This window comes from Rhipicephalus sanguineus, chromosome 8 (assembly GCF_013339695.2).
Source record: "Rhipicephalus sanguineus isolate Rsan-2018 chromosome 8, BIME_Rsan_1.4, whole genome shotgun sequence".
Lineage (NCBI taxonomy): Eukaryota > Metazoa > Arthropoda > Arachnida > Ixodida > Ixodidae > Rhipicephalus > Rhipicephalus sanguineus.
The window spans coordinates 34,078,094-34,150,182 of NC_051183.1; the positions used below are offsets into that span (position 1 = coordinate 34,078,094).

Here is a 72,089-nt window from a genome sequence, read left to right on the forward strand (position 1 = left end):
TTTGCTGCTGATGAATAAATATGTCCGAGCACTTTGTAATGGGTGGACCTTTGAAACACCCACTCGCTGCGCAATTCACATGTTTTGACGGCTGGCGCGATTACACGCTGCTGCGACGCGATATTACATGCGTTAAGGGGACTCCCTCCACTACATGACATTCATATAGTGTTTTTTTTTTCCTGAAGCATTGTCAAGAAATAGTGTGGATCTGCGGTAGAACACCTCCTTGCCACGCAGGCCGCCTGGATTCGAGTCTCACTCAAGCTTGAAGATGTTTATTGTTTATTTTATTTGCATCTTTCTCGATTTTTCGGTCACGGACAAGATGATTTTTCGCTCACAACCAATGACGCCGTCACCGACGCCGACGACGACATACAGGCACGGGAGCTCGTATGTATGTATGTATGTATGTATGTATGTATGTATGTATGTATGTATGTATGTATGTATGTCTGTATGTAATGTCTGTATGTATGTATGTATGTATGTATGTATGTATGTATGTATGTGTATGTACTGTATGTTGTATGTATGTATGTATGTATGTAGTATGTATGTATGTATGTATGTATGTATGTATGTATGTATGTATGTATGTATGTATGTATGTATGTATGTACGCGTCCGTATCTGTGGTCCTCGTCCACTGGTGCAGACGCAGTGCCAAAGAACGTTATAGGAGCGTTGGAATATTACCATACTTCCCCTAACGTTAGCACGCAGTGTGTGCACGTTGACCAGTTTTTCATGTTGACTATAGCGTGGGTGTAGCTAGTGGAACGTATGATCCACCAATGACAAGCGGCCACTGCGAGGAGCCTTGAAACTTTCGCACTTGATATTCTCTAAGCTGTGCCATTTTCCTTAACGGTGACGTTTTTTTTTTTTTTTGAACGGAGAAAAAAATGCAGCTTTGACGTTTCCGGCTTCCTCTTTCTCAAATAACTTCATCCACGTGCTTGTGTTTGCACGTGCATCGCGAGTATGAGAAAATGTTTGTTTAATCCTATTTCATAGCCGAACGTACGTCACTGACAGCATAAGCGGGAACGGGATTATTTAAAACGTTTTAGCTCTCGCAGAGCGCGATCATTCTTGCGTCGCTCGAGGTGCCCGTACGCTAACCCTAACGCCTGTTGAAATTAAGCCTAAGGGCACATCGATAGCGGACCGCGACTGCTACGGATTCCCCCTAAAAGGGGGCGTTACAACGCAGCTCCTCAGGACCTGAATAAAGTTCTTTGCCTGTCTGTCTGTTCCTTGCTGACGTCACTGTTCCTTAATGCATATACTAACTTGCGCTAAACCAATGCAAAAGCATAACTTTAAAGCTTTCGCCGACAGTTGAGAAACACGTTTATGAAATAAAGAGATATGGGACGCGTTTCTCGGGAAAAAGCATCAAATGACGTATATGCCCGCGTATAATCCACCCCGACTGAGCGCGTTTAATTTAGAGCATAAAAGAAACTCGCCCAAATGCGATTAAGGAAGTGTCTTGGTGCTGGCGATTTCTCTTTCTTACGTAAACCGGCTTTAGGAATATCATTGTCGCCTTCACAGCGGAGTTCTAAAGCTGCGCTGCGTATGGCATAATAAATTAAACCTATTAAAAAAAAATATGGAAGCGTTATGTCGTGCGCGCTGCTTTTTTTCTTTTGCGTGAATGGTTAGTTATATCGCGAAAAAGTGTCATCTTTTCAAGTAGTGTAGGAGACGGATGATGCCTACCGGAAGAGCGATATTGTGCACGCCAGGTCTAGGATGGGTAAAACTTTAGTAACTCGTAACTTACATAAGGCGTGTTTTTTTTAACGGTACAGACTTCTTTTATTGATATGTTCTTTTGCTACAGGGACGGCTCGTGAGTGGCCGCACGGAGTAGCCGTGGAATGTCTGCTTTAAATCATTAAGACATGTTAATTAAAAATGTTAAGAATATATCGAACTTGGTGTTTTGCCTGATCGCATCCTCAGCGAAGTAGGCGAGCAGCTTGCATCTCTAACAACGTAGATGTCTGAATATAACAACAACACGAAACGATATTTTCTTTTTTTTTTATCATATTCTCGAGGGGCCGATGTCGAAATGACAATCTTATAGGTAGTGAGGATTTAATGAGCCTCCCCTTCCATTTATTTAACTGTACTATTAAACACTCTTATTAAGAAGTCAATTCATCGTCAAATTTCAACGGTGGGCACTGCAAAAGAGGATGTTGTTGGGTTCGTTTATGTTTATATAGGTCCGTAACTCAGCGGAAAAAATTAAAGAACCTGTCATAATACAGAACGTGACATGCTTGTGACGCCTTCTCATCTTCGGCCTGATCGTCTCTTTTTCTATCAAAGTTTTGAAATGGTAAAAAAAATTTGGCAGATCCCACACCTTGTGGGAATCGGTTTCATGCGAAGCACTCAGCGAGTACTTCTGTGTTGTATTTTAGGGCTTTGAGCCAAGCGTTACGAGGTGGATCGACGTATTTTTGTAAGTGTAGTAGTTGTGTGCACATCGTGAGCTTACCAGGCACGTCGACAACATTGGCGTTTAAGAGTAGCTTATGGCCTGACGTAACGTCAGCACTCATGTTAGAGCACATACGCCAGTAAACGAAGTGCACTTCACGGTGCGATGATGTGAATATCGTATGAAACTTTCGTTGGCCTATTCCTCCGGGGTCGAGTAAAGCTTCAATATAGTTTGCTGAATGATGGGAATACAAGTGCAATGTTTGTTATACAGCAATCAAAGTAATAATAATAATAATATCTGGGGTTTAACGTCCCAAAACCACGATATGATTATGAGAGACGCCGTAGTGGAGGGCTCCGGAGATTTCGACCACCTGGGGTTCTTTAACGTGCACCTAAATCTAAGTACACGGGCCTCAGACATTTTCGCCTCCATAGCAAACAAAGTGGAGACAACACTGGACCCACAGACGTTAACCTGACATGACGCCTGTATCTTAGGAGCACATATGTATGTTTATGTTTGTTATAAAATTAGATAGCGAGCGCCACAACCACCATGGACGTTGCACCGACATTACGCCTACATAGGGTGTTTTCCAAAGCAGTTTCTAGGCCTGCTGTGGCTCTGTGGTAGACTACCTGACTGTCACGCAGAATGCTTTGGTTCGATTCGTGCTGGGATCTCGATTTTTTTTTATTCTTTGCATTCTTCGGGTCTGTTTTTAAATGCGAGGTTTCTTAGCGAACTTCCTGCGACTTTGAGCGTATCTATCTATCTATCTATCTATCTATCTATCTATCTATCTATCTATCTATCTATCGATCTATCTATCTATCTATCTATCTATCTATCTATTCTATCTATCTATCTATCTATCTATCTATCTATCTATCTATCTGTCTGTCGTCTGTCCTGTCTGTCTGTCTGTCTGTCTGTCGTCTGTCCTGTCTGTCTGTCTGTCTGTCTGTCTGTCTGTCTGTCTATCTATCTATCTATCTATCTATCTATCTATCTATCTATCTATCTATCTATCTATCTATCTATCTATCTATCTATCTATCTATCTATCTATCTTCATCTATCTATCTATCTATCTATCTATCTATCTATCTATCGATCTATCTATCTATCTATCTATCTATCTATCTATCTATCTATCTATCTATCTATCTATCTATCTATCTATCTATCTATCTATCTATCTAATCTATCTAATCTATCTAGCTATCTATCTATCTATCTAATCTATCTATCTATCTATCTATCTAGCCGCCTACGACTTTGTGCTCTCCTGGCCGTTCGTTAATGGGACGTGTACCAAAATTAGTATGGCAGAACATGGACTCTACGACGAACATAATGAACTGGTCAATCAACTGAAAATCATGACATGCTTGTCAATGAACGGCAGTGATATACATGCCACGCCTTGGCACTCTTGCGGCCGTTTCGTTAACTTGATATATACAAAAATTGGTATGGCTTGACAAGATTGTTTGACAAGCATAAGTGACAGATCCTCTCCTGTAAACCATGACACTCATGCCATGTAAGCATGACTTACATGACTGTCTCGGGTGCCCACGACCGTTTAATTATATGGATATGTACAAAATTGGTTCGACGAAGCATTTCTGCATGCGAACATAATGACAGGTGGTAACATGAAATCATGTCATGCGCGTCATGTACGCTATGACAGAGATGTCCCGCTCATGGTGCGCTTGCGGCCGTTTCGCTATCTTGACATGTACCAAATTTGGTATTGCGTGACATGACTGTATGAAGAAGATAAATCACAGGTGGTAACAGAAAAATGATGACATGCATGTCATGTAGAACATGATTTACATGCCACGCTCATGGTACGCTCGCGGACATTTCGCTAGCTTGGTATACCCAAAAGTGGTGTTTGGTGACGTGACTGTATGACGAACATAAATGAAAGGTCCAAACAGGCAAATCATAACATGCGTGTCATGTGTGGCATGATTTACATGGCACTGTCTTGGTGCGCTTCCGGCCATTTCGTTAACTGGATATACACCAAAATTGGTATGGCATGACATGAGTGCGTGACGAACGTAAACGTCAGTTCATTCATTGCATACATCAGAATATACGTTTCATTATATTAAAGATTGTACATGCATGAATGCATACAAACATGTGATATACAGTGAACTAGATGTCATGACATGAATGACTTCATTTGCCTCAAAGGCAAGAACGGCGATGTATACAGGTCTTTGCTGGCTGCTTCGCATTACATCGGTTCCCACAGTGGGGATCTGCCGGATTTTTTTCTTAACGATTTCGCATCTGGGTAGATATAAACTTTCAATCACCTGTGGCACATACCCGTACTCCGCGGCCCTTGGTATACGGGTATGTACCACACGTGTCTAGAGTAAAGGGTTTGACGACGTACGCGACAAGATTTTCACGTTATTCATGTCACGAGCAGACAGCTATATTTGCCAAATTCTCTTACCCTCCCATGCCAATTTTGGTCAACAACAAGTTAGGGATGCGATCACGAGAGCACCTAGGCGTAGGCGGCGAGATAGATAGATAGATAGATAGATAGATAGATAGATAGATAGATAGATAGATAGATAGATAGATAGATAGATAGATAGATAGATAGATAGATAGATAGATAGATAGATAGATAGATAGATAGATAGATAGATAGATAGATAGATAGATAGTATAGATAGATGATAGATAAACGCGCAAAATGCCAAAGGTTCGCAAAGAAATGCTTCGCATTATAAAACCAAGCGCGCGCTGTAGAGCACAGCAGAAGATACGGTTCCACCATTAGTACAGGCCTTAATTACAGTCTGACATTAGACGACCCAAAACACAACGTCTTTTATTAACTTTCTTAATGTGCTGGCTTCTAGCGTAAATTTTGTCGCCTTTTTAAAAAGCCTTCAGAACCCCGTCTCCCAACTGCATATGAATGGAATCGTAGTTTCTTCAGAAAGTAAAAGCGACACCATAAACGATTCAAAAACATCTGAATTCTTAGCGTTCCATTAGTGGACAGGAAGTCGTGGTGGGCTAGATTCCCGGCATCGGCGGCTGCATTCCACCAAGGGAATAAAACGAAAAAAAAAAATATTGCATGGCATTATACACTGAGATGGTGTATGACCATCGCAGTTTTTATTGCGCAGCTCTTGGGCGCCCGTTCCTGCGAGAGTGGCGTCGCCGTCGTCGCCGTAACCGATAGGCATGAAAATGCTTCCGATAGATATGAAACAATAAAATAAGAAATAAATACCTAGGATCGAATGGGATATGAACCTGGGCCCTCTGCGTGGCAGTCGAGTATTCGTAAAGTGTTCAGCCATAATTCTTCGTCGTCATCAGCCACATGCAGCGTCAACAAAGTACACGTCAAAGTGCACAACATATTGTAGCGGGTACCTCGCTTATCCGCAGAAAGACGAATAATGGCGTAGTGGGTGCTGTCCTATTTCACGAAAATTACGATTTATGGCGTAGTCGGTAGCTTGCGGAAAGCCAATACTTTAGACAAAGTTGGCGTTGCCCCAACACGAAGCTGCGCTCAGAATTCGCATTAGGCAGTATCGTAATCGTCGATGAATTTTTTAGCACGTGATACAGCGGGGCTGAATTTTGAACCGTAGCTGTTCCCCACCCTGCAACTTTTCAATCTGAAATGTCTTCTAAAAAGTTCCTTTTGAATTTAGAGTATGCTATTCTAATTTTTTTTTTCATTTCAGCAGCGTCGTACTTTCGTCTTTTTGCCGCATTTTCCGTCTCGCGACATGCGTGCTCTTGTCTGGCTTGCCGCATGCACTTGTTTCGTGCACGATCTTAATTGGCATTCAACGCCTGTGTGTTCCTTTCTTCATTTTTAGTGGACCGGGGATGAGCGGTGGCGTTTCTCCAATGGGTGTTTAACAGGCGTTTTTTGTTGACGGACACGAAAATTACACGGGCCCCAGCCATATGCATTATTAATGTTACTATTCGGTCTGGATACACGAAAACGTGAAGACACAGAGAAAATAGGGAGAGAACAGGCCGACAACTGCCACTTAAAGGGGCACAACACCTGCCGGCTCCTTCGGGAACGGGGAGTATAGAGGAGAGTAAGATAGCAGGAAAGAAAGAGAAAAGAAAACAGGAAAGTAAAACAAATAACACAGACGGGGTCACAAATGAGTAGTCACATAAGCATCGTGTAAAGCAGTTGTGCCATTCGAGGCGTTTGCTGAACTTCGAAGTAACCCCGGGTGGTCAAAGTTAATCCGAAAATCCCGACGTGACAGTGTCCCTCATAACTCACAGCTCAGTTTCGAGACTCTAAGACCCCGCAACTTAAATTTTCATCGCCTCGGGGCACCATGTTAGCGTGAACAGAGAGGCCGGCGTGCACATTGCGCTCGAAAGTACACTCGTCCGCGCCGCTTCCCCTAGTCTTTTATAGATGACGTGAGAATGGTTCATCTGTCCTAACGATTGCCGCGGGCTACCGCCAGCGACGTCACCTTCGGGCGCTGGCCGTCGAAACTCTACGTGTGAGGCATCCTGTGCGTGGGCAGCGGGCAGGAAACGCTAAAACGGATGCTTGGGCGAGTTGGTTCGTACATGGGAAAAACACAACAGCACAAGGAAAGACAGAACACGTAAAAGGAAGCGCAGGTATCTGTGCTTCGTGCCGTGCATCTTTTTATGTGAAAACCTAAGTCAAGATGGGAGCCGACTGATTTAAACACAAAGTGAGGATAGAACGTAACGCGACACCACTGGACATGACGTCAACACTAATCCGCTTAAAACTAACACACCGAGGATGTCAAGGCGCCTTTGACAATGATAGGTCCTCTTATCGAAACATGAACCAGACACTCTGGGGCACTTTCTCCTGTTCGTTACACCTATCCGAACTATGTGAAGATCTGTGCGACTTTCTGTGTGTTCTCTCTTTTTTTGCGCTGCTGTATCTCCCCTAAGAATAGACTAGGAGAGAAAAGAAAACGCGAGACTATATACAACAGCAATGAAAGATGTCTACGACCGATCAATGAAGGACGTCTACATCCAGACAGTAGCACTGAAGAGGGCAGACGCTTGCAATAAAGAAGTTCTTGCGAGATACCCAATAGAGTTACACGGATGAGTGATGGTAAGGTAAGGTTTATCACTAAGACGCTGTAATGCAATAACCTGACGGCTAATATTGTCCGTGCTGGGGCTTGCGGGCGGCCGGGAAATATGCAACACCTTTATAGAAGGGATTGTAGATGCTGCCCGGAGGTTTTCGAAATGCAGACCGTCGTGACGTAACAGACATCGATTTATTTTATTTATTTGTTTATTTGTTTATTTTTGAACGAGACAGCGCAGGCCCAAAGACAATGAGTAAGGGGTGTCGCAATGAAATCCCAATTAAACTTGCAAGGAATATGGTTATAATGCAAGTGAATATTAAAAGCCAAGAAAAAAAAGTAAGATGCAACAATATTGACAATACATTACGTTAGCGGAATGGAAACAACAGAAAAAACATCAAATTACAGCTAGTTAGAGAAGAGAAAACGCAACACTTCGTAAAACTAAACAAAGCGTGAAACTTAAACTACAAAGTAATCTTACGGCATTACTGTGAAAAAATGCACCTCAAGTTTGTGTCGTAACATGTTAGCTTTACCATCAGAGGCGATATCATCCAGAATATCATTCCGCATGCGGCTGGCTTGTGGTAGTGCTTACGTCAAACAAGTCTTCTAGTACCCAAACCGCCATTCATTACGTAAAGAAGGACTATATATTACAGTGAGAAACGACAAAATACTCCACATGTATTGTGATAAAGTGAAAGTACACCGGGACATCTGCCAGGAAGGAGTGGAGGACCAGAGAAATATGGCTTAGCGAAAGGTTTTGTTGGCGTGTTGATTCAGGACTCGTTAACGAAAACCTTAGCGTAAAAGGAAAAATAACGAGACGAGAATATCACCACTCCTGTGTTTTCGTCTCTTCCTTGTTCCTTTTACGTTACAGTTTTTTTTTCTTTTCGATGAGAACAGCAAATGCGTAGAGCCCTCAACGGAGTCAACCATAAAGACAGAAAAGAATGACTGGATATCTTTGGTATGCGCTATCCTTCATCGTATGACCCAAGTAGACCGATCCCCGTAACTGATACTTCCTTTTCCTTGCCTGTGTCGTCTACCGTCACCACTTTTATAGTGCTGTTTTTTTTTTTTCATTTCTCTTCATCGGTGTTCTTACCTGAAATGAAAGAAGAGAACTTGTCACTCCATATATATCTCATACCTACTGACTAAACAAAAGTCCACGTATTAGAATAGCACTCTATTTCTTTTTTTTCTTGGGGCTCTTTCTCTTCATCCTTACGCGAAGAGCACTTCTCGAAAACTCTTCCATCCCCCCCCCCCCTTCTCGACAGAGGGTATATCCGCAGAAACACGTATTGCTTTGCCGCAGGGCACCGGTGCCAGACAGACTTCGTTAGCTCCGTTCTTCCGCGTCAGTCATCCGACTCCCCTTTTTTTTTTTTTGCCCGCGACTATAACACATTACACCCGCGCCGCCATTTCAAGTGCTCGGCCGACCGTATCTGGATAAGAACCTTCGCGCAGCCTTATTTCGAAATCTCTAGCTTCTTGTGTCGAGCCTGGATTTCTTTCGCTATCGCTTTTCATCTTCTGTAGCAAGTTCTTTTGTGCTCTGTATCTTTAACTTCGAGATAAATTGCTCGACCCCAGACGTGAGATCGGGGAGAGATTGGGACAAGGTTTGGATGGGTGTTAAAATAAAAAAGGCATGAAACGAGAGGGATGGAATCGATCGTTACGAAACGGACCACAGGAGAAGCTGGATCGCAACACGTCATGTCCAGTCGAGACTGGCAGCTCCAAGGCGATAAACGATCGCATGTCTGCGCCCGCCAGCCCTGACCTTTAGACTGCTACGGACAGTGTTAAGAACTTCGAATAGCGTGAGCGGCGGACGGCTTGAGTGGGTCTGTTGCGTATATAGAGAAGCCAAATTACGGATCGCCGTGAAAACTTCGCTTCCGTTCAACTACGATGCATCGTGTTATAGCGGCCTTGAAGACAAGTTTTCTTCTTTCCTAATGGAGGACTCGCACGACATTTCCGGTCCCGAGCTATGTGATGGCTACTCGATGTCCGATACCCTCTAGGCACCATCAAAAGCGTTGAAAAGCCCCTGGCAGCCTTACAGTAGTTTGCTACAATACTAGTTTCTGTGAACCTGCGTAGGGTTTGGTTCATATTGCGGTCGAGACATAACTTGGTCACGGTACGCTGTCTAACCCCATTCAGCAGAGCTGGAAAAAAAAAACACAAGCGGCCGCGGTCGCTGCTGTGGATCACCTCCGTCGGCGTCGATGCCGCTGGGAGGTGGCCCTCACGAGCGACGAGCTGGCCGACGAGCTTTGCGCCGTCAGGCAAGGCGATGATGCCGCCAGGCTCCAAGGACTTCACCTGAGGCACCTCCACCGCCATCATCATCGACGGAGGGTAGGACGGGACAGGGGTTATTCCCCTCTTTCACCCGCCTCCTCCCCAGGAAACCTGCCGGACCAGTTTTAAATAATGTTTATTCACTCACTCACTCACTCACTCACCTCAAATAACGACCATTTATGTTTATCGATATGCTTACGTGGATATTAGAAGTTATCTTGCGCCGTCGTCACGATGTCCCGTAAAAAATGACGCGCCGTACGCTGATAGTGGTAAGGAGCGAGTTCAAGGATGTGTCGCCAAGTGTGGAAGTTGGACGGGCGCTGGCATTCCGCTTATACAAAATTTTGAGGCCACACGATCACATACGCACACTAGAAAATGATGGCTGCGATACTGAGGCACTCTAGCTCCCAGATGTCTAAATAATTCCGGCTTAGTGCATGGTCGATTGCGCATATAGATCAGATATTGATTGTACGGAACGCGTCGCTTCTTCCTTCACATATTACATTTTTTGCCATATTTATTTGCGCGTCTTGCGGAGGTCTCGCCGACAAAAATGTGTGTAACAACGGTAGGACAAACTCATTTTAACATTTTATGAACTAAAGGGATACACAGAGCATAACCCTTTAGAAGGCATGCTCTTAGTTAACTGTTGTAAGGTGCGAAGCGTACGATCGAATGAGGCAGAGCCCTGGTAGTCAACGTATAATATTAGACTAATTATGATAAGATAGACTACCAACTCTAGCCAAAATTTGCAAAGAGTTATCCAACCTTGGCAAATGCTCGTAGTATGCGTGTAAATGTGAGAGGCTTGACACTACCTACACACTTTTTCGAAATTGATTAATGTTCAAGTTTCGACAGTCTTGTGATTATGCTATTTTCATGATCGTTTGTGTGACCTACTTTCAGTCGCTATAGATTTATTTCTCAGTTTTAACACGCAAAATATTTTCGTCGACGTTGAACTAGATGCGGAAATACCTTAGTGTTTAAAATAAAGCGCAGCTTATAATGTCCCAAATGCCCGCAATAATCATTAATTTCATAGATAACTTGATATGGCCTCATTAGGGACGATCGATCTTCATCAACGTCCGCTTCCGTGTTGGCGACGGTATCGACTCGAATTGCTGGCTTCGGGTTTCCGGGTGTAAGTGTATGCCGCTACCATTCGTGAACGGTACACCCGTAATTACGGCTAATTGCCTCAGAGTCATTAGGACGTATATTTAACGTTTGTGGGTTAGACGGTTCCTTTTAGACGATTCGCATGGTCCACGATGCAACCCTATACGTGTGATCGTTGTGCACAGATGAGGCCTGACCACGTTCCATGAGCACATACGTGTTACCAACTTTAATTATTACGCAGCCAATATTAGTATTTGCGCATGCTTCAAGTCGGCCTCAGCCACTTTTCCGAGGAACCATCGAATGAACTCATCGGAGTTTAGTGCCCCACGAACCGATTAGGCATGTCTCGAATCAGTGAAGTTACAGGGAGTTGTCGCGCGCTGTAAGAGCTTTCTGTCTTGTCTCGTCCCGACGAGCGCGCTGGAAGCTACATAGGGAGAAATGACACGGGCGAAAGAAGTTACGTGAGTGCGCGTCATGATCTCGAGAGCGTGTGCTGAAACGCGATGGCTACCAATGGGAGTACAATGGGAATAACAATGGGAGGGCCATTGTTATTCCTGTGCGCTCTAGTGGGGTTACTGTGTAATGTCAACAGACTATGAAGCCCAGCGCCGGCACGTGGCGGCATCCCGTAGCAGGAAGCGCATCTGAACCAAGCGCCGCTCTTGATTCATGTCGGCTATCGGCCAATCGCATGCTGTCTGTTGTTTGACGTCAAGCAGCAGGCGCGGGCAGCTCCGGAGAGAGTGAGCACAGGCCACTGTATGAAAAGAGGGCGCCTGATCAAAATGGCAACTTCGCGCTCCGCTTCTAAACTTTCCTTGCCACGCACGACTGCAAGATTTGGCTGAGCTGTTCACAGCAGTGTCTGCTCTCCACAAGATATGTTTCGTCACCAAGCTCGAGGGGTGGTTCATGAGCCTTTGTATTTAGTATAGCAGCATCTGAATGACCGTTCCACAGAAGCTTCCGTTTTCATACAGATTCCAATTTGTGCACTGGACCTCCTTTACATCTCTGCTTCTTTCCAAGAAGAACAAGTCAAATAATCTAGTCTGAGTAAACTGAATTTCACATGGAGCAAATGTTACTCATGACTCTCCGTTTTATCTCCTACTGCGCATCGAGACTCCTCATCTCCCGACGCAAAGGGCTGTTTTTCGCCAGGATATTCCTACGAAAATTGCCACGCGCAGGCGTCTCTTGTCTCCTATGTTAGACCTCCCTATATCGTCGATCTATTAGCGATAGAGCGCGCCTCCTTAGAAAACAAATCGCTTGCGCAAGAACTGTCTATGTGAATGACAGAAAAGTATCGAGATGGCTGTATTGTAACGAGATATAGGGAGACTATGTGGCGAGACGACTGTATTGCTTCCTAGACGCATTGCGGAACGACGCCAGACGCTTCTCCCGAGCGATAGGGACCTCGCAATGCGTCCTTCTTCGCTTCGAATAATTATTCGAATCAACAGCGACGTAGAGAGGTGCAGCGTACGTAAACACGACGATAACGAAACTTGTTTCTGGAATGCATTTCCTAATAACGGCTCGCCGCCCACTCGCTTTTACAATCGTTGCGGATAACGACCAAAAGAACAAGTGGAAACAAACAAACAAACAAAGAACTAACCAACCAAGCAAATAAACAAACAAGCAAAAAACCGACCAACCAACCGAAAACATCGTTGTTGTAATTGCCAGCTGTATCTGCGTACAACGTTCGCATCCTTGCAAGCAGGGCAGTCTTTCAAGAGCATTTTGCTTTTTATTCGTTTATCTAATCAGATGAAAGAGCCAGACACGTACGAACGACGACATGATGCAGATATCGCGTCCTGCGTCCTTCCCCCTCCTCCCCTCGCGCATTTTTGTTCATCCGAAGTGAGTTCGTACATTTGTTTACTAGTCCCGCTAATGCATCGCTGTTTATCGGAAGTATGCGACGCGAAATCGACAGTGACATCAGAGAACACAATTCAGATGCAATCCTCGTTCTTTTGTGTATTGCCAAGCTTGCGCGTCTCCGATGCAAAAAGTAAACTAGCTTTTCTTCGTACCACTATCTCTCTCTCTCTTTCTTTTGCTGCTTCTATGACTCTCTCCTATTTGACTTGTGTTTTTTTACTTTATCTTGTTTAATGGTAGAGTGCGAACTTGTGACGCACGGCAGACGTTGCTTTAAACAAAGTATCAAGCGCGCAAGGCACACGATGAATGAACGCAACGAACGGATCGATCGTTACGATTCGCAATCTGCTGCTATTGCTTCCAAAATAATCGCTTCTTATATAAACTTTTTTAGACGCTAACTTTCTTCGTTCCTTGCACGTTCTTTGGTAACTTTTATTTTCAGCGCTCTGCATTCTTATCGTCATCATAAGCACCACCGAACCATCACCGGTTGATTCTCTTTCCACCGCAGCTCCATGTCGACCTCCACATCACGTATGCTTCGCTTTATGTTTCGTTTGGTCATTTCCTCTTTTGCATCCCAACCCTGTGTGCCTACCGCTTCCTTTTTGCATTGGTCAGCTGTTTGCTCTTTTGCTTGCTTTTTTTACTGAAACGTTCCATATGCCATTCCAATACTTCCATGCGTTTCCGTAAGATTTCTACGGAAATATATGGTAAATATACGGAAAATATATGGACGCTGTATGGATTCAGTAAGGAAACGTGCAATTATGGTAATGGATACGGAACCTTTCAGTGGTCTTGATTTATTCAGTGCTTTTTCCCTCACTATTTTTTTTCGCTTTAGTCCACTCCTTTCAGATATGTACTTTTCCTTCACACTTTATTTAGTTCAACAATTTGCAATGCCTAAATTATTCATTTCGCGTCTAATTATACGACCTTTGACACTTCCTTATTTTGACCTAGTTTAGTTCTTCCATGAATCCTCACTGCATTTTTTTATTTCGTTCATTCTAAACATTCGCACGTCGTCACTAACCCTTTACGTTCCTTTTTAATTTTTTTCCGTGCACTGCTTTTTTTTGTGCTTCGTTTTTTAATTCACAGTTCACCCCTTTTCCAGTTCTTTCTGCTTCTTTTCGTTCTATTATCCTTCTTTCATTTCATTCTTGATTCCTTTTTAACGCATCGCTTGCTTCATTTTTTCTTCAATTTCTGCTTTTTCCAATGCGTCCTCTCTTTAGTTCATTCATTCATTCATTCATTCATTCATTCATTCATTCATTCATTCATTCATTCATTCATTCATTCATTCATTCATTCATCCATATTTGCTCACTTCCGACATTTTTAATTTGTTCGCCCTTTCGTTTATTCTGCATGTTCTGCTTTTACTACATTCTTCAGATTTATGACAAACCTATTTTTAGTTCCACAAATGGCCGTATTGCTTCTTCTATTTTCCTCGCGAGTCGCTTCAACGCAGAATTGAAGCGAACGCAGAAGTAGGACTAAGAGAAATACATTTTCTGCTTTTACGCGCCATAAGCACGAAATTATCATGACGCAAGCTGGTATGGGTTGGAGGGTGAATGTGGAACACTCCGGACCAGTGTTGCATAACTGAAGCGTGTCTCAATTTTAGCGCACCAGTGATTTCTCGCGCTTCGCCATCAGCAATGCAGTGCGCGGCCAAGCGTATGTTATCGCCACCATATTACGACTGCCGCGCAGAAATCGCCGCTTGCAAATCAGGCAGTTTGTAACCGCGAAATAATGCATGCATACGCAGCGGCCCTCTGGGATGGAAGGGGGAGGCGATTTAGCGAAACACTGCTACGCCATACCAGAGAGTAACTCCTTCCATTATGCCGGACATTTACATTGTGTAGGTGTTTGTTTCTTTAGAGCGCTTATCTCTGCTTTCGCATATGAACTGCCCTGTAGTGGCAGTGTCCCAAAGCGGCAATAAAGGACCGAGGTAGCTTCATATGGCGCCATAAAGCCTCGTAAGGACAAAAGACGGCTGTACAGGGTTTTGAAAGCACGTTTCTAGTCTCTTGAGGGAGTGGGGGGGGGGGGGGGGGAGCTTCGCTAGAGAGATGAGACCATTTGCGCGCGCTCGCCAGAATTTAATACATTGCGTAAAATGTTTCGATGTATAAATTGTCAAAACAGCCCGTGTTAAGCGCCTCATATTCGTAAACACTGTTCCCAGAAGCAATAGAGAAATGGGTACATTGTAGCACTGAACGGAACAAGCAGGATAGTGTGAGTATAGCAAGAAAGACGGCGATTGTATGCGGGATAAAAGTACTGTAAAAAGCGCGTTCTTGTTGTTGGGGAGACAGGAGATCCTTGTTGCAATGGCTATGTGAGACATCATTAGTACGAAACGTGACACCCTTGTTTCGCCATCTCAAGGTCAGTTTGCTGCAGCAACAGCAAAGTGCGTCGTGGGTTTGACGTCCTGTTTAAGTTAAGGCCAGGCATGCTTTCACGAGGCCACGGCAAGTGCATCGTACTCGCTAGCAGATATTGCGTTGAAAACGCGAATTAGTGTACTCACTTTATCGATTCACCTGCGACGTTCCTTCCTCAACAAGTGACGCTCTGTGCAAGGATATATCAAGCGCTCTGGAGTGGCAGTAGGCCGAAGACCACAACTCAGTGGTTTGGCCCCGTCCCCGACCTATATAGGCCCTGCTGCACCGTACAAAGAACTGATAGACACAAAGCCTCATTAGTGATCTATACTTGCGTAACTCCCAAGGGAGCTACGCTAATCAGTTCGAGTGTGGAAAACGAGGCACTAGCCACATACGCTCTTTAGGAGAGTTTGTTCTGCTATACTACACCCGTGCATGTACCGCACAGCAAGACGATCACGCCATAGACACACATGTAAGATCACAAGCAAAAATTTGGTTTGCAGCGAAGCTGTGTGCGACTTGGCGAAACCAAAATTCGTCCGTTATTTGTACGCAAAAACTCTTCGCGCCTATGTGCCACAGAAATCGGGCAAGCCCCACAGCTCTCCGCTAGTTCACTAAAAAACCAGTCGTCCGCAAGCAAAAACATGAGTGCCACAGAAGTGTGCCAACTCCGCTACTCGCCACCGGTCCACTAAAAATAAAGAGAACACGCCGTCGGCAAACACCAGTCAAGACGTTTGGACAGACGTAACCAATCATTCATAAACATTTTGGGAACCGTCGGGATTAACCCGGTGATAAAGACCGGAGCCCGTTTAAGCTTCGTTCGTTAACCATCTATACGGAGTGCTTAGGTAGTCATTTCTTTGTGAAGTATGGTTGACGTACTGGGCGCTTCAGTTTTTTGGGGTTACCTCAGGAAGGCACAACAGCATTGAAACATACGAGTAGTTGACTGAGGGACAAAATAAAAAAAAGCTAGCTTTTAAAATGCGTTCAACACCTAAGCCACGTTCACCTCACCACGTCGTCCGAAACACACCATCCGAAAGACATCGTCCAAAGTGCATCGCCCGAAGCACATCGTCAAGAAGGCTTCTTACGCACGCATACACCATCACGAGCGCGAGGTGTTTTTCCCTGCAGTACGGTGAAGAGGGTTGCGTGGTTTTTTTATCCGTGGTGCATGTCTCAGGAAACGCACGTCAACATTCAAACGTACACGTCGTTGACTCGGCGTCGAAAAATAAGTGAAGCAAGCTTTAGGAATGCGTTTAGCGCATCAGCCTCGCGCTTCTGAGCGCGTCATCCTAAGCACATCGCTCAGAAAGATCTCAAAACTTGCCAAGGACGAATCCCTTAGAGCTTGTTCTTACGATTTCCTTTGGCTTTCTTTGTTCGCTTGGTTGCTTGTGTTCGTATCTATTTTTTTCTTTGTTCCTTTTCAAATCTTGGCAGCTCGCGATGTATGGCTCCAGGCGTGGACAGAAAGAATTTGTTATTCTTCCACGTTTCCATTCCAGACTGCACGCTGTGCTGTGATACGCCTTGTGCCGCTACGAGAGCTTTCTGCAACCTCGCACATGAGAGCAGAAGCCGAGAGCCGGGCCCCGGCAGTTTAACGACCCCTTCGCTGTCTCCGAGGCTTTTAAAACGCTCGGCGACGAAATCCGCTCGATATGTTTTCTTGTGCGCAGCGAAGGACGCACACTTTAATGGTGACATTTTGCCGTTCCTTGTTTTCCAAGAGAAATTTTTCAGCTCTCGGAAGGCCGGACTCAAGGGGGCCCTTCGTGAAAATCGCATTGGTTCTGCGGCAAACAGCCTAAACCACTGCGGTGGATCACTGGCTTTCACCAGTGCTCTGCGGAGCACTAGGTTGAAGGTTCGATACCCATCCATGATGACCGCATTCAGATGGGGTTGATAACAAGAAAACTCTGATATACCATGTTTTGTACAGATTTTGTACGAAAGGGCTTCAGTTTGCTTAGGAGAGAAGAAATATTAGAGAAGAAAAGGCAGGGAGGTTAACCAGTTTAGAAAAATTGGTTTGCTACCCTACACAGAGGATCAGGGTGGGGGGGATTTAGAGATGGAGAGGAGAGAGAGAGAGAGGGGACCAAATAAAGTTATTTAGATAGTTAGAAAGATAGCACATGACACAGCACACACAGAGCCAGTTTGCTTAACCACCTGAACTTCTTCAACGTACATTAAACGTTGAAGAAGTAAAGGTGGTCAAGTGATCCGAAGCCCTTTGCAACGGCTTTCCTCGTAACGTTTTCGATGCATTTGGGGCTTTATTGTCTATATTAATGTGATTTCGTGTAACTACGGATGTAAAAAGGACAGCGTTCATTTCTGAACAAATTTCAGTGAACTGTCCGCGTGCATAGTGTATCGTTACCTTCCTATCTTAGGTCCCCTGCTGGACGGAGACATGCAGTGTTGCTGATTGGCGAGGGTTCTTGTAAAATGATCGACAATCATTTGATGTGCTCTAGCGACATCTCGTCTGTGGAAATTTAACCTTCTTACGGCCAAACATCTTGATTTATCATGCTGCCTCAGTTTATATTATTTCTTATTCAAGCCATCCATTTATACCAGTAGTGGCAAATCTGGCCCAGAGAGAGAGAAACGTTTATTGTGGCAGAAAAGCTGAGTTAGCTTTACCGATATTGTGCTCCAGTTAATAGCTTTCAAAGCAGCCCCTGTTTCTTTGTTAATTTGTCAAGCTTGTGCCCAGTAGGTTTGTGCTGGTACAGTACCGTGATTGCACACTTTGTATCTAGTATGGCCGCTTATCAATGGTGCTAAAGAAGTAGCGATGACAGGATGCATAGGTGACAGGTATCTGACTATTTAATGGGCGAAATCATGCCCAAAGAGGGGATCATTACGGTCGTCTGAACAATATTGACGATAGCATTCACTGCAACGTCATCTTCGTTATCACGAAGGGTAGCTGACAAATGAATAAGACACCAAAGGTAGACGTGAACAACCTTTATTACATGTTTTTTTTTACATAATTACAAGCACCTTGGCCCATCGACAAAACGACAACAAAGTGGCAATGGCAAGAGTCATCTTTATAGTGACAGATCATTCACAGGGAAGGTTTGCCTTTGCACAACATTTAGACACCTCTTAATCAATGTTTGCGCCGCCTTCACATGCATGACATTTACTTGAGGATATCTGCCGAATGAGCACTTAAATCTAATTGTTATTCTGAGGACACAACAAATTGAGCCTGTAACAATGTTCGTTATCAGAATTGCTTTGACCAGATTTAGACTCTCAACTATCTGCAGCATAGGAACCGATTTACACAGCTACATTTCGAGTACCGCAGTGAACTAGTTGGAGGAGGAGTAATGAATACTTCACATGCCAGGCAGGTGTACTGACCTCTATACTTCTGAATGGCAGGTGGTCTTGCGCAAAAGCACCCATGTGCTCTATTCTTCTGATATAGTTCACAGGCTTCTAACGAAGGTCTCGTTCTTGAAGAAAAAGAGCCTATGAAATTTGAGCACACCTCATTGACATCGAACGTAGAGTGCTGTCAGGTACATTTGTCTGAAACGGGGCAAGTCTAAATCCAAATTTCGTGCCTTCAGTCTAAATGCGACTCTTAAATTTTAGACTTTCATAGCCGTACGGAATAATCAGTGGTTAAAGGGTGAAACGGGGACGAAGAAAGACATGCACTTTAGCGAGTGGCTTCCAGTGAGCATTCAACGCTTTCATGACCTGAGCAACACAGACGAAAGATAGTGTACATTGACTTCAAGATATCCTATATAAAACCATGGATGTCTTCAGGTAATAAACAAGTTCAGTACATAAGACTACGCTTCTTCAGGAGTACTCGGTGGAACGTTGCTAATTCACTGTGGCCATTGTAATGTCAAAATGCAGTAATTGTTCTGGTGGCCCTGTGATTTATGGGCCGAACAATCGCATTTTTGATGACTCAGAGAGAAAACCGCACGGCACAAACCAGACTTAGTTCATCGCCAAAGCTTGTATGCTTCAACGAGTACAGGTACTTTACACCACGTATAGTCCGAAAGACAGTATTACGTTTGTGATTACGTCGTAATACTTCAAAAAGAGCGAAATAAGAACACAGTGCGATGACTCAAGTTTCAGTGGTTTTTTTAGGCGGGACAACCATAAAGCTCTCATACACTTCACAAAACATTCAATAATAAGCGACCTCAACAATGCAGAACAATTTATAGGCATAAGGTGAACAACAAACACCGCAGCTTTAACCGTTACAGCGGGGAGGGTGGGTATCACTGGTGTCACGCTTGAAGATAGTTATCGATATCTACACAAGGTAAATTATCTACCACGTTACATCTCTTTCATAATAAACGTGGTCGTCTAACTTTTTACCAGACAAGTTTAAAAGAAAAATCTGCAGACTTAGTAATTGTCAAGTGTCGTGAGTTTTAAAATGACGCTTATACAACCTCTAAGCGTGACACGCAGTGTAGGTCGTTCGCTATAGCAAGGATGATATCGTAAGGCAACTGGCGTTACGACGCGGAAGCGTAAATGCACTGAATAGATGCCACACGCTCGCGCACTGTACACGACATGTTTATGTACAAACAGCTGAGCCGTTATAGGACTTTTCGTCGATCGCGATTGGTCACTCAAGCGGTAATCGCCAAGTTATCCCATAATGATTACGAATAGCACAGGTTGTTGAAAAAATGGCAAGTGAGAAAGTAGTTTTGCCAACTCGAAACTGGGAGTGCAGTCAGGTACGACATAAAGGGCGAAAGGTTAACCAGGAAAGAAGCATACCCGTTGCAAGGAAGTTAAAGTTTCGGATTGTGGAGAATTGAACTAGCTATCCTTTGTGCTCACAGAAAAACTAAATATGTTATTCTGTGATTGGCGAAAAGACATGAGGAGTTAACATGTGTCCTGATTTCTGCTGCCCCTGAAACAGGGGCAGCAGAGTTCAACATTTAAAATGACTTTTACGGAAACGCAGTCATGTGAGCCGTAATCAGCAATTTTTGAATACTTCACGATCTCATAATAATAAACAGGACCGGAGAAGTACTGCAGCCTTTGGAACGAGCTATTGTGAGGTCTAAATTTACACAAATTGAATTATCCAGGAATAAAGGATAATTGATGCGGGTCTGTCAATTAAGAAGATGACTCTTCTCGCTGTCTTTGAGTGGCCCGAGTTGTACAAACGCATAGTCAATCTTGAACTGACAGGAATCCCAACGGAAGGTTTGGAAACGCGACACGAGGTTTTCGGTAGAGGAACGTACGAGGAGGCAAAAGGACGAAGTGATCTGGCGTGCGTTAATACATTCTCGGTTGTCATCCACTTGTTCAGTTCTCTATTCTACACACGACCCTAGATTAAACAAGAGAGATTTCAGCGACATCTAGTTCACACGGCTGATGAAAAAAGAAACACAAACATTTGTAGTCTAGGGCTCTGGCGCCGAATTTGTTTCGACGATGAGTGTGTGTTATGTGTTTACTAAATGAAGGGATCTGGGCGCCTGCCAAAATGGTTTCACAGCAAAACTGTATGTAGCTGGGAGGTGGGAAAATCTGGCGGTCCGTGAGTGCGCAGAAACTCCTCTGGAGCAACCCACCTTTGCAGAGTAGGTAGATGACGTAGCTACACTCTCTCATAAACCGAGGCGGTTTAGTGGGAACTACGCATCCGAGGGAGCGAGCGCAGGTGCGAAGACTTTGCGAGTGCAACAATAATAAAAACAAAAAAATAGAGCCGCGCGATTGGCTGCGCCAGTGCTAATTTTGTTGTCCCCCGTCGCAGACGAGCGTGCGCGCAGCAGTTTCTCTACGAGTGTCAAATGGGTCCGCCACGCGTTATTCGTACTCCCAAGGAGCAGGAGGCTCACAAAGATGGAACCAATGATTCATAAAGACTTTAGTGAAGTGTCGTGAAAAACACAGGGGCTGCACGTTTCAGCTTCGCTGGTTAGCCATCTGTACGAAGTGCATGGGCGGGGATCTTTTTAGATGCGAAGCATCTCTTGCTCAGGGGTATGTCCCGCGGCGTGGGCGTCCGCGCTCACACTACGCATGCGCAACTCTCCTCCTTCTCTCTCTTCAACAGGCGCGCGTTACTCTCTCCACTTCTCTCCCAGCACCTGCTTGCGCTTCTCCTGCGTTCTCGCTTCTGCTCTCGCGGCGCATGCGCTACTCTCCTCCTTCAGTCTCCTCTCCTTCAAGTGGTAGAGCGCTGCGCGCGTTCAGTCCAGCACTTGCTTCGGTTGACGCCTCTGAAATGCGGGCTCAACATGCCGAAATTCTCTCCTGCGTAGCGCCGCGATGAGCGCCAGCGCATGCGCGTCGCCTCCCACTCTCTCTCCTCTTCTACGCTGCCCCCCTCTCGCGCGCTGGTCGACCGCGTTCCCCGCTCGCCCTGTGAGAATTAACGGCCAGGCTAGAGAGAAGGCACGACGCGCGTAGTGTTCCTCTTCGCGTTCCACGACGCGAGGTCGGTAGCATGCCCAACGAACGCCAACGGAACGCGATCGTGCAAGTGCTCCGGCTTCGCATCGCCTCATGGTCCCCTTTAGCGGGAGATGGTGTAATTTTTAATTTTAAAATAAGATATACTAACTTTTCGTCGGTACCATGGGAGACGAAACGTTCTAATCATTTTCGAAAATCCTTTTGGTGGGTGTCCAGGTCCTTTCTTTTAGTACGTTTCATCCCGATTAGACGGGCTTCCAACATACTCTCGACGTTCCGTAAGCGTGTGTGTGAGAGAGAAAGAGAGAGAGAGAGAAATAGACAGGCTTCCACAGTTAGAAAGGGGCAGCCTGGCCTGGGTTACGCGCACCTTCTTTCTGGCATCTCCCATTACACCGAAACGAAAGATTCAGGCACAAATGAAGCACCTCTACATGCAGAATACAAGGCTGCTGTCTCAAACAGAGAAGGCTATAGTTTCCCGGGCAACAAACGAGCATCTGATCGCACTAGCTGAGAAGTCACAAGTCACCGAAGCGACTACAAACCACTTGTGCTACTGGAAAAAAATTAATGCGTAGATGAAATTATATTTGTACATGAAGCGCCGGCTGTTATGAAATACCTTAAAAGTGGGAAACAGTCCACCGCTGTGAAGAAGCGGATTTTCGGTAGACGAGTGCTGATGCTGTTAACATTACAACGAGTGAAAAACATTTGAGAAAACTTGTTTTTTTGGCTTGAAGAATAATAACCTAAGATAGCAGCACTGCGTCAGAATGAATTACTTCAAAAGAAATCGTGCAAGCCCTCAGGCCTAAGCCGTTGCACAAGTGCAGCGAGCTTAATTAAAGCTTGAAACAAACAGAAGGCTCTGACAGATGCTCCTTTCGTACCATCTTTGAATAAGGCAAACTTGGCAAAAAAGCACCGCATGACAGCATATGACCTTTCAAGCGGCAAAAAAGAATTAGTCGTTTTGATCTGCAGTGTTCGTTGAAACCGAATAATGGCCTATTTTGCAATATGCACGCTGAAACTGAGAATTATAATAGAAACCTAACCGAGTGACGCAGCCATATTAAGAACGCGCAACGGGAAGAAGCAGGACTTGTTGTCTCGATTGTGATGACAAAGCAGAAAAAGGCGCAAGGTACCCAGGCGCGTCATTATGTCCAGACAATGTTTCGCGGAGGTCAAAGGACTGGATCAGCCGTTTGCTAGAGACTAATAATGTACAATACGGTAGGTTGTAGTGATACTTCGCAGATATGATCTGTCTATAGGGAATGTGTTCATGAGCAGTGGGGACGCAATCGCCACAGATTTTTTTTTCGCGCCGAAGTTTGAAATCTACCTCACGCTGTGTATCTACAGTTGGCAGTGCGCACGTTTAATAGTGTTTTTTATCGGCTGTTGACTTGTTACCAGGAATATAGACTTTTGTTCAGGTCTCGTATTTACATTGACGCGTAGGTGACGTCAACCACAGTCCACGTATAGAGCACCACTTGTTCTGTGGTACGGGGGTTTCAAGTCTGAACACAAAAATAAGCTCGACGTCTTTCTTTATACAGTTAGCTATTGGGTCACGTGAGACTAGTAGTAACACTCGAGGCGCATCTTGCTTAAATGTTCACGCCCAAAGAATGTTGAACATATTCCGCCAAGCATGCGCACATCACCGTGGATGTCTTCACCACCAACGACCGTACTTCTCAAGTTACACTATTATCAGTGCTTACACGTTAGAGTAGACACTAAGTAAATGCTCTTGTGATGGTGCCCATGCTTCCATTGTCTAGAAAAGGCAGGGTTTCTGGGTCGGTAAAACCACCACCGTCACTTAGGCCCAGTCACTGAGGGCCTGATGCTACATGACAATGCTCTGCAGCGCTCATAGGCGACGTTGTTTCGACCCTTTCGTTAAAAGGTCTACCAACACATTCTCAATGCACATGCATAAGCGATACCAAACGACACGTGTCGCACCAACTGTTCGGTCGTCCATCACATGTTCGGTTGCACTAACAGCACCGTGCAAACAAAAACATCTCGCTAAAGGGTCCACAAATGTTTCGTTTTCGCAAGTTCCGACAGTCACTTGAGGCTCTCCGGTGACTTGAGGCCAGTGGTTTGCGCGCATGCAGGGAGAACCACTTAATCCTCCTTGGCTTCGAGCTTTCAAGAGGTGAGGTGGGGACGTTCCGTCGTATCACTGTCATGTTGAAGAGCTGAAGAGTTAACAGACTATGGTCCAGCAGATGTCCTTAACAAGACCTTTCGTCGAGGTCAAACTTGGTCACATTTGCACAACCGCGCACAGTGAGGGTTTTTTATTTTGGCACTTTGACGTTCGTTTCGAATTCACTTCCGAAGCACTATGCTCGTCACTCAGAGATGAAAGGTTGAAGGCAAGCCACAGCTCTCGAGTGTCCTTTTACTTAGTGGCTTGGTGGTGAACGAGGTCTGCGAACTTTAGGATGCCCACAAGCACAGTGCATAATAGTCCTCCTTGCTTCTTTGAGCCACACGTTGAGTAACTAAGCACGGACACAAAGGGAGCAGCTCTCGTCGGTGCGAGTTCCCTCGCGTCAAAGTTCAGCATCAATACTGTCAAAAGAAAGAAATGAGTAGTCCCATGTTTTGACCTTTTGGGATTTTTGGTCGGTAGCTGTATTTCACTCCAGTACACGAGTATATAGCCGCAATATTAGCAGCCTCACGATTCATAAACGTGGCATACAGAAGATAAGCCTGCTGCCAAGCACCACCAGGTATTTGACGTTTCAGGTAGAAGCCGCATCGCTATTGGTCTTCCTGACACTCGAAAGGCTGGCCCAGCTATAGAAGGGACGTGGCAACTTCGCGCACCCAAATGTGCTCGAAAAAGCACTTTAGGAGGCACAACTTTCTTGAAGACTGCTGCGCCGCTACCTGGCCGAAAGTGAACACACATTCGAGGTGACTGCTCAGTGATCTAGCGTCCCCTCCACAGCGGAAGAGCATATCTGCTAAAGTTTCCGTCCTATTTTGAGCAATCGACGACTTCTCCAAAAGTTACTGAGGCTCGCAAGTTCTTCCACACAGAGACAGATATGGCATGGATAGCCGTTTACGCTGGACAGGAAGGACGTCCATCTGATTTGTGGTCGCAGCCCTGCTTATCGTAGCTGGCACAAAGCGCTGCGGACCTCGAGTAGCTGTTCTGAGTCTGCGGGTGTACGTAGGCTTCGCATGAAGTTAGCACCTCTTGAAAACCCGAAGTCCCGCGAGATGCCGTTTCGTGACTAGGTTCAAGATCAATGTTCAAGATCGTAGCGACAGCATGAGCTTGCTTTGAGATCGCACTCAACAGACTTGGAACTCACACAGCAGGGGTAGAAATCGCCGGGCTGAACACTAGCTGCGCTCCAGCGTGAGTAAGTGCGGAGCTAGGTTCCACAACTGTGAACACATTTCGGTCCTCATGGACGGCGGTAAAGCGTACATCCGTCCTTGAGCTCAAGGACATGAATATTCTCGACGATGCCATGGCCTCCTCGTTTACAAATCACCAAGGAGAAAGTCACACCACCGTCTCCGAAGGCAGGGGACTCTTGTCACTGGAGATCTCCTTGATGGGGCTCTTGTCTTTGTCATCAGCTTCACTCTTCGTTGGTGTCAATGGCAGCTCCTGGTTAGGCCTGACGCGGAGCACCGTCTGGATGATGAGGGCTCGCATCGCTATGTCCGCGGCGGCGTCCACGTTTGCCTCCTCGGTGTCCACACGCTGGACGATGGAGTACGGCTTGAGCGTGCTCAGTCGCGTGTTGTCCAGAATGGAGTGGCCGGCACCGACTATGACGACAGTGGCGCCGGCGTCGAACTCTCCAGCCGATAGGCGCTGTTTGGTCTTGGACAGTGTGCAGAGGGCGTCTCGGAACGCCTCTCGGTATTTGACGGACATGAGTGAGTAGAGTATAGGGTTGATGGTGGCACTGAAGTAGTAGAGGCACCCTGCAAATGAAGATAAGGATACTCAGGAGATCACGCAACGACATTGCTTTTATGCTTTATCTATGTTGGCGTACAGAACGCGGATTTGCTGTAAGCTGTCAGACTCTGCCAGTGCAGTTCAGTCTATTTTTCAGTGTTGCTGCACGACCCAGAATTTGCCCAGGAAAGCGAGATTTGCAAAATTGAGAAGAGTACCTTCTACGGAACTATGCAACCAATTTACTTTTTTAAAATATTCTTAGTTTCCCGTACTACTGAGTTATATACCGAGTTTCCCGTACTGCGTGGCGTCAGCTGGCCGAAAAGAGTGTTCTACGCTCGCCGTCATTGGTACGAGAGGCGCTAGCAAACACTACCAGGTTGACACGCACAGAAATACCCAATCAAGTAGACGGGAAAGTGACCGACGCCGCAGCTCGATTGGTAGAGCATCGGACGCGTTATTAGAAGACTTATGTTCGGTTCCTACCGGCAGCAAGTTGTCTTTTCGTCCACTATTCTTTACATTTATATTGTAATTACTGTACTACAGTTAAAGACTCCAAATAGATAGTCCGGTACACTTTCCATGTCTTCACTTGTTCGTTTCATTAGGTTGCGTATAACAAATAAAACAAGCCCTTCATCAATACCAATTGTTTTCAGTTTCCTTCAGTTATTCTCGTCAATATTGGCGTTAAGTACTTTTGGTACTATGTCTCAGCGCACGTTCACGGTTTCCTTTATCTTTTAGGCAGTGAAAACATCAACGATGCCTGCATACCCTGGGTCACGCGGGCCTACTAGGGTACCTACCGGCTGTGTAGTAGAGCACCTCGTTGAGGGTGCGTAGGCCCGTAGTCCATTGACTGGGGCTGACGTACACCACCAAAAGGCGCTGGGTGTGGAACGGGGCCCAGCAGACGAAGAACGCGATGACCACCGCCACTGTGCAAAACAAAGGTGAGGAAACTGGTGTGATTAAGCCCTGAATAAACCCCTTTAAGTGGGAATACCGAGCACATATAGATACCCCTAATAATAGCCCTAATGAAAATCGATATGAAAATCTTCATATTTGGTTATTTATGCGTGAAGTTGCTTAAGACGTTCTGGTGGACCAGTTGGCTAGTCGTGATCGCTTCTGGCAGCGCGCAACAGAAACAAGGCCGACGCAGATCATAAAGATAGGAAGAAACATGGGCTGATGTTTTTGTTTTTTCTTGCATTCCACGTCGTCCTAGAAACAGATGCTACCTGCTATAAGCTATCAAGCTATCACGTCTGAAGGTCCTGTGCACACGCCACTGGAAGCAATACTCTGTGTTTGCGCTACTGTCAGTTTCTACACATTAGAGCCTTACGGAGAAATGTTACGTGCATTGCCTTAGAATTAAGCTCCGCAGAAACGGAGGATTTTCATTAATTATGTAACGCTACGTTGCCTTTCCGTCACGCATGTACACCTTCTGGCCGCTCAAGCGTCAGCTCTCATGAAAGTCATAGTGTGGACAGTCATTACCGTAAGCTTTCGCACAGGTGGGCAGTAAGGGCAGGGGGGGCAGCCACCTCCTAATCATTTAAAAGGGGGTGGGGGAGACACGTCATCGCCATATCTTTAATCAGTCGGACTTGTCCCGTCACTGTTTAATGTGCAAGGTTATGGCCGTGAAGGTTTTTGACCATATTGGCGGCCGAGGAGCTCTGATGTCGCATTCTAAGAACGGTTTGCTTCGAATGTGTACCTCCGGAAAGCCGAGAAACAAAGGCAGGCCGTTGTGAGCAGCACGTCATTGTTTAATTTTCAGTTTTTCGTCCATTGTGAAGCCTATTTTCTTTCCGATTCAGCCGTTGGGGTGGGGGGGGGGGGGGGTGGAATGCCGCGATCAAACTTTGCCCCTCCCCCCTTCCTCTCTAATGGTGAGCCCTGCGGACGTCTAAAGTGATTACTTAGGAGGAATCCTCACCTAGCATTCTGTGCACCGGTCTGCGTTGATGCCTCCCTTGCTGCCCGGGTCCCGGCTGGCTTCTTAGCCGCATTCCTATCTTGAGGTAGAGCACTGCTATCAGTGTCATGGGAAGGCAGAAGAAGGCGAACGTCGAGCACTGCAGCAAGGGAAGGCTGACCGCAGTCGTGTCCATCGGTAGGGCACAGAAGGCTGACTCGGGCACGACGCGACCCGAGCCCACCGGAAAGTCCACGAAGTTGACCCGGGTGTAGACGGCGAACGGTATGGCACTGACCAGCGACACCACCTGATCGTATGAGCAAAGGGCACGCATGTCAATACAAGCGTTAAACAGGCAGTCCCTCCACAACTCAGTGTATAGGTCAACAGGGCTTGTTGCTGAGCTAGTTGGTTCATAACTTGAGGTAAAACTGTAATGACGCAAAGAAGACGGGGACGGGAAGACGTGGCAAGACGAGGTCAGCAGCTATCTGCAACGATGCCTCGGCAAGCTGGACGTACAGGACCCGTTCTTGGTGCGCAGTTCGACAGACCTAGTACAAGATCTAGCGCAAGGCAAGTTGGCAACCGCCAGGACTGCTTTTTCTTTTGATGTGCAGGACCTATTTTATTCCGTACCGCAGAGTGGTCTGTTTGATGCAGTTCGCGAGTCCATCGAGGCGTCGGGTGAAGTAGACTTCCAGAACTATGCTGGGATGAGTACGGATCAATTTTTAGAGTTTTTACGATTTTATTTGCATTCCACCATCGTGTGTTTTAACGGTTCATATTATGTTCAGAAAAACGGCACCTGCATCGGCTCATCTGTGGCCCCGGTTTTGTGCGACATCTTTCTTTCATCCATTGACAGACGCATTCATGCCAAAACCGACAACAGCAGTGTTGTTAAGATTTACAGATATGTTGACGACTATCTTGTGTTTTTAAGTTTACCCGACACTAGCCTTGACGTAGCTGTTGCTAAATTAACTAACATCTTTTTAAAGGAATCTGGCGGACTAGAATTCACTTCGGAATTGCCTCAAGACAATTCCATTCAATTTCTGGATGTTAAACTTAGTTTCACGAAGGACCACCTGTGCTGGATGTATAACCCTAGGACTAAGAAGAGCCTTTTGCCGTATGACAGCGCACATTCTAAGCTAATCAAGAGAGGCATAGCTATCACATGCCTCAATTCAGCTTTGATTAAGTCATGTGAGCACCGTCTTGTTACGGGATTTAGTAATCAGATTAACAGGCTGAAAGACGCTCGATTTCCTCCCTCCGTTATCACGGGTGTGTGCGAAAGCCTCTTGCAGAAGTTGAAACGTGGAAGAAAAGTGCAGGAGCCAAAAGAAAAAATGAGTACGCACGTAATTCCTTACGTTCACCGGCTCTCGCACAATATAAAGAAGATCGCAGCCAGATATAGTGTGCGCATTGTATTTTCCGCTCCATGCAAACTGGCCAGGATTTGCCCTTTGATGGCGGATAAGCAGCCAGCTGCTTGCTCCACGAAGCACGCCACGCGATACACCGAGTGTGTCAGCAATGTGGTATATAATATCCCCCTAAGCTGCGGTAGGGTGTACATCGGCCAAACAGGCCGGTGTTTCAACGATCGTGCAAGGGAGCACCGCTTGGCGGTTAGCAGCAACATGGGCGGGCCCTTGGCAGACCACTGCAAGCGCTGTGGTTGTGCGCCACACTTCAGCCAGACCACGTTTCTTAGGAGAGCAAACAGCCGCACTGAAAGGGAGACAATTGAAGCGTTTCTAATAAAGAAGGCAGGTAGCCAGTGCGTTAGTGCCCCATCTCTCGATCTAAGCGAGAAAGAAGCTATCTTTTTGAAAGATAGCATTTAGACATGTAGAGTTTAGAATGTGCGATATTCTTTTTACCTCTCACTAGGGTTGGCACGTGTTCACAGGTGCTGGCATGTTTACATAGTTCGATCGCGTTAGTGCAGTTCCGGCGCATGCCTTGTCTCTGTATTTATGGCACATGATGAATTGTTAGTTCTGCGATGTCTCAATTTCTGTTATGTGATTACCTTGTTCGGCAGCGTATATAAGTCGGCGCGGTTTCTGATAATAAACAGTTGGAAGTTGGCGCCCGTGACTGTCTGTTCGTGTCTTCGCTTCGTCCCCGTCTTCTTTGCGTCATTACAGTTTTACCTCAGTGTATAGCACCCGATTCAATGTGTTTAGTGTTCTAAGGTGGAAAGCTTAGTGAAATGGAATAGATGCGTACTTTTTATTCACAGTTCCTGTGCTTCTACGCTTCAACATGTCGGATAGTTTGGCCTGGGCTGCTAAGAAGGTTCAGCTACAGCTCAATAAAAGCGTTAGGCGAAGCGTCGCTTCTCTATCAGCTTTGGTTGGGAGTTGACTTCACGAAGGCATATAAACGTTAATTGGAATGACTGACAGGTGGGCATGCGACGTTTGCGGCACCGAAGAACACAGCGACCACTTTCTACGCCATTTTATTCAATTTGCTTCGGAGAAACAACTTTCCAACGCACTGCTACGACTGAACGATGGGCCACTTTCCGCGCAGTTGCTACTACGACAGCGTCCCCATCTCTCGTCAGCCCAAAAGGCAGTGAAGCCACTATTCTGCATTTTGAGGGTGACGGGGTTGCGCAAACGCCTATGACTTGTGGTAGAGTTCCCACTTTTTCCCCCCTTTTTTCTTTTCCTTCCCCCCCTCTTTCTCTCATCTTTATATTCCCCTTCCCTAATCCTTCATGTAGGATAGCCAACCGGAAACTTTTTGGTTAACCTCCCTGCCTTCTGCCGTTTTGTTTTTTTTTCCTTCTTTTTATCCTTGGACAACGACCAATCTTTTTCACACCATTGAGATTCTTTCCCAGGTACTTTCTTGAAGCTTTAAGTCATTCTTAAACGGTTCAATAATTTTTCTTTAGCATAGATCTAGAATGTCATCTCGCTTGTCTAGGTTAAGGTGACTAGGTACGCTACGTCCTGGCAATATGTGTTCTCAAAAGGATTGCCGTGTATAATGGCAAATCAATATTACGGCAGTTTCTGCCGTCTTCTTCAGGGTCTAGCAATGTTGAAAAAGTGCAGGTGATCTAAATAAGGACTTTTTCTTTATTGCCCATATGCCTTGGGACAAACGCTCACGAAAGAAAAAAAAAGAACAGTAAGGGCTCATCATGGCCTTTAGGGTGATCGATGGGTCGGACATGGAATCCCGTATCCACTCGCTCACACGTAGCTGCAGACGTCACGTGACGAAGGTTTAACACAAAATAACCACGTGACTCACCCAGATGATGGCGATGATGCGTACGGCGCGCGTCAAACTTGAGGTGGTCTGCAGGAAGAGAGGGTGATAGATGGCCACATAACGCTCTGCGGTGAACGCCACGATGGTCAGAACGGAGGCGTACGAAGTGGCCTCCGCCACCAGGGCCCGAAAACGACACAGGGCTTCGCCCAGTCGCCATGGATACTGCTGCCAGTAGAGCTTCAGGTCGTTGGGCAGACCTGCGCATGATAGTGTAGTAAGCACATAGTTATTTCCCGCACATCGTTCCAAAGGGCAATTGCGATGTACTGTTTACCGATTTAGAGAAGTTTATTTAACAAACAAAAATACATGACAGCATGACAATGAGAATAGCACATACATCAACAAGGTGCATCAAAACGTACAAATAAGATGAAAGGCGACACTGAGGCTTTCATTTTCCCTTTCTTAGACATTAAGGTTACATAACGGTGTGGCAGGAGAGGCGGCCCACCGCAAATCAGGTTCAGTTTCAGGTTATTAATAATTCAAGTCGCAATGATTGGTACAAACAAATATGCAGACGAGGGTCCCAGAGTCAGTGACTCCAATCGGGACCTTCGATTCAAAATAAAAAAAAGGAAAGGTGTACGAGAAGAACAGGGGAAAAAAGAGTACAAGTCCAAAGAAAAAGATGCATCAGAAACATGAAGAATAGATAACACAATATTGAATTGAATTGAATTGAAATTTTATTGCGCAACAAGAGCATGTTACGAGGAGGGCAGGTAAAAGCTGTTCGATCAGCTTCAGGAGTCCTCAAGCTCATCGAATGGCTTCACATATATATATATATATATATATATATATATATATATATATATATATATATATACGAAAAAATATGTATATAGCGTGGTTAAAGCGTGGTTAAAAAAATAAACGGAGATTACAATGCAGGCATAGAAAAAACGGTAGTCGTCACATCACATCATTATACAAACACTAATCGCGGTTGTTTTGGTTATATGCTAGATATGTCAATGTTGCGTTCCTTTGTCATGCGGTTTAGAAGTGTAGGTGGTTGAAATTTTAACATTTTATTTCCGTAATTTGTTCTGCATTCTGATAAGTACCACACTACAGTTTGACGTACTTTATAGGCAGGGAAATTGCTTATAACAGCAGGGAATAAAAAGGCCATAGAAATAGAAGCACAGTTCTTCCCTCTTACTTGTTCTTGGAGCTTCAGATAAGTTGCAAATGAATAAAATATAATAAATTCAGTGCGCCACCCATATAGTTTCCGTAGAATAGGTAGAGCTGTTGCCAGACACACAGTAATTTTGGAGCATTGCTGCCAACAAGTCAGTGCGAACATTAAACGTTGAAGCAGTTTTCCTTGAAGCCGCAGATTACATTTTATTAGCTCAGCTTACGTAGGGTTAGGCGGGGCAAAAGGCGACAAAAATTTGAAAACAGTGAATATTTTTTATTTCACTCGTTACCATAAAATCTTAACACAGGAACTTTCTTTTGGGTACAAGGTATGTGCTACATAAATATGGCGATGCTGCGACTGTTAAAAATATTATTTTAAAAAGAAACAAGAGATGCCCCAACCTGCAAGGCAAAACGAGACGCGGCGTGAAGCAAAACGAGACAGCGTGAAAAAATTTTATCCTTTCAGTTCTTTCAGTAGAAGCACTCCAAATTCACTCCGTGGGCCGCCACGCAGTCTTCATGCGCCCACTTTTTGCATTCCACGCATTGTATCCACACAGAACCCGGCGCTTTGCTGCTCCGAAACTCCTGAAAAGCATTCACTGCTTTTTTCATGTCGTTTTCCTCCCAGGAAACTCAAGATGATATTCTCTTGTACGTCCGCACCATCCTTAACAAACCAATATTATATATAGTGAGTGTTAATAAATGGTTCACTTAATAAGACACTCTCTAAGGCAATTCAATGCCCTTTTGTCGCGTTTCGCCCTTCTCAAATGCCCGCATTAAAAAAAAATTCCCCTTTGGCCCACGGCACCAAATGAACTAAAATTTTGGTGGCATGTAGCTAGTAGTATAAAGTAACAACATAAATAATTACATTGTTGTACTGATGCCGCAGTAGCTTCATGCACGGATCCGAAAATTTGGCCGAGCAGAATTTCGCCCTTTTTTGGCGGGTCACGAACACACTGACATCAGCCTCGCAATTTTTCCCGCGCGAACGCTGTGAGCAATCATAAACAATTACACATAAAATGCCGCAAACTACCGGCACCTATCGCTGAAATAGAGAAGCAAAGAAAATGTACTTTTCGTATTAGCTTTAGAGGGCGGCAAAGTCAAAATGTCGCGTTTTGCCCAGCGTCTCATTTTGCCCCGCCTTACCCTAATATTGCCTGGCAAAATCGTAGAATCGCGCCAGGGGTCGAAAACATGTGGATTGCGCAACGAGTGGGTGGTTTGAAGCTGTCCACCCATTGAAAAGCGTGCAGCTGCACAGGTGCGCATGACATGTGGCACTTCGCCAACTTACGAAAGGAAGAATTATGGCTTAGTGGGCACTTTGCAACTGTACACCCAGTAGACATTCTAGAATAGTTTGAAACGGCCAACGTTACGCGTACAAATGCTCCTTTCCTTGCGTCGGGGTTTAAGGCGATGAGCACGGAGCCCAAATACGCTATCGCGTTCTACTCTTGAAGGCGAAGCTCAAGCATCCTCTATGTTTTCTTTTTTCTTTTTTTTTTTGCCAGCGCGCCCCGTGTTGCGTTGAGGTAACTCGATGTACGCCAGCCTGCGGAGGAGGGGGGGAGGTGGGAAACGCGTGCTCGCATCGACTGACACCACAGAACGGCTTGGAAACAGCGTATTTTATCGACAGCTAATAAAGAAAATGGCTAATAAATGCGCCAGTATAAATGTCCAACGTAGCCAGAAAGTAGCCATGGCGCAAGCCAGAAACTTATGTCGCCAGACAGTCTTAAAGAAGCCAATTCGGCGCAAGGTAGTCGTCAATGGCAACCATGGTTAAAAGGCTCACGCTGACAACGTAATGGTTTTCGAATTACTACACTGTACTTCTATAGACTGGATAGATAGAGATTTACATATTCGATTTACCGCTTGCTACCAGCACTCTTGCTATGCTCATGTACGTTAGTGTTTACGTATCACTGAGATTGAACTACTCACAGTAATACAGTTCATTATATATGATGATGATGATGATGAAAACATTCCTTTATTAAAATTCAAAGAAAACGGGGAGGGTCCCTATTCCGGGACTCCTATGGCAACCTCTGCGATAGCCCGGGCCCGCTGGACGAGCGCCCGACAGACCTCGGGGGCGCCTTCGCGAAGGATGCCTTCCCACTGCTCTGGGGTACGGGTGGACCGAAGGATTGGTGGGAGGGGAGGAAAGTAGGCAGCGGTGCACTCTACGGTGACGTGAAATGTTGTGGGGATGGCGCCACATCCTGGACAGGCGTTGGTATAGCGAGTCGGATATAATTTGTGCAGGAAGTGCAGATTTGGAAACCTTCGGGTCTGCAGTCGGCGAAGTGCGACAGCCTCCTCTCGTGTGAAGGGCGCTGGTGGTGGTTGGTATCGCTGTCGTTGGCGTATGTAATGCTGTGTGACCTCGTCATAAGTGAGAAGTGGAGAACCTAGCTCTGTGTTGGCCGCCTCATGAAGAGTACTGTAATTAGATTAACTTTCCTGTTTTTTTTTTGACCAACAACAACAGAATTTTCTGATTTTCCGAATACATGAGTGAAATAAGAACGCCTAGATTACGAACTACGTTTGCTGTTCCTAATGCCGGGCAATTCACCGAGTAAAATCAGGGGTCGACAATGCACGAAACTTTCAAAATTTACCTTTGATTCTTGCTAGTGAAAACTACCACAATCATATGGACATTGTGTGATATCAGTTTGAGGATACCAACAAAGCACAGATTCACAGTGGTAGCGGAAAAGCAGCGTCCTGTAATTTTTCTTTCGGTCACTCCGCATGTGGGAATGAGGGGAAAGCACTCAATTGATCTGAGTTGCAGCGTAGTTAGTGAGTATTGTAGTTGCGACTCCTGCTATCCGGCTTACACCATGGACTTTCACTAGTCCTGCCTGTTGCATACTTCGCCTGTATTCTCGATCTTCAGCAGCACCATTATCATCAGCACGAGCTAAAGCTGTCAAAAAAAGAGAGAAATACTGCAGATGGCTCATGTTCGACAAAAGGCGTTTTATGGCCGTTACCCCGCGATAGGTTGCGCCATGTTACTAAGAACAGCCAATCAACCAATAGGTTAGTGATCCGCGCGGCTCATATCATACAAGATTAATGTCATCAATGCATGCGCATTGTCTCATGTATGCCGACGTGATTGTTGCTAATTAATAAGATTGTCCTGTCATTAACAAATATACCAAAAATTTACGAGCCATTCTTTGCAATACACCTCAGAATGACAGAGCGCGGAGCTAGTTTATATTTATTCATGTTAAAAGACTTGGCGTAAAGACGCAGACACACGAGAGAAGTCAATGCGTTTGTGGCGTCTTGAAAAAAAAAACGCCGTTTGTCGTGTCTTTATTCTCTCTTGTGTCCTTGTTTGCGCGCCGATTTTTTTAAACATTGCATTACACTGCTAGCGAAGCGAGCAGCGAGTACACACCCCGCTCTGCGCATGCGTTCACTTGGTAGGAACGTGTCACTAAGAAGTTCTATAGCCAGCTAAAAAAATAAGCGCGTGAAGCTGTAAATAGTGCGAAAACGGTTTCTGAGGTGGTGCGGATCCATCGAGCCGAGAAGCGCTACACCAGTGCACAACCGTGTTTCCTATTCGGTGCGGCACCAACTCCGGCGGCTTTCGTGGTTCGCCATCGGTCGATTTTTCTCCACTGTCTAATCGCGCGCGGTAACTGGGCCGTCGTTGCGGGATCCATTCCTCTAAGGAGCCATTAACGAAATCCTGCGCTAGCCCTATCCAACTGAACGAAGAAACCGAAGTCCCGCGTGGGGGTAGCGGTGATTGAATAGTGAGGAAGCGAGGGGAAGTAGCTGGACCGCTATCCAACAAAGAAGTTTCGTCTGAGTCTCCGTTTGCACCCCCAGGAAACACAATGCGATAACTTGCATTGTTGCCTACTTTGTATGGACAAAGGAAATAGTTTTTTTTCACATGTGCTCGCTAAAACCTGTTTGTTTGCTCTTAAGGGATGCATTCGCATCCCCTCCCCCTTTGTTTTGCGCGCCCTGATAATAGGATTCCACACGAAACTTCGCTGCAATCTCGCCAAAGCAATTCATTACTGAAAGCGCCCCAGGATTTTTCTTTTGCGTTTCTTGCTACGGTGTTTCTCTGGGTGGGCGCAGGTGATAAAATACCGATAAACATTCTAGGAGGTTCCGTTTTCAAACGAAGTTTCTATAGTAATAGGTCCTTTATTTTACATCAATAAGATGAGGGAGTCTGGGGATAAAGCTGAGAAGTAGCATGACTAGCTCCGCCCCCCCCCTCCCCCAAATACACTTGGCGCACTTACAGCAAACTGTGCTGCACCTAATAAAGATCAAAAAGAGAATTATACAGCGACAGGGTAAATAAACAGGGTAAAAAAACACGATAAATAAACAGCAAGAAAATAAAAGGATGGAGAAACAAATACAGGAGCAACAATACAACGCATTTTTATTTCAAATGTGCATTAATAACAACACATTGCGACATCTTCCATTACAAAAAAAATTGGCAGCGTATCTGCGTGCTTCGCTGCAAATGTCGTCGAAAGACGATAGTCTTCTGCCGGCCATAATACATGAGTCCTCCTCCTCTATGTTGAATCGCCGCATCTGTCTCATAGCGTCGAATTTGCAGCGCAGCCCAAAAAACACTAGCATTTTCCGCGCAGCCCAAGAAACACTATGGTCTTTATAATTACGTATCTATGTGTTTTCTAGTAAAGGAACATACCGCCTAATACTTACGTATTGATTTTGCGCCTCAGATATGCCTAACATTTGCTTTTTGATCGACAATGTTCACCAGTACGAACGGCGCTACCAGTTCAGATGGCTGGGCGTTCAGCAAGTGGTTAAACTTTGGCCGGGTGGCTGAATGGGGTGACAAACAGACAAACAGAAAGACAGACAGACCAAAACTTCTGCGTTTAAGTTACCCAAGAAAGACTATCGTCTTTAAAACAGGACACTCGTAACTACAGAGTGAGTTGCAGATATTACTGGCGGCGGCATCGTACGCCTGCAACCCGGCGCCGGCGAGGGACCAGAAATGAGGGTGTGTAGAAATGCGGACCACGTGGGTGCGCCGGCGACGTGCGTATTTGTATGCGCCGTTTTCCAATAACTGATTCTCTCTCTAGCGTGGTGTTCTCGGCGATCAGCTGTTTCTGATATATGGCAATCTGATCTTTTAAGGACATCACTTGCCACTTCACGTTGACACGTTTCATTGTTGCCTGGATACGAACGCGTTACCGTCGTTGTTGCCTGTAGCAACTAAAGTGTTGCACTGCTAAGTGCGTGGGTGAAGGTTTAATTCCCGGCACGAAGGACGGAAATAGTTAGCAGGGAGCATTGCGCAATGTGAAAGAAAGAAAGAAAGAAAGAAAGAAAGAAAGAAAGAAAGAAAGAAAGAAAGAAAGAAAGAAAGAAAGAAAGAAAGAAAGAAAGAAAGAAAGAAAGAAAGAAAGAAAGAAAGAAAGAAAGAAAGAAAGAAAGAAAGAAAGAAAAGCAGTACGTCAGGCATTCCCTCACCAAGCCTCGCTTGCCCCCCCCTCCCCCCTGTTGCCTGATTAAGTAAGGCCTCCTAAATTTTCATGGCCACAACCCATTTTTCGCACCCCGTCCCCCGGATCTTATTATATCATGATATGCTTAACATTACCATAATTTAAGGCGTGTTCCGTCACCGCATTGGATGGTGGGTTACCGAAAGGTTGCTACTGAGATCGATTTATCGAGTTGAACTTGGCACAGACTGCGGGCAGTTAGATCGAAGCCGTCGAGACTGAGTGCTCGAAAATGCATTGGAAGTGAATGCTACGTTGCGTGTCAGGAAGTCAGATGGCTGCGCCTGCGCTGCAGTGTTTTTTGTGCTTAGTACACACATTCACTAGCGCTCGCAATGCGTCCGGTACTTCCTGGCGAAAGTGGATCTATGGCACGCGAAACGGCTGATGGTACGCAGACACGTCTCGTCAGTGTAGTTGTGGTGAAGGGCGCCTATGTGACGATGTCAAGGGCATAAGGGAACATGGCTTGCGTGGCCTATTACTGTATGAGGTGGATGAATCATCATCCAGTTATAGTATAGCCGCTTACAACCTAACAATAAATGCTAGCTCCGCGCACAGTCGTCGCTGTCTCACGCACAGTGATTTTGCACAAGCACCCCATCCATTCGCAATTGCTCAATTTCGTGACGTCGAAAAGTTAGAGCGTTTATCAGTTACATGATATTCCCATACAGAATCATGTTCCTGTCGCTAGTTTTCGTTCGAAAAGCCCAGCTTCCTTGAAACTTCAACAAACATTTTGACATCACTGCTCGGCCGAGCGTAGTATTTTAGGCAGAAACGACGAACTTTTAATTTTCAATGTGCATAGTGTTTGGCTCAGCTACGAAAGCACTTAATGTTACAACAGTAACCACCTAGGCCTACTCTCTTGCGCAGATGAATGGCAGGCGCACCGCAGTTATGGGGGCGGAGCTTCTACAGTAGAACCAAAACCCCGCTGATACGTTTTTTATGGGACCGTAAAAAGCTACGTTCGAGCCGGGAAACGGGAAAAAATGAGAAATTAGTGCAGTGTCGAGAAGCACACAATTTTATTTCAGATATTTCGCATGAAGGAATCGTGCAGTGTCACCTAGCGCATTTTCTCACTCCCAATAATTACAAAGCATCTCTCAAGAACCTGCCGTGCCTGTGGCTTTCGTCGTTTCTGCGCGCAAATCTCCTCATCAAATCCAGTGCTCTTACGGCCGATGTAGCCGTTTATGAATGTTTAACTTCACTTGCAGCGAAAATGGCTTCCGCTTCCTCAGTGCCATCCTGTTTGTCAATTTGGCGCGTTGGAAGCGTAGAAGTACTAAGACGACAGCGCACGAACACACGAGCAAACACGACATCCCACAAGAGAGAGACGGGAAAGGCGAGGAGACCAAGAAGACCACGAAGATAATTTCCTGCAATAACGATAGCGATGAGCCTGCCCCGGCACCCAGTCGGCGCAAACTTTTGTTGAATGCAACCAAACCAATTTTTCCTACCCACCCACGTCATATACGCCATGTTTAGATGAAAAATGCAGATCTCGGGGGTCGTATTTCAGGTGTCCGGGCTTAAAAATGCACCATAGATGTCGCCATCAGCAGTCCTGGCGGCCAGTTGGATCGTCAAGCCACCAAGCGGACCAAGCCAAGCCACGAGAAAAGTCAACACGGCTGCCTGGGATGTCTAGGAGCGCCGGTTCGCAACGTGCAATGCGGGAATGGTCGTACAGTTGCGACGTAACAGCGGGGTTCCCAATGCATTGGATCGTATGGGAGCTATGCCGGCGCCGGCCGGAAACAACGTAATAGCCAGGAAAACTCAGCACTGGGAGCGTAACAGCGGGGTTCTACTGTATTTATTCTTAGCTTGCAACCGGCTCTAGTATGCCCCTACGTGAGTTGCACAGCTTTAACAGTGCCTATACCCTGTGGTAGTAAGAATAAGGTAATTATTAACCCTGGTAATTGTTACTAGTCAATCGTTACCACAGACCGCCTTTTCCATATCTCGAAGCGGCAATGGGCTCTTCGCAGGAAGCACTTCAATTCTCCCGTTTAACCCGAATGGCCGTTTCTGCTGATTAAGAAGTTAATTACATTTTACTAATTAATGCCTTAGTGGATGCATGTAGTCATATTAAAAATGCCGGCCGCTACAGAAAACAGTAATTATAAATGCAGTGAGCAAATATTAAATTTTCCTTATTCTTGAGTATTCTAGGACTTATTTCATAAATCTAAAGAGGTCGAAAGAGAGAGATGAAGAAATATAACGCAGCATAACAATTACAATACAAAGAAACCAGCACACCGTCTACGCTGTAAACACTTGTCAGTGTGATATCGGTGACTTTGCCCCAAGCAAGTTTCTAAAATGACGTTTTGTGGGCAACGTACAGAGGTAACCTCAGCACGCTGAAAAAGACATGTTTCTTTCTAATTCCTCTCCTTTTAGTTTGTGTCGAACAAACTCACTCTCGAAGAAACTTAATAGCGTCACTTCCGGTTTGTGTTCATCTCTCGTACCATTTCTCGCTTTTCAGAACGACCCCTCTAAAGGTAAAAAAAAGTAACAAAAACAAAATGCAGGATAGGTGTAGGTGCACCCGCGCAGACCAGAAGAAATCTTCTTATCTTTCAAAGTCTGTGTTTTCCTGTCTACTTGTTCTTTTTTTATTGAAAAAGCCTATTGCCATAATTTGTTTGCTACGCAGACATCCCAACTTGCTGTCAAAGCCGCGAGAGGGGCGCGTCGAAATTGACACTTTGTGGAACACGGAAAGCCTAGGGACACCGTGTTTCCAATCAATGACTTCCGGTTTTCGTCAACAGATCCGCTTTCTCGAAGGACATCCGGGGGAGGAAGCTTTTTGCGGGAGGAAATCCCGCCCCGAAACTTCTGCTTACAAAAGAAACTTCGTCAGTCGGACCACTTCTATCAAGTTTGCCACCGAGGAAACGTGAGCGAATATTGGTCGATTATTTGTCTTGATTCCCGCGCCCTCTGCAAAGGGAAATGTGATTTTGTCAGAGCTTTAGAAAGCACTTCCGCAGAACACTCTCTCCGCAGCCAGCAATAGCAGCCAGTAATACAAGTGCAGTTGTGACCCTGATTCACGGCAATCGCGATGTTTACGGAAGTACCACTGTATCGAACTTATCCTTCGGAAACGATATGTAGCGCAAGAAACACAGAGACAAAGAAGAGACGATACGACATGCGAGCGCTAACTACCAATAAAGGTCTATCGAACAACACAGGCGTTCTTACTGTGCTCGTCACGGTCGCACGTGCGCACACTACTTACTTTCTGAGAGAGGACAACTCTTTATCTGACAGGTGTACATAACGAATGCTGACACAGCCTGAAACTAATAAAGATATCTTTTTTTTTGGCCTCTGTAATCTCGCTGGTGAGCCTGTCACCACTTCTGCTGACAGCAGTAAACTGTGAAAAAAAGAGGTTCGCAGCCACAAGACACAGCCTGTCTTCTTTTGTCCGTGTTTCTAGCGCTGCATATCGTTTGTGATGTACAACCGACAGGCCCAAATCGCCACAGTTTTTAATTTTCCGTCAGGATGTGGTTTTGGTTTAGTTTTTTTGTAGCGGTGAGGATGTTGAGAATGTCGCTTGTTATTACGGATAATTTTCCATTTTCACGCTGTTATGTCGCGTATGTTTGACAGCAATATTGTTTGATTTATGTCGTAAGTATCGAACAAAGATTGTTGCTGTGGAGACCACATTGGTAGGTGATCGGTCTCCGTTATCTCATCAGCACAGGGTCCGCGCAAACTACGGCGTATCAACACTTCAGGCACATCAACATCAGGCGTATCAACAACAGTCACATTAACATCACATACTTCAACCTCAAACGCAACAGCATCACCACATGAACATCAGCTCTATAACGCTGAACTGACCAAAGACACAGAGACGCAAACCGTACGAGTGTTAGCACATCACCCTCTTGCGTGCTGTGTCAAGGCCTTGCTGACATTGAACAGCACTTACTTAAATGTTCTGAATTTCTCGCTGAACATAAAATATTAATGGATCTATTAATTGCAAGATGGCACTTCATTGACGTGCAAGTGAAATTTTGTTCGAACGGATAGACAGTTTGGCGAGTTGCCATGGTAACATACTGGAAACTTTGAGTGCATATGGGCAAGGACGACGACAAGAAATGGACAGGAGGAGCGCCTCTTCGCAATTGAATTTTTGTTGAAGATAATGAAACGCATATGCGATTGCAATATACCCGTGTATACTGACACCTGCGATCTCTCATCACCTAGCTGCATCATACCCAACAATAACTATGTGGAAGTTTTCTGTTTTCAATGCAGCTGTTATGTTTAAAAAAATATTCGTATCTAGCCAGGTGTCTACTAAGCAATGCATCGACGGTTAGCATCGGAATTAGCGTCGATGGTTTAGGGCGGTTTCTTGGGTTTCCTTTTTGTTAAGGGTTAGAGAGCCTCCTTATATAGAAACCACGACCACCTTTTATGGACCATAAAACGTTGAGGAGACGCTGGAGCAATCGTTTTTTTATGGAGTTTCCGACACCCTTTATGATGCACTGAACACGCAACTTCGCTCGAACCATGTTCTAGACAGACAGCAACTTTTTGAGAGAGTGCCGGTGAAAACAGATTCGCAAGGCACTTTCAAGCCTTGGAAAAGCAGTTTCGCCATCGTCTACACCCCAACCAACTTCTTAGTTGCCGTGGAAATATCGGAGTTCCAGACATGACGAAATATTTTCTCGCCTGCTTCGGCTGTACTTGTTGCAGTTTTCAAAATTATAAGGGCACGATTTCATGAACGTTAACTCGTTCCTTTTCACCAGCTTCGAAAGTTGTTCCATGTCGCAGCTGTATAGCATTGAACTTTTCTTCTAGGTCCCTGTTTTACGTCCGCAATGCTGGCACTGGAGGGCAGGTGGGGAGTTGCGAACATACGAAATCATTTTTACGCTGTCTTTAATTATATGTTGTTTAGGAGATGTAAGCACTTTTATATAGCACCAGCTACTCCTTTTCACAGGAAATGGAGTTTGTGAAAATTATAGCAATGAGAGAAAAAAATGAAATACAAAAGCAACTAGGCACAGTTAACGCAAGTCAGTCAAGTCATAGAAAAAGCACATAATCATAATGTCCATTCACATAGCAACACGAAAACCAACACAAAGTACAGTCCAGTCACACAACGCTATAGTGCACATAAAATTCGGTTACACGAACACCCTTTCAAGACAATCTTCAGCGACCTTGTCGTAAAAGAGTTTGATGCACCTCAGCGGTAGTACGATGCTAGAAGAAGCATGTGTAAGAACACTTCTTGAATGAAAAGATAAAAAAAATGAGCTGCGCTACTCGACATAATCAAAACGACCCATGCCGGCAAACAGGGCTGACGGGAAGAACCTCGGAACGGAGTTGGATCAATGCTGAAATGAGCCGCGTCAGGCATAATCGAAGTCAAACAATGTATATCGAGACGATGATTATGGGAGTTCCGCATGCCTCATTTAAAAAGTGCCAGAACCTTTGATGGTATAAACGACGAAGAACAAGGTATCGGCTGGACAAAGCCGCATGGCTGCATTACGTCACACTTCGCTTGGTCGAGCAGACCTTGGGGGGAGCAGAAGCTATGGTGGTGAGGCTTTTATGAGCGGGGTTCTGGCGATGCTACGGTTATACAGTCGCTTGCAACGACCAGAATGTTTTTTTTCGTTTCGATATGCTTTCGTCTGAATAGGCAAAGCTCAGTGTTCTAATGGCGGGATGTCTGATAGCGAAAAGTGTAACTAAATGTGGAGCAATATGATGACTATGCAGCGAACGACCTCCCAGATGTGCCATGCACAAAGGCGTACGAGAACTCGTTAGACCGTAGACTAACGGTACCATGGCAAACCGCTAAGCTGTCCCTATAGGAAAAGCTTACCGCTCTGCCAGAATATTGTTCATGCGTCCAAGTCGTTCCCCGTCTGTCTAAATACAAGGGCAACTTATAGATAGAAAACCTGGGTAAGATGATTAGCGATATCTGCTTGCTTTCCTGAAGAAGGGGCACAGGCCTCTGGGTACACAGAAGATCGTTAAAAGAGCGCACAAGCAAACTGCAATATTTCTCCCATAAACACACAATTTATAGCACTGACATCACAAGGAACACAGATATTACAGCATGCTCAGAAATCTCTTTTTGTGTGTGTGTGTGTGAAAAAGAAAGACCAAAGGAGTGCTTACACAATCTGTTCCGGGCTTCTAGAGAGGACACACGACTTAACTCAACGGTCGTGCGCCTCTGTGTTTTCCGTTGCTTTCATGCGCCGTTTCTGCGGCCACGAACAGCCAACTAGCCCTAATCACCAGCCTAGTTAAGGTCCAACAAAGTAGGACAAAGCCTGAAGAACCACTAAGGCTTAGACTAGTGGCAATGGCCCTCGTTTACAGGGCTATAGGCATCGGGTCTCATATTGGTTATGGTGGCCACGTCTGAATATCGATGCTACACAAACAAGTGCGTTTGTTAAATTCAAGTACGACTTGGGGACCCGAGGTGGCTAAAAAGCTCACTAGGTTCCTTATGCACTCACCTATGGCGACTGGAAGGCGAAAGCCATCTTGATTTTTTTTTTTCTCAGTCGATGTATCGATCCTGCCCCGCCACCCTCCGAAAGCTTTCGGCACCTAACATGGTTTTCCACTGCCTCCAGGATCGGAGGCACCTCACCTGGTTTTGTACTGCCTTCGTGATCGGCCCACCTTTGACCAAGCTACGATGTCATGTGATGACGTCATCATGTGACGTTACGTTACGTCACTGTGACGTCACGATGAAGTCATAGTGACGTCACACATTCTGGCGATCTGTTCATGATCTTTCATGAACGCGATCACGATTTTTCATCATCATGAATTTTCGCGTTTGATGAGGCACCCAAGGCTTTCGCCTTAATATTATGGGGTCCCACACAGGACGTGCCTCACGATCATATCGCGATGTTGGCGAGCAAAACGCACTCTTAATATATGCGGTCTTTTATTTTTAGCTCGTGGAACACTGTAAGAAAGGTGGAACTGAAAGTACGGTTTGTTTGAGCAAATTAGATGCGGTTGGGACTGTGCACGACATATAAAAGATTATACAGAAGTCTGATTCATTGAACTAGTTAGTTACATATTTATACTCAGCGCTTGTCATGTATGTGTTCCTCGGTTGTGAATAGCATCTTTTTGGAGCTGTGTCCCCATTTACAAATTGTAAAAAAATTTCTTGTGAGCACAGTTGTCATGTCACGCACGGCTATATTGTTATTTGCGATGAGGAAATGGTTTGCTCGCTTTGGGGCCGCGCACGATTCAAACAACGACAGCATTGGCAATGCCCAGTTTTAGGGCAAAGCAATTGAACTATGAGATAGCAGGGTGGGTCAGGGAACAAACGGGTGTTAAGGACATCTTAGCCGAAATCAAAAAGAAGAAACGGGCACGGGCAGGGCATGCAGAGTAAAGGCACCATAACCGTTGGTCATTAAGAGCGACAGACTCGATTCCAAGAGCGGGGGGGGGGGGGGGGGGGGCGGGGCAGAAAGTTAATTGGGCAGATGAGATTAAGAAGTTTGCAGGCATAAGCGTGCGCATGGGGGGGGGGGGGGGGGGAGAGTTGGGAGCTGTGTCTGCCCAACACCGTTACTGAGTCGGCCCTGCCCCTCACTGGTTACAGAGCAGGGTTACGGCCACGCAGATTTTTCGCGATAATGGATGGCGGCCGAACACCCTTGATGTTGCATTCCAAGAATTGATTGCTTCCTATCTTTTCTCTCAGAGAGCCGTGAACCTAAGGCAGGCCAGTGGGAAAAGCACGTCATCGCTTTATTTTCTTTTTTGTAGCGTTAGCTACACTTGCCTAGCCGGAGCCGATTTCGCGTGGTTCCTCATAAGCCGTGCTGCGCATGCGCGAAGATCACTGCGGAGCCGGCATCTCACGCGCTCTCCGCCACCGCCGCGCGCGGCTCGCCGCTGCTGGTGGCGGAGAGCGGGAGGAGTGGCGTCGTAGCCGGGCAGACAGACTGGCGCCGGCGCGCGCGACTCGCCGCTGCTGCTCTGCGCATTCGAGAGGGGTGACGTCGTAGCCATGGCGCGCGCAGCTATTCGCCTTCGCTGTGCAGTCGCCGTCTGACAATGCGCTGGTGCCGCTTGATAGCGCCTCTGACTGGCGTTTGCAGGTGGGTAACGCCATGGAGAAGGAGAGCGCAAATGCTGCTCAACGGCGCAGAAGAGCCGAGAAGCTTATGTCATCGGACCCCGAAGTAGTTGCCTGGCAATTAGCGGTTCAGTGTACGAGGAATGAAGAAGCAACCTGACGTTGAGCAAAAATAAATATACATGTGCCGCATAATACGTATACCGTGTGTGTGTCATTGGAGCAGCAGTAAGCATGACAATCATGCTAACCTAGACAATCTGGAAAGCTCAGAATAATCAACTGAACCTTTGCTAACGCTACGTATATCCTGGCATAGCCGAGCTAAGCCACTGCAATTTTTTCTTCATACATTGTGAAGCATGTTGTGTTTTGGGCTCGACCAAAAGGAGAGAGATGGGGAGGGGGCGCTAAGATAAAGCTTTGCCCCTTGACCCCCCCCCCCCCCCATTAATGGGAAACCCTGCACATGCCTATGTTTGGGGGAGGGGGGCGTAACGTGCCCGCAGCAAGCGCAGGACCGGGTTGACTGGCGCAACATGGGAGGGGGTGGGGCCTCTGCCCTGCAGTGGGCGGGGTCAGTCTGATTATGATGACGATTATGATGACGATGAATTCACCCGAGGGTTCAGCTTATAGAAGTTATGCACTTTCAGCGTAAGCGTGCCGTTTTACGCGGGAGTGTGGGCGAAAGGTCAACGAGGTTGTTGCGTAACTCGCGAAAATGCTGGCACATAGAGAGACTTAGAGGAGATAGATGTAAGCTTACTCCCTTGGAGAGAGCCAGGTATCTCTAAAACAGAGTTCGGTATGACGCAAGCACTTGCGACACCGCCCACATGGACATCTCAGGGAGTTCAATGTTTTTTTTTTTCGAAAGTGCCGTAAGCTAGTTATGCAGTAATCGAGTATGTATATTTTAGCGAAGACGGAGAAAAAATAATCCGTCATAAAGGGGTATCCCAATAACTATTATTGCATAATCAGAAACATTGTACTGCTTCTTTGTGCTAATCTTTTTTTATGTTTTTTACCGTGTTTTTCATGTTTTTACCTCCCTCTGTAATGTCTGTTGAACCTGAGGGTATTGTACATAAATAAATAAGTAAATAAATAAATCTCTGCCGTTCAAAGCGATTAGGCCGTTTGTTCCCCGCTGGGAGTCGCATTCCCCTGCAGTGGTGAAATCGCATTCCATTTAAGGCTTAGATAAAGCGATATCGGTTATTGTCTCAGTGACATAAGTAGGCTTTACTTCACAAATTTACGGACCCTGAGACGGATTAAGTACGCACTCTTGTGCTTTCGAGCACTGCTGAAAGATAAGAAAAGATTACCGTTTTTTTATTTCCCTGAGCGGCGTGCCGTTAGCCTCGGTAATCGGCTTAAACCACTGAAAAATGAGGCCGTAGTTTCAAATATTCTGCTCATATCTTCTTCTACGAAACAATAGTGCTATGGTGACGGGGGGCAAATGACCTAAGTTTAGTGACCTTCGTGTAACGGCCAAGTGGATCCTAAAGCAGCGTATTGAATGTGCATAGCGGAACTTAGAAAAGCGGTCGTAGTCGCTCGATGACGCAACCCACGCAGCGTCCTTACGTGTAGAAGCCCAGACAATCAAACTACCCACGAGATTTTTGAGCAAAAATGGCTGAGGATACGAACATGCGTTTAGACTCAAGTTTTACACTCGATATAATATCTCTCTGGAACGACGGCGGCGTAATAGTCAGCCTAGCTACGTTACGTCAGATTACACGAATCCGTACTCGCGTGACAGGGAATGCTATTGAGGTCGGCCTGCTGCTCTATCGTATGGAACGTTATACGATCAAGGATAACAGAAAATGATAAAGCATCAGCGCTGTCGCTGAGAGGAATGGACGGTCGTGTTAATGTGTGTGGTCACGTTACTTCGTTTTACTTCTACATCGGAAATGGCGTGCGCGAACGCACCAGCTGTTAGTTATGTTAGTTATATTGGGTTTAGTGGCACGGAAGTGACTAAGGCGAGTCACAAGGCGCAGAGGGGCAGTTGTAGATGTGATGTGCGCGCATACGATTCGTGCTGCCTCTGTGTGCTGTGCGCCCCAAAGAGGGGTGCCCTGGTGTGATGGGTGCGTTAGAAGACGACGACGAAAAGGCTGCGGCGCGTGGAAAGACGTGGCGAAGTGACGAGGAGCGCGAGATGGCTTCAAAGAGGCAAGCGACGGCTTGTGGAGGCTGACGAGAAGCGTGGCGTCTTGACGAAAGGAAGAGTTGGAGGCGGAGGACGTCAGCGGCCACGTGAAGCCCGTAGCTTCAACTCGTGGACCGCGTCCCAGAGCGTCGACACTCGGGCCCGGTCACCCGACTGCGTCGAACGCCCGTCTGTCCTTTTCTTTCTCTTCTTCGCCAGCACGCGACTCGGAACCTCGTCGCGGATCTTTCCACGCGCCGCAGCCTTTTCGTCGTCGTCTTCTAGCACACCCATCACACCAGGGCACTACCCCTCTTTGGGGCGCACAGCACACAGAGGCAGCACGAATCTGACGCGATCTTTTCCCAACCCATACGTGTTGAGCAAAATATACCCGGAGGAGATTAAGCCACAATGCAAATGGTGCCAGGCAGTGGCAAGTTATGACCATATACTGTGGGAATGTAGCACGGTGCCGCCACCGGCGGATATTATGCGTGATCCCTCTCTCGAGCAGTGGGAGGCCGTGTTGACCAGCTCAGACCCAGTCGTCCAGATAAGGGTCGTGGAGTGGGCCACACAGGTCGCCGTCAACCTTGGGTTGATGGCCATCTAACACGGAATCGTCCCCAACTGTTTTCTGACGAAATAAAGTTTTTCCATCCATCCATATGCGCGCGCATCACAGTAGAGAAGGCCGATGATAATTGTGGAGTTCTGGAGAGTTGTAAGAGAACGCTTCACGGGGACGCTCAGGTTCGAAATTCAGTTAGAGGGATACGAGGATGCATAATGAAGAGAAGACATGATGCAGTATGAAGAATTGATTTGGCAATAGCGAAGCATTATCACAGAAACATGAAAGATTATAAACTCAATGAGATTAATAAAGGCTGATCTAAGATACGATTTATGTGGTGTCAGCCAATAAGCAAAGAAAAAAAAATAATCTAGAGGTGATGCCATACAGTTCACGTAAGACAATGTAAACCACGATCAACATTACGTAGCATGAAATCTTCAGAAACATTTAGTATTACGCTCGGAAAGGGGCATCTAGGTTCAATTAGGTATGTAATAAAAAGCAGTTGAAGAAATATCATCATCATCACTACTTCACGGTACGAGGACTGAGTGTTCTTGTCATCGATGTACAGCCGAGAATGTTTTCATCCACCTTTATACACGACGTTTAAGCAAAAAACAAAAGAAATAGTTTTGTGATTTCTTCTTGGCATACCTTAGGAACAAATGTATCCTTATGTATCTCGTTCAAGAAACTACAGTATACACACGGATCCAAACACGACATCGTTTTTTGCTTCTTATACCGACTTCTATGAGCAATTTCACGTGATAACCGCGTCATTTCGCTGCAAATCTGACCACTACAGGTAACGTTGGCTCTGATGTATGTGTTTGAGTTAAAATTACGCCAATATGACACAAACTACAGACGCTGGAAACGAATTTACGAGCATCACCTAGCCCTAAATTTTCTTCTGCCAATGTATGAGTACTGTTCCGAAGCGCGGATATCAGAGTGCTTCTTTTCAGCGTCACTGTTTCTTTATATATAGCAGCAATTTGTTGCGCGGATGTCCCGGAAATTGGGAGACACGCCCGAGTGGGTGACATCCCGCGGAAGCGAGCCTTATTGCCGGTTGTGTGAAAACAACGGTTGCATATATAGATCGTCGTATATATATATATATATATATATATATATATATATATATATATAGGTACACGATGCTTTCTCCCGACGCAGCGGGGCGCCACTTACCACTCTGCCCCCGTTTCACGCCTCGCTTGTCCTGTTTTTTCCCTCCATTTCGACACCGTTCATTACCGCGGCCTCAAATAATTCTTTGCGCGCTCTGAGCGCTCCACTTGGCGTAACGCCCGTCGAGCAACAGCAGCTTTGCGACAACAGAATGCAGGACTGACAGCTAAGAATGCCTTGCTTCAGAAAAAAAAAACGAAAAAGGGTGACGTTTAAGCGTGTCGCGGGAACTTAAGTGTAAACAGACGCTAAGCGCAGGATCACTTGGGTGCGAAAGTTTAAAAGCTACTACAAAAAAAAAGAGAAAGAAAGAAAAGCGTGGAAGATTTGTTTCTTTGTATTTCGCGAATGAGAAAAGAGAGGCCCCTATATTTAACGGTTTTTCTCGCATTAAGCGAGGAGGTACGACCACGCCATGCTAACATCTTTAACGTCAGCTGTAAGGCTACGAGAAGTTCAGCTTAGAGGAACATAAGTTTTCATTCTATCGTTTCTATTAGACGACGCTCTGGGAACCGAAGAACCAGAAAGCGGTCGCGCGTAGAGGGCAACTAGAGTGTCTATCGTATACAGGCCAATGTATATCGGAGGAGGATTAAGACGGCTTGATATTATTCGAGTATGCTTCTAGTCACTGGACAGCTGGGTCATGGTGAACTTCAGTACTGGAAACGTGGTTAACAGAATATACGCCCGTGCGACTGCATTACCATAGGCGTGCGTACGGGGGGGGGGGGGGGGGGGGGGGCTCGCCCGCCGTAATCATATAAAGGGGGGAGCCAATTCTGCCCATACCTTAATCAGTCAGACCTTTCGCGTCATTTTTTAATGCGCAGGGTTATGGGTGCGCATATTTTTTGACGATTATGGGGACATGATGTTGCATTCAAAGAACTGTTTACTTCCCACTTTTACCTACAGAAAGCCGGGAACCAATGGCAGGCCTTTCTGAGAAGCACGTCATCGTTTCATTTTCGTTTTGGCAACCACGGAGGGCGGGGGAGGGCAGTGAAACTTGGACCCCCTCCCTCCTAATGAACAGCCCTGGGGACACCTATGTGCATTACTATTCTGCAACAGAATATCTAACAAATTATGCTAAGGCATGGATATTGGGGGCATACATGCCTAGGAACACGCGGTAACGTCGCCATCTTGTCAGACTATTTAGGGCGTCCGCTGCATCAATTTTCCGACGCATGGTTTCGAAAGGTCAACGCTGCCTCCTTTGCGACAGGATTAGTAGGTACCCTTAGCTCTGACACGGGTCCTTGACACGGCCTCAACTCAGGGCAAAGGCTCGCGGCTGTCTCTGGAGGCCACTTAAAGTGCGTGCCACGCCAAAGCGTTTAACCCGGTTAGCTACTCATCGGAGCTTTAACACGGAAGCGAAAAGATCGTCAGGTTGGCAATGCTTTTGAAAAGCTTTTTACACAGCAGCTTCGTACACGTGTTTACGGTGCCAAATCTGTTTATGTGTCCCAAATGTGTTGTCTGGGACCGTACACGTGTTTACGGTCCCAGATGCGCCGCATCTCATGCAGCGTTTATCGAAGACGTCGGGGTATGCACTGCTATAGTCGCGGATTTGGGAATGAATTTGTCCGTAGGCGTCTCCACGTGATCTGCAGGGTTGAGCTCCTCCTGAAAGCGTGTTAAGTTCTGCTGTTGCGTAGTAGTTTCCTTGTGTATATGGGGTACAATATGCCACTTGAGTCGCGTTATCTGTTGCGTCTGAGCCTTGCATGCGCACGAACGCTTTGGTAGTGTGTATACTGCGACTTTTGCAGTGTCATTGTGCTGAAACCTGCTGCTGCTGAGCGTAGGGCAGGATGGCCTCAAGGCGCTTGGCAATTGTACATTTTGGCCTTGTTCTCTAAGACAACGTAGACGTATTGTCCTAAATAAACTCAACAAAGATGACGACAACAACATCAACGTCAACATCAACAACATCAACATCAACAACAATAACAACAACGAGTACCACAGTGTCGACAACAGGAAGAACATCAACGATTCGTAAGCACTCACCGAAGACGAGTATGAGCAGATCCGAGATGGCGAGCGAGAAGAGATAGTAGTTGGTGGGCGTCTGGAAGTGCGAGTTGCGCGCTATCACCAGGCACACCGTGACGTTGCCCACGACGCCGCTCACGAACACCACCACGTACAGCACTGTTAGCGGGATGACGATGGGCAGCAAGATGTGCTGGGGTCCCAGCCGAAGTTCCAGGTACTCCCGTATGGTGGCATTGTCCTCCAACGAACTCACGGCTGCCACCGCGACGTTCTCCATCACAGTATGGCTGTTCACGAAGAACGTGGCTCACAGCCCCACACTGACAGATCGTTCACGCAATCCTCTGTTCCTTTTGCCAGTTCCCTCGACTCACTGTGCTCGCAGTTTGACCTATCCTATGGATCACGACCTGACGGCGGATGCGTGTCGACACACCAGCTGGTTCTCGAAGAGCACAGCTATTTCTTGATATGTGTGTGTAAGGTAAGCCACTAGGCCTACTCACTCAGATCTACCGATGAGCACACAATGTGGTAAGAACGCTCCCTGGCTAGACGACATAGGCGTCACTGAATTCAAAGCTTTCTTTCCACGTGTCAAACTTGGAGAAGGCGTCACTTAAGTGGTAGCTGCCCAGAAAAGTGCAACTGTTGGTCCAACTGTTACGCTCACAGCTACAACACCCGTCTTAGCGATTGCGGCCGCTGAATTCGAAGCGTGTCTGCTTGGTTTACAATGCCCGGTATTTTGAGACCGCTCCTCTACCCCGCACTTTGAGCGTTGCTATGATGACATCCTGTTATACCTGAACGATTTAAGCGGTTACGTGGTGGCGTTTGCAACGGAGAAACGTCACCGTTGTTTCAATTTTCCACGCTAGCGAAGAGACACGCGTTTTCTTCGTCCAGCTTGAAGCGGGTAACTGACGGCCCCTAAATTAAATATTTCACGCCCTTTCGACAACACCCAAGGCGCAGTAGTTCTGTCTAAAAACAAATGTAAAAGCCAGACGACTGTGGCAGTTCTTCGGTGATTCAACCAGTAGAAAGATTGTGACGCTCTTTTCGAGGTGTACGAGAAAAGTTTAACGTGGTGCAATTGCTTTTCCGTGTCATTGTCTCAGGCACCGGTTTCTTTTAATTTAACGACAACATTGAAGGTCTCGCTAGCGCAGCAAATTTAATAAAAGTACTAAACAGTCAATCGTCTCTCTTTGTTAATTGAAGAAATGGGACCGACCATACGGACCGGAGATTAGCTTTCCCTTTTTGGCAACCACCGTGACACGTAACAGTTAGTAGGCACTGAAAATAGGGACGTATAGAGAATATACTAGACTTCTCAGAGACTGCAGATAGCCGGCACTTCCTTCAAAACAGGATTTGATATGGGAGGTTTAGTGTTACACCTTTTCACGATATTAGCGAAAAACTTCTTATCTGTTACGTCAAGGCAGAAGCTACAGTTGTTTAACCCTGACGTTTCGGTTCCAGCAACTGAATGAAATTTTCACCTTATCAACGAACAACTCCTTATCTCGTAAGCATAGGCGAAAGGTACGAACGATCAACCCTGAGTTATCAGTTCGAAGACATTGAAGAGTATTCAGCAGGGTTGTGCAAATCTAGCCACCGCACTTGTTTCAGCTGATATCAAACGCCTCGTTATCAGTCATGCGTTCGACCAGACGCTGCCGGCGTTGAACATTGAGCGTTCAGAGGTGATGGTCAACCAATGAACAATACGAAAGATGTGAAGGCGTGTGCTGCGAATGCAGCTTCCACACGTTTTTTTTTTTTCTTCTCAACGAAGGTTGTCAAGCGTTTGTTGTCAAGCATCGAATTGAACGCCGCAGACGTTCCACACTGGGTATTTAGAGCTCGACGTTTGATAGTCTGTAGAAGTGGTCCAACGTTGTTTGCACAGTTTCAGGTCATTTTAATGTTCTCACTCAGTGGTGATGTCGCTTAATGAAGAAGGTCCCACGGCGTTTAACAAATCTGTCCACTCACGAAGAGGAGGAGGCGTGGATTTCCAAGCGCAAGATCAGCCATCAAGCTGAGGTCACCATTTCTCGCCATGAAGTCACTGACCATGGGGATTTCTCGCGGACTTTTCTGGTCCTCCAAGAGCAGCAGCAAGGGAAAATGAGAACCTGCAGGAAAAAGAAAGCAGCGATGAACAAAATGATAGTATTACAAGATAAACTATTTCAACCCATGACATAAGCTGAAGCCCCCCCCCCCCCCTCCCGCTCCGAAGGCCAGTGTTTCAAATATTGGGCTTCACACCCATGCTCGCCGAATGTGAACGCATCGAAACCGTACGCGCGCGTTCTTTTAACCGCATGAACGCGGTACTCAAGAATGGGCCCTTGGGAACAGTTACTGTGCGATATTCGTTGAAATATTTCGGGGCGGTGGAACAGTCCTCTGTAGGACAACGTGTAAAGGCGACATCGAACATTGCACGTATTCGAAAAAATCCAACTATGCGAAAATTTGACGCGAAGCACGCGTTTCGACGACCACGGCATGGACCTTTCGTTCGGCCGTTACAGACGCTGATGCGCGTTAAAGAGAAAGCGAAGGACGCTACGCTGATGCCACCCGAACCACAGCACCCTTCCCTCTTGGGATAAATAAAGTCTTTCCCCTCCTCCTCCTTCACCCGAAAAACAAACTTCCAGTGAACGCCGTGAGTATGGCTGTGCACGTTCCTATACTCGGGGACAACTTTCTGTGGCATTGAAGGGAAAGCTACAGAGCCACAATGCCCGTATCCTACCGCTAATGAACGTAGTCCCACAATTGCGTCCGTATTTTCTGCGTGATACATATAAAATACTCCTTCATTTTCTACATGTAGCTTTTTGAGACGGAACGCAGCGCGCACAAGCGAGATATTTGTATTTCTTTTAATTTATACGTTGTCACTTTGCGTTTTTTGCGTGCTTGAAAAAGTCGCGCCTTTTACCCGTACCTTAGACGCTAAGCAGCGTTTGCGTCGAAATGCAACGCTAGCCATCACTTCCCACGGCGTTACGAGACGCGCGCCAAACCGGACTACTTCGCGTCGCAGTACATGTGCAGACGCTCCGCCCCCGTAGCTTTCCCTTCATTGCCACAGGAAGTTGTCCCCGAGCATAGGAGTTGTTCGTGAGGTCAACCTCAATGTTTACCCATCACTGAGACAACCAAGGAGGGTTGAAAAAACTCAAAGGGCTTCTTGTGCATCCACCTAAGTCGACTCGAAGGCGCAAGTCATCTTTTTATTCTAGATTTGTTAACCTTCCGCGGCACCTCCGAAAGCTCTCTGCAACTAACCTAGCTTGGCAATGCCTCCAGGATCAGAGGCATTGCAACCTTTGTGTCCTCAACTTGTTTTGCACTGCCCCCGGGATTGGTTCACCTTTGAGCAAGCAACGATGCATGTGATGACGTCACGTTGTGACGTCACAGTGACACTGTGATGACGTCATCATTACGTCATAGTGACGTCACACATCCTTGCGACCTGTGACGTTATGATGACGCCGTCGACAAGGGACGCCGACGCGGGACGCCGGTCAATTTTCGCGTTTGATGAGGCATCTAAGGCTTTCGTCTTTAAAAAATGGAGACAACTCCCAAAAGAGATTCTGCGTGGATCTGCTACCCTCGAAGGTCGGCGTTTGGCGAAAAACGGTGTCGTTGCCGTACGAAAAAAAAAATATTAATAAAGCAGCTTTGTACTAGTGGTGCCAAGCCTGAAGGAAGTGCGGAGCTGGGCAGCCTTCTTTGTTTTTCTTCAGTTTTATCTTTCTTTCCTCCTTTCTTTCTTCTTGTTCTCTTTTCCAGTTTTTCTGTTTTTTTTTCTCTTTATTTCTATTTATTTCTACTGCCTATATTGTCATTTCTTTCTCTCTCTATTTCTCGGTTGCTTCCTCGTTTTCCATTTTTATGCGTGGTTTTGCCTGCGCTCGAAGAGCAAGAGGAAGGAGACTTGTCCTTCGCGCGAGCGCGCGCTCAGATGGCTGTGCTAAATATGGGCTTTGCCTGCGTTACGCCAAACAACGACGACAGCATACGGTCACAGCCTACGACAGCTCGGCCCCCTAAAGTGCTCCGCACTCACTGCTCCGTGTCCGCACTTAAAAGCTTTCTCACTTTAATGCGGGATAAATATACAAAGAGTTGCAGTACGTTCATTAGAAGAATGACGTTGTAGTTGAAGGGGTGTAATTTCTGTAGTAAATATATGTAGTAGCCTTTGTCGTTTCTTTGAATAATGCTAAAGGAAACGGAGGTAATCTCAGGACACCTTGTGGGGTAGCGTATGTGACTACATAGACTTTTTTGTTTGTGTCTGCGCAAACGATAATCTATTTCGATGTCATTTCTGCTTATACTGTAAAAGTGTTTCGAACGGATAACCCCACTCCTCTATCAGAGTGTAGCATATTCAAGATTGTCAATTTTTTCGTGGCACGAGCACCGAGCAACACCCTCGTTTTAAATGCGAATGCATTTCTTAAGGCCGAGACAGACGGTCCGATTTTCCATGCGATCCGACGGCCGACATGGCGGTGGGGGAGAGGGAATGGTGGCTGTACGATGCTATGAAAGGTCGCCATTCCGGTTTCCCCTCCGCCGCGTCGGACGTCGAATCGCATGAAAAATCGTACCGTCTGTCTCGCCCTTTAGTCGGGCTATGTCAGGCGTCGGTGTCCGCGCGCCGGCAGGTGTTATCTCTCCGCTCTCACTCCCTCTCCCATAGCAACAGCTGCGGGCGCGCGCGCTTATCCTCGCCCCTAGCAACCGGAGCAGGTGGTGCGGGCGGAGAGAGAGGGGAGACCATGGGGACACGCCCATGTCGTCTGCTCTGGCGCTCATTGGCTGCCGATGCCGAGAACGCCATTTCCGCTTTGGTTGAAATTTTTTCGCACGGTTGCCACGGCAGCGGCTGACGCCTCGCAGTAAATGGCGGGTGAGGAGCAACTGAGAACCGCTGTTAGAGCTGTTAGGGTAGCCACGCTACCGCTGTGTGTGGTGTTTTGTGAATACGCCGTTGATCAGATTGCGGTTCGAGTTGTTTCCAAACTACTGATGCCGTAAGTAAACAGTGCGTAGATAGACGGCAGCTGCGCACGCATCGCGTAACGACGAGTAAATAGATGTCCAAGAGTTACGCGTTGGAGCGAGACGTACGGCCGAGGCCGAACGTTTGTTTGCCTCTAGGGTTCCATAACGTCGCTAATGTCAGAGCTCGCTTTTTCCCGTAGTCTCCGCCGCATGTACGTCACGCGCGTTTAACGCATGTCATGTCAAGTTTTAATTCTCATAATAGTATTCTGGTCCTGGCGAAACGACTCGCTCGGCTTATTTACCTATGTACGGCCGTACGTTGCCGTTTATCGAGACTACAGATTGCTTCATCATCATCATCATCATCATTTATTAACCCTTAAGGACCCTAAACAGGGCATTACATAAGGGGGGGGGGGTTACAAGGTTGAAGTGAGGCACAGTTCAGCAAATGCCTAGGGAAAAAAAAACCCAACAGCGCTACAGAAAGATGCCCATAAGATGCCGCCTGCGCGTTCGAAACGCTTATACTTGCGAGTTTAAACTATCATTACTGACTCGCCTTAATTCATACGCGAAGTGGGGGTCGGTACGATCGAGGCTCGAGTACGCGTACCGCTGCACGCTTGCTTGAAAAATGAAATACTCGATATGAGTTTCATATCAGCACTTTTGACGTCATCAAGCCGCGATAGTTATTAAATTTCACTATCCTGAATGGCCCCCTTCCGCATCTTGCGCAAAACACTCCAATCGCGATTAAGAAACGTGATTGAAAATTCACCCTGTGATATCCGTATAAAACTTTCAGGGCCAGCATAAATCATGCTGTGTAAAAATGTCCACGGGAGACGTACGTAACTCAATGTCACGTTTGTCTCTTCATCATCGTCCCATTTTGAGCACTGCTTTCTTCACTTTCAGTAATGTACCATCCAGCCCAATTCAATGCGCTACTGTACTCTGTAATCACATTCCGTTTCTCAAGACACTATTTTTGCACTCAATCACAACGTACGTTATCAAGTCTAATATGTCAAGTTTATTGAAACTGTCATGGTGGAGCTACATGGTAAAAATATCACAGGAGCAGGTTCCAGAATTTAGAAAAACTGCCAGGATGAACTGTTACGATTACATAAATATATGGTTACTGTGCAAAAATGGCAAATAAGTGCAGACATGTGAACAGCGAAAACGAAAATTAAGTAAGATGATTATATATATAAGAAGGAATTTGTACTAAATTTAACAGAAATACTGATTTAAACAAAAAGCATGTAAAATAATCAAAAGTGTTTCAACAAGTAAAACTACGAGAGAAAGTAACAAAAAAAGTCAACCTGACATAACACTCACTGCATTGTCAATATAAATTATACAAAACCAAAAGGTATACAGCAAAATGACATATAAATATTGTTACATGAAAAGAGAGGCATGGGAAAGACTATACACAGCTGTATTTACAAGTGCGTTTGCATTAAGTACTGCACAAGACAAACAGCTTGCTCCAGTATTTCTCGTTCTGATCGTCTTTGTAATCATGAACGAAGTGTCTTCTATAACTGCTGCTATTAGGTAGCAATACTGAGAGTTAATTAGAAGATTTAAATGAGTTGGTTAATTTCTGGACTTAATATTTTTTGCTTCATGTAGAGAAAGTGTGAACATTCTGTGATGATTCTATTTTGAGAGGTAATGAATGCCGTATTGCTATGCTAGAGAAGAGGATTGCGAACTTGCTGTAATTCCTCCCAACAACAGGCATAAGATGATTATTGTGCTAGGAAAAACCAGGTACTGTTGTTATAAGTAGTGTTCAGGATCAGTACTATCACAGAGAGTCAAAGCTTGTGAAGCAATGGCAGCAATAACAACATAAACAGCAATGTAATGAGGAGAACCAAGACATGCAGAACCGGAACACACTTGCCACCCGGCCCCTTCAAATAAACAATTTTTGGACGCCCTGTACCAGTACGTTCAATGCAAACGCCATCTGGGATGAGCCTATATGCAATGATGCACGAAACAAGCACTACGAGGTTTCGGGAATGCTATCTCAACAATGCACGTCGAATTAATATTTGCCTTTACTGCCTCTTTAAGGTTACACTAGAGCGTGGCTGCTGGATATCCTGGTTGTAAAGATGGTTGTGTCGTCGGCATAATTATGCACTTGGTTTTAGCAAAAATAGTAGATAGGTCACTAATAAGCATCAAAAATAAAGGAAGGCCTGAAATTAAGCCCTGTGAGACTCCCACATGATTAGCTTGCAAAGATAGCTGTTAAGCTGCGTCATTTGAGACTGGTTAATTATTTCTAATCAAGTTTTGTGGAGGACCAGAAACCTGGAGAATAAGAAATAAACGAAGACATTAAGGACGTGCAGCTTGCAATGGAACGAAAAGTGATAGGTGTAATTCTGAGAAATAGGAAGATAGCAGACTGGATCACAGAACAAACGTGTGTAGCCTTTACCCTAGTAGATATTAAGAGAAAAAAAAATGAACCTGAGCTGGTTACTTCATGAGAAGGACAGATAATTGATGGTCAGCTAGAGCATCGAAATGGATATTGAGATGAGAAGAGTGACCGAGGGTGGCAGAGGGTTAGGTGGTGTGAACATATGAACAGTTGCTCTATGTGGGCAGGACTTCTTAAGAGCATTCAGCAAGCACATATTGGCGATGCCACGTTTGACGAGCTTAGAGTGGGACGAGCTAAAAGGTAGCAGTGCTTTGTTTGCACGAGGCTCGTACTGTCAACATACATGGTCAGCTGCAAACAAAGCACTGTGCCTGCTCTGTTGTCGCGTGAAGCCACGATAAATGGGTAAGATTAATGATTGAGGCCAAGACAGCCATCGAAGGAGGCAATAAGTGTGTTATCGGGGCTTCAATTTGACAATCACCAAAAGAGTTGTTTTACTTTAATGCAACTGCACATTGATGATTTGTGACAGCACGTGCTGTATATATATCCTGTGCTCATTTCGTAATAAACATTGCTGGAAGTGGCGCTCCGTGTGTGTGTGTACTCTCCCGTTTGTCCGTTGTAGTCGACGCACCTTACTCTTCCAACATTGCAAGCAATACCAAAATAGCTGACGCCGTTTTGCACTCACTTTCATTATCATTCACAATGGAACTTCTTGAGAACTAGTGAGACAGGAAATTGCTTCCTTATGCCTCAAATCAACTTCAACCTAACCATGCAGACGAAAGATCAATGATAGTTTCAACCTAGAGGTTTCACAACCTACAGCCTATGGATTCCCTTCAAGTTTGCTTGTTGCTGTGGGATCAACCCTTACAAGCCCACTGTAATGCCTATGACACACTGTAATGCCTGTGGAGGTTCTGTGTGCACTTTGGTAAACAAATATATTGCCAACAGCAACAGCTAGCTCAGCATACACAGACTCTGAAAACAGGCTTAGCCATAGGGGCCCAGGATAGCCAGGACTTAGGGCCCAACCTCTCCAGCAGGCATGAGCCGGAGATGATGGTTGCAGCTGATGTTTTTTTTTTATTTAATTTTATTTGTCATGTTAACAATGTCTCTGTGATAACAGGAATTATTAACATGTTATTGTGTGCACTGTACTTGCAGAGTGTTAGGCAAGATGTAATATTGGACAGTCTGTGTTCTTCAATAGACAACTGGTGGATAATTGTGTATGCAACTACCTGACTCACTACCACAAGACAGCAGCCCTAACCACTGACACCTCAGCACAAGTTTATGCTGCATTCAGTAAAACTTCGACATGGGCTGCCTCTCATGATAAGTGACTGTGGTCACCAATTTCCAGCTGATGTTGTGGAAGTATTGCCTTGTTCCTGTGGTTCAACTTCCAGCACTCAATGCCTTATCATCCACAAAGCAGTGGCCTGATCGACCGCATAAACCAAACATTGATCAACATGTTATAAAACGGCACTTCATATCGCAAGAGCTGGCGATAAAGCATCATTTAGTGTGATGTAAACTTTCAACACTGCCAATCACAAAACAACTGGCTATAGCTTTTTTTTTTCTCCTTTTAGTTCACCCACCTCATTGGATACTATCTTTTACCATCCATGACAATTCGTCCATAGCGGAGACTTCGCGTCATGCAGAGGATGCCCTCCGAATTTCTCATGCTCATGTATGTGGGCTTCATGAGAAAGCTCCAAAACATGCCATGATAATTAGCTCAAATACATTACCTATGTTTTTGGTGACCTCGTGTGGCTGTGAACACCAATATGTAAATGTGGCTTATGTCAAAAGCTACTTGCGGACGATGCCAGACTGCTGTTCATCCCTGATCGTCTTAGCTAAGTTAACTACAAATTTGCACTCCTTACTTCAAGTGTCCAGTGCCCATCAAAGACTGAGGTGATGCATGTTGCCTGTCTGAAGCCCTTCACACGAAGGCATCAAGAGTGACTCACCAGGAGGGCTTCGTGTGGGAGAGTAGAAATATTAAAGCGTGTTGATCACAATAGAAAACAAAAGAAGTGCTGAGACAGGAGGAAGGCGAAGGCATTGTTCCCATGATTGGTAGTCTTTGTGTTTTAGTACTTGCTTACTATTCTAAACACCTGAACCTCTCAGAAACATGTAACAATATACATAACGCTGTATAATCAGAAATTACTAATGCTTACTTTATTTGTGTGCTTTGAATTTTCTACTCCCTTCTGCGATGCCCTCGTGCCGTGGAGGTAATACGAATAAAACATTTCGCATAAATATACTCTTGCAGATATTTACTGTGACTAAAGTCACCCTTAACAGCATTCAGTCTTCTTTCTTTTGTACCATCTGCTTGTGATATAATTTTTATTTTATTGATCATTCTTGTCACCTAACAAGTGTGCCAAAACTAAGGTTACTGTATTTGCCAAGGGACTCATAGTCTTTATCACAACAACCCAGCCTGTGTGATAAAGTAGACTATATATATATATATATATATATATATATATATATATATATATATATATATATATATATATATATATATATATATATATATTTATATATAGCATTAGTGTTTCCTCTTCGGTGTTTAGTCTATTTGGTGCTACAGTGCCTGCAAACAGACTGATTGACTGTTTTTGTCCCCCATGGTGCAACAAAAACTTTTGTTAACATTGTCAGCCGCTAGGTTGGTGGCTGATAATCTCTGCTCATCACGAACAATCTCACTTTATGTTCGACATAATTTCGTATCTGATGCTGTATCGTCACACCGTGTTTAGTTCGAAGCCACTGTGTTCACAGCAGAGTACCATCACTTCAGTGATGCAGCTATGTGAAAAGAGTCACCCACATGTTATCCCCTGTGTCTCGTATGTTGTAAAAACTAGCTTTTTTTTCCCTGGCTCAGATAACAACTACCTCATTTCTCTCTGATTTTGCTTATGTTACCACGGTCACCTGCAAGTTATGCAATCGCAGTATTACGTAGAATGATTGCTTCACAAAGTTAGCAAAACTACGGGAGATGTCACGAACGATCACAGCAATGCCAAGTTGCAAGGCAGTTTATTTTAAAACATGAAATACACAGTGACTGAACAACATTGTACGTTTTCGGACCGGTCTCGCTGCAGGTAAAAAGCTGACTTGGTGTTCCAACGAGCACTTAATCGTTAAAAAATATCAGGTGCAATCGCTATGCATCGAACGCGTAGCCGTCGGTAGCCTCGAAACTGCTCAAAACATGAACGGCAACGTAGGGCCGTACCTGCAACAGGTAAATAAGCCGAACTGGCTAAAACTTGACATGCTTTAAACACGCGTGACGTACATGCTGTGGAGGTTACGGGAAAAAGCGAGCTTTGATATAGCGAAGCTGTGGAACCCTATGCGGCATATACATAGCGGCAAACAAACGTTCGGCCTCGGCGTACGTCTCGCTCCAACGCGCAAGTCTTGGACGTCTACTACTCGTCGTTACGCGATGCTGGCGCAGCTGCCGTCTATCTACGCAGTCAGCCCGACACTGTTTACTTGCGGCCTCAGTAGTTCGGAAACAACCCAAGCGCAATCTGATCACCGGCGTACTCACAAAAACACCACACAACAGCGGCTCTCAGTTACTCATCAACCACCAACGTCGGCATGCCCGCAATACCCGCCGCCTCGGCCCTCGGCTGCTGGCAAAGCGGAAATGGCGGTCGCGGCACCGGCAGAGCAGACGACATGGGCGTCTCCCTCGGTCTCCCCTCTCTCTCCTGCGTTGCGTAGCATACGGTTGTCAAATGCGCGGTGCGCGCGGAGTAGCGGAGAGTGAGTGGAGAGGAGGAGCGCGCTCTGGCGTGTGAGGGCGCTCGCATCGCGGGAGCTCGGCGGAGCTCCCGCGTGTGTGGAGAGAGTGTAGGAGAGGGTAGGTGCAGTGCTTCGCCCCTCCTCTCGCCGTTCGCTCTCTCTCCTCCCTGTGCCCCACTCTCCCGTCCGCTGGAGTGAAGCGCGCGCCTCCCTCTCGACCGTTCGCTGGCTGGGCGCCTCTCAAGGCGATGGCAGAAGTTGGTGAAGGCGAATGTCTGACGGCGTCAATTATTTACGCCATTAAAATTACTACGCCGTGTACTCTCGGCGCAAGAAATGCATTCGCATTTCCTCACGATTCCCTTCGGGGAGGTGGGGGCATTTCTTCCTTCCAAGCACTTCCGGTCGGGCTCTTTCGGTTTACTGATTATCAAGAAAAATTCTGCTAAAAAAGTTCCAGCCTCGATGCAGACAAGTCCACTTCTAACGTCGGCTCGAGCACCAACCCCCTGTTTACAGATTTTAACACAGAAGTGTTTCATGCCGGGGTCCACCATGACTCTGATTACGTATTTCCGTCACAGAAATACGTCAGCAAAATGAACGCCATCAGATGGCAAAGAAAATAAACTATATAAGAAAAGGTTCCGTTGACAGGAGTCGAACCTACGACCTCTCGGCCCGCCACAATGGCTGGCGGGCGTTTAGCTCACTGAGCTACCGCCATACATATACCGGAGGACTCATGAACGCGCCTTTTATGTTTCACACTTTCCTCTCACAGTACTCTTGGATAGATGGATGGATGCTATGAGCGTCCCCTTCATAACGGGGCGGTACGTGTGTCACCAGGGTCGAAAAAAAAAACTTCATTGCCTCCGCCCTTAGCTCTTGCAACGCGCCGTTGCCACGACCATCCCATTCGGCGCATTTCTAATAGGAGAAGTGTGATGTCGTCAACGCTTTAACACACCGCGAGGTGGTGGCTTTAGCCGAAGCCTCGCTCATGGCATCCATTCATATCGAAAAGTAGCTCTCCGACGCTCGCCTGCCTGTCGCACCGCGTTCCCCACTCGCCCTGTGAAAATTAACTACCAGGCTAGAGGGAAGACACGACGCTTGTCGCGTTTCATTTCGTGTTTCACAACGCTTTGAAGGAGTACATATCGAGTATCAATGTTTACTATGTACTTGTTGATGCAATATTTGCGCGGGGTTCACCATATGCGGTGTCCACGTATACGTTTAGAACTTCAGCTACTGCAAGGGTTAAATCATGATCATGGACGTTAGTCGTCGGTACAGATATGTGCCACTAGGTGTTAACACGGGTGCGTCCACCATTAAGCGGTGCTATATCTGCCAAACAACAACAGACATTGTACAAGTTCTCGTATATCAGTGCACTATAAACAAGCATCTACTTCTGTGACGACACGCTTCATTTTCGTGTTATACCGATTCCTATGACTGAGGGATCAACAATCTTTTTTTTTTTTTTTTCATCGCACGCTTCCATTTTCCCCTTCCTAGTATTACACCAGGGCGCACAAAAGCAGACGCGCGGATGCCACTACCGGACACCCACGTGAAGGATTAGTGTAGTTTTCAAAGTTTTTTTAAACGTGTCGTTAACGGTGACCTATCATTTTATCTCGTTTTAGGCAAAAAGCGAGCCTGTGGTGAACCTCCAGAAAAAAGTCTCAGAAGTAAAGAAAATGAGCAACTGCAGTATAACAAGTACATTTACCAACCACAGAGTTCTTCCTTTTTTAAATAAAAATTCATACTGCCTGCCTCATAAAGTGCTAGTCCCTGGAATTCCTGGCTCTTCGCAACGATCTGGCAACAGCGGCGCGCTCTACGTGGGGACAGCCTTTCCTCGGCACAGCGTCAATAAAGCACAAACGCCGTCGGCGATCCGCGGTTCCCAGCATTCCCTGCATTTCGTAACGCCGCGAATCCTCGACTTCAGCGTTACGAGTGGTTGCGAAACACCGTGACGCTTAACAAAAATCACGAACTCTTCCAATCAGTGCTGTCGAGAAGTATACGCTCAACGTTCCACTTTCCTGTTAAATTATTCTACGTGTGCGCAGCTCCAATATCTATTTCTCGGTGTACGTCCCGCGAAATAAGGTCGTTCGTCATCCCCTCCCTCCTTTCCTAGAGACCCCATTTCCCTCTTTCTCCCCCCCCCCCCTCCCCGCTTATACGAGTCGAAGGAGGTTTGAGAAATTGCTTTAGGAGTGCTTTGGTTTGGGCAAGTTGGTGCGACATCTGCAAAGTTAAACAGTACGAAGGACGAGCGCGCAAGAAACACGAACACACAGGACCAGTGCTGACAGTAATCAAGTCAAGCCAACAGTAGTCAAGCACACAGTAATCAAATTCTGTACTAACAGGACCACACAGAATCTGCAATGGTCCTGTGTGTTCGTCTTTCTTGCGTCCCCCTCCTTCGTGCTGTTTAATCTTGCAGTTGAGATAATGCTTTAGTGGAATTCTGACCTGCAGCAACCAACGGTCACACGCTGCTTATCTTTACAGTGAACTGAACATACTAAGTATAGCCAATCTAATCGAATTTAATGTCTGCACATTTGTTTATCAAGAAGTTAGAGACTATAACCTTCTAAAATTTATGCTAATCCAAAACTTTAAGCATTCACTCATTTCGCGCTGGTAGTAACAATTATTTACTTGCCAAAGTCGGAATTACCTATGGTCCTCAAATAGTAGCTTTTGTTTTAATCAAGCTTTGGAATTCTTTGCATTGTAACATCAGGTGTACTTTTTTTTGTATCGTCATTCAAATATCAGCTTCGCGATTTCACGTTTAACTTACAGCACCATTTATGAATGTGTCTTTCAAACACAACCTGAACTATGTCGTCCTGATTATCTTTGAATTAGTTTTTCTGCTACATTTCCTTATCCCTATCGATTTGTGTTTCCCACTGTATTACTGTTTGCCTAAGTATGTCAACTACCCATGGATTTAATTTCTCGCATTGTATTTTGAATATTTTGAAGGTTTTTCCTGTGAAGTAGTACTGGTGCTTTTAATATTTTAAAAGGTCCTCCTAAAGTGTTTTACAATATGGGACCATTTCCTGTACTGAAATGTGTGTGCCTTTGCATGTGTACTAAATTTTGAATAAACTTCGAACGTCTTGGCAGGAAATGTGGAGCCAGCATTTGCCCATACTTTGCCTCAAAAACATAGTCTTTTTCTGTGATGCCCGATTAGATATAAAGCGCTTTTGTTCTGCTAACCTAAATGATAAGTCTCATATAAAATAGGAGCTCGCTCTTCACGACGAGAGTATTGCATTCGGATGTGTATTGGTAACGTGACTGCAACGAAACTTGCCGATAGTTTTAGGCTTCTTGAGGAAGCCACTAATACAAAGAGACACGTTGGGCAGTGTCTGTGCAGAACAATTAGCACTCCTAAGCTCATAGGGCGGGTGAGAGAATCGTTAGTCTTGTTTCGCTATATGCTAACGTTTTATTGAGCCCGTAGAAAGATGGCGGATATCTGGCTTCACTTCTGGGACGTAGTTTTCTCTCCAGCTGTCTTTTTTTAAACATTATCTTGTATGCATCTACTTATTCACTCACTCACTCACTAACTTTCTATCTCACTCACTCACTCACTCACTCACTCACTCACTCACTCACTCACTCACTCACTCACTCACTCACTCACTCACTCACTCACTCACTCACTCACTCACTCACTCACTCACTCACTCACTCACTCACTCACTGTGTCTCTGTATCAAATACCCAAATTCTCTCTTAGAATAACTAAGCACTGGACGAGTTGTTAATCCATACTTATCATACTGGCGTTTTGCTTTTCATACAATTTAACGTTAGTGTCATTTCTCTGTCTCTATTCTCTCTTCACATACACACACACAGACACACGCACACACACACACACACACAAGTGCGCGCACGCACAAAAGCGCGACGTTGGCAAAGTTGCTTGTTTTGGCTGTTGTACTTCTTTTGTTTCAGGTTTAGCCTCGTGACACTTTTTTCTTTCCGCTTAGTTTTTTTTTTTATTATAGAAGTTCGGTGTCTCATACCAATGGGAACCTACGGTGTAGCTTTGTCGTTTCGTATTATGATACTTTTAGTTCATTCTTGTCTGTGATCTGCAAAGCTGTCCTGCGCATTGCGTGTTTGTTTGTTCGCTTGTTTGTTTGTTACGGATGCGGGATCAAGCAGTCGGGGCGGGCGGGCGTGTTGAATGTGGCCGACATGCTATTTCGGACCCGTGCCGTTAGCTTTAAAGCGCCGCGCGTGTTTTGCGACGCTGAGTAACTTTTGCGCCGGCTCAGTGGGGGAGACAACGCAAAATAGCTCTCGCGTTAAACGACCGAAGTCGGGGACCCTCCTTCCCCCCTCCCCCCCCCCCCTCTCTCCTTCCTGTGTCGTGCAAAGCAAGACGACTCCCTCGTTCATGTCCCTTGAACTTTAGCACTCCGTGCCACCTTTTACTGTTATGTCTTGCCAAAAAAAAAAAAAAAAGGCCGTAAGGTCGACAGTTCAATTTAACGCTTCTAGATTAGGAGTCGAAAGCGGGGCTCTTGTGTCCAGCGAAAGAAATTGTAAAATAAGCAACATAGGAAACCGAGTTTGCGAAATAACGTTACTTTTTTTTTTGTAACCGCTAAGAACCTAAGAATAAATGCAAGCACCGCCCCCAGAACTGCGGTGCGCGTGCCATTTATCTCAGCGAGAGTAGTGCTAAGTTGTTTACGTTGTAATCGTAAGTACTTTTCAGCTGCTAATATAAATGCTACGCAGAATCATAATTAAAAGCTCGATTTTCCTTCTTAAAAGGTTATGTTTCCCAGAGAAGTGATGTCGGAATCTTTGCTGAAATTTGGCAAGAAGTTGAAGTTTTGGCCCGACAACCAGCGACACGAATATGAGTCTATGGGGTAAAATAATCTCCCCGAATTATGAATCTATGTTCGACGTTACAGAAATATTGCTTGAACAAGCAGTACAACTTTGCAATGTTCTGGACCGGTAGTGTAAAGACTACGCTTGCGACATTGATACATTGCACCGCAAGCTGGGAGCCCACTAGAGTTTTAAAAGACTGTTTGCGACGAGGGCACTGTGGATCAAAAAACGGAGGAGAGAATAGCACCGATAGAAGCCACTTGCTAATGGAAAAGCCTCTAGAAGACGAAGATAAAAGAAAGACGAATCCAAGCCGGTGGAAGACATGGAAGAAAAGCAAAGTTCCCCAACTGGTTCGCCAGTCTGACTAGCTGACCAGTTACCAGTCTGACCAATGATAGGTGCGCGTATTGCGGTGAGTCCGAGACCACTAAGCATGCGTTATTCGAATGTGTTGCTGGTGTATAGCACCTTGTTGGCACACCTTTGGAGTTAGATCTACATCGCTGTAGCGAAGAAATAACGGCATGCTTGCCCAATCGGTACTTTTGGTCACAATGTACGTGATCTGGAGATGTCGGTGCCAGGCAGAAATAAGCTCGTCGACAACCACAGCGTGCAGTGTTCCAGGCTTTACATCCAATTTATCAAATTGTTTTTGTATATCTAGTTGACGAGCTGGAAGTGAGTAGTGCTGATTCCTTCTTAAGGGTGCTGGCACACTCGGTTTTTGGCATTGCGTGGGGAAAAACTTGAATTTCGAGCAGTGCCACGCTGAGTCGAGAAAAAAAAAGTTACCCGACTTCCCATGCTAAGCTGGCAAGCGAGCGCCACAGTTGACGAGCGCAGATTGAGTTCTTTCTTCACGTTCTTCTTCCTGTTCCTTCGTTCTTTCATATTTCTTTCTTTAGTTTCTTCTATATAGCCCTCTCTCCCCCCTTCTCTCCTCCTAAGCCTCACCTCACACCTTCTCACCCTCACTTCTGTTTCCCACCCCTTGCTATAGTATACTGTACAAATGGTTTACCCTCTCCCCTCCTCCTTTTCCTCTTATCCCTCCTCCTCACCCTTACATTCGTCCTTCTCACCCACACTTCCCTTTCCGATCCCCTTGCTAAACTATACTGTACAAGACTATGCCATGCTTTACCCTCTCCCATCCTCCTTTCCTCCCTCGTTCCCCTGACATCACTGCTGCTCACCCTGACTTCTCTTTCCTACCTCCTTGCTATACTATAGTGTATTATGCATGGATATGCTGTGCTAGGAGCTGCTTGGCACATACCCGCATTCGGTGGCGCATACCGGCCGCATTTTCGGTCGTCGCTCACGGAATTACTGCAAGCTTAAACGGCTACGCTGCTAAAAAAACAATATATATATATATATATATATATATATATATATATATATATATATATATATATATATATATATATATATATATATATATATATATATATATATATATATATATATATATATCAGGCCCGTAGCCAGGAATATTTTTCGGGAGGGGGGCCCACTGGCTGAAAACCTTGACTGTTTGAGAAAAACACCTATTTTCATTATTTATTTGTAGTAAAAACACCTACTTCACCAAAATTCGGGGGGGGGGGGCCCTAGGCCTCCTCCCCCCCGCCCGGCTACGGGCCTGATATATATACACATGAAGGCTAACCCAAGAATGTTCGGTGAGCTGCTGTGCACGGCTAAGACGGAAACTCGAAATCACAAACAAATGGGCGAGAAGGACCGGGAGGAACTTTCCATGACATATATCGCAAGAGCTTTCTGTTGGCGAGCACTGCGCATATGTACTAGCTGTTCCCTGTTACTGTTGCACAACAAATAGCATTTACACTGGGAAGCATGCAACCAGCAAAGTAAAAAAGGAATGAGTACCGCGCAATGCGTTTCGAGTTCTCAAGCTGGGACGCTTTAGTGAGGTGTGCTGTTCCGGGATCCCCTACATCGCAAGAGCCATTTGGCGTTTCGTCACAGTTCTTCTTCGTTGGTTACCGTGCTTCTCTTATCTTTCCATCGAGAGAGAGAGAGAAAGCTCTTTAATGAAAAACAGAGAATTCAGCCGGCGTATATAAAGGCGCCTGCATGCTACTCTGTGTAGGGCGAGGGGGTTGAGGACAGAAAGGCAGTGGCACTGTAGCCAGATAGACCTTCAGATGGTAATCGCGCTTGTCTGTCACCCCTAGTTTCCTGGTCTCAGCTTGCCGTGGCGAAGCGTCAAGTTGCACGTTATAAACAGCAGCTGGAAAGTTGCCCTAACGTGTACGTCACTGCTCTATCATATTAACGCCGATAACGTTGAAGTTTGGTCGAGTTAGTAGGACATACTGTCTCTCTGCGTCTGTCTTTATCAGACAACGCGTCGCTGCAGCTGTTTCACTTCCCAGGAACGACTAATTAATCTTGTTTTCTGCAGAGCGCACGCCAGGGGCAGGTAAGCTTGTTTTCTCGCACCCTGCGGCTATACGGTTGCCAAGACCGTTTCGCAGAAGGATGGGAAGTCGAAGAGAGGGAGGAGGTGAATGAAGAGAAGGTTGTTGCTATTTTTTTTTCGCCGAGGGTGCGGCCCTCCGCGCTTCTGATGAATGACTGAAGCCCGGAATTGTCACAATTCAGGCAAACGCGTCCAACTCGACCTAACAAGATCTGCTATTAGATGTTACCCGTGAATTTCGAATCTGTCGTGGGACCACCTCTGCGCTTTAACTGAAGACTCTGTTCGTTTGAATACTGCCCTACACGGGAAAGTTAGGAAGACAGGTAACTATAAAGTTGACGGATAATTAATATTTCATAAGCCGTAGCTATGGGTAATGAACCCCTGCAAACAACATTCGCAGTGTCAACTTCCGTCTCCGGCTTGCCTTGTGAATCCGAGCGCTGTGTGCTCCTTAAAGAGCAGCTTCATACGAGCCCTTTGAGTTAAAGTCCCTAGATTTTTCCCTCTTCGTTCTTAAGTACCGACAACCATTAAAGCGCCGGCGACGAATCTCATTGGCTAACGCTCTTTTTCGGTAGCTATGTTTTTTCTAACGCTTTTCGAGCACCTGGTGAAACGCGTCTCCCGCTCACTAATGACGCGGGGTTGGCGGGAGGAGAAAGGCGCGTCGTGTTAGCATATTGTCCGCTGAAAGATGCGTGGCTAATGTACTTCGACGTACGTGGCTTTGTAAACCTTCCGAATTATGAATAAAATGGCGGCAGACGCCAGTTGTCGGTACTTAGGTAAAAGAGAAAAATCTAGGGACTTTACTTTGAGTCACGATTACTCAAGTGTATGGGCTAAGTTCACAGATAGGCGAACATAATTAGGAAGGAGTCGACGTATCACATGGGTGACTTGCAACTTATATCGTCTAGTTTTATATCTAGATGTATGTATAGACTTAGGTGCATTGACACAATAGCGTACGCGTAAAGGTTCGCACGTACTGCTAGCTGTTGGCCGGCGTAAGATGCCGCATTGCGGCGCTGCGCTAACGCCCTCGTGTGAGCTCTCTAGCGCCGGAAACGAGTAGTTCGTAAGCCCGAACTCAAGATCCACGAGTATACGTAATGACAGAGGAAA

The 72,089-nt window shown here is 45.8% G+C and overlaps 1 protein-coding gene across 1 annotated transcript; it reads right to left on the minus strand.

The window, feature by feature from the left end:
- Positions 1-18,574: 18,574 nt before the first annotated feature.
- On the minus strand, positions 18,575-52,670 carry LOC119401695 (neuropeptides capa receptor). Its single transcript, XM_037668618.2, has 5 exons — positions 52,234-52,670; positions 31,226-31,446; positions 27,944-28,232; positions 26,793-26,924; positions 18,575-25,997 (listed from the first exon to the last, which is right to left on the minus strand). Exons 1-5 carry the CDS (start codon positions 52,496-52,498, stop codon positions 25,567-25,569), a joined length of 1,338 nt encoding a protein of 445 aa, XP_037524546.1. The 5' UTR covers positions 52,499-52,670; the 3' UTR covers positions 18,575-25,566.
- Between the last annotated feature and the right edge of the window lie 19,419 nt (positions 52,671-72,089).

Bases quoted from the DNA above. Each gene is read 5' to 3' on its own strand.
- LOC119401695 (XM_037668618.2), bottom strand. From the start codon at position 52,498: ATGGAGAACGTCGCGGTGGCAGCCGTGAGTTCGTTGGAGGACAATGCC. The intron at 28,233-31,225 runs GTGAGTCACGTG...TCATACGATCAG, and splicing joins GCATCATCGCCATCATCTGG to GTGGTGTCGCTGGTCAGTGC. The intron at 25,998-26,792 runs GTAGGTACCCTA...CTTCATTTGCAG, and splicing joins GGTGCTCTACTACACAGCCG to GGTGCCTCTACTACTTCAGT.